The sequence below is a fragment of the Micromys minutus genome (assembly GCF_963924665.1).
Source record: "Micromys minutus genome assembly, chromosome: 9".
Taxonomy (NCBI): Eukaryota; Metazoa; Chordata; class Mammalia; order Rodentia; family Muridae; genus Micromys; species Micromys minutus.
Window position 1 is genome coordinate 35,711,864 of NC_137978.1, and position 60,948 is coordinate 35,772,811.

The following is a 60,948-nucleotide window of genomic DNA, read 5'->3' on the forward strand; positions in this document are numbered from 1 at the left end:
TTGTTAAAATGGACTTGGATCTGAACTTGCATAAAGCCACTTCCTCCCTCTCAGGTAGCAACGAAACTCCAATCCCCCCCCCCCCAAACTCCAGAAGACAGCCTAGATAGCCAGAAATGAGCTCAACCAGGATTATAGAAGGATTTCTGGTGGTTAATAACAGCCGTAAGTGTTCCCCCAAGAACTTGTGACACTGGTTTCCCTCCACCGAGAGGAGTCATTTCCCTTACCTCAGGCAGGAGGCACATATGGTGACCTGTGGTACTTAGCAGCCTATCAAAGCTCACACTGGCCTTTCTCAGCACCACAAGTACCGGTTATACATGAGTCCTAGCCCTTCATCTCCTCCACTCCTCTAAACTCCCTTCCTGCAGCTGCTCCCTTACAGCCCTGCTGCCCTCAAAGCCTTTCTTCACTCCCTCTCTCCGTGTTCCTGTCTCTGAGTTCTGCTCCTGTTTCTCTCTTATCTACCCACTGCTACTTTACCCTTTCTCACAGATGGCCCTGGCTATGTCCAGTCTACTCCCTTCCCCCCCCCCCCCCCCCCCGTTGAACTCTTCCAGATGCCTTTCTGGCTGTTCCCTCCCATCTACAAGAAAATCTTCCCCTTAGCAGTACCACAGACCAGTCATAGACCTGTTATCCCCACCTCTCAGCCAAGGCCCTTTCAAGGAATTCTTATCCATGCCCCTTGAACTAAGAAGCTTTCTAGCTGGTTCTCAGAGGCAAGCTCTGCTTCCCAGCATTGTGTGTGTTCTAAGTGGTTCTGTTGTCTTTTTGGGTAGGTCTTTTTCTAGCCTCGGGCAATGTCCATTTCCACGGATAATACTCAATTGAATACCCAGCCCTCTCCTCTTGGTGTGTCTCCTCAGTGCCCTTTCTCAGTAGCTCTCTCCCCAGTGCACTGCCCATAACTCTATAATCCTTGGCTTCTCTGGGCTCCCAGTCAGGTCTTACTCTGAGCAGGAGTACTTCGGCCTTAGATGGAGGTCCCGGTGGTAAGGCAGCCCTGGGACTCACCTTTCTCTCCTTCCTTTCTCATGTTGGTCACTGTTCATCATTGCCTAAGCAGAGTTGTCTGTGGTGCCATTCCTTTGGTCTGTTTTGTTTTTTAAACTGTTTCATTTAGGAGTGTAAGTCTTTTATGCCATCCTGAGCAGAAGTTCATGGCCCTGTCATTGATATTGGGCTTGGTTGAGAAGTGTCAAGGTTGGCTCTGAGCTGGAGCTATAAGGTTTTCTGTTTGCTTCTTTGTCTGTCTGTCTGTCTGTCTGTCTGTTTTCATTCTTCTCAACAGTTGGAACACTTGGCCACAAAGATCCAAGGGGTCAGCCCCATTACTTTCCCAAACTGTCAGGGACTGAGTGCTAACGGCTCAGCAGTCAGAGGAAAGAGACCATCAGCATGGTTACGGGAAGTCAGGTCTACCCCATCTCATACTGTCGCCAAGGGATGGCGCCTCAAGGACTGCCCACTTCCTGCCCAGTATCCTACAGTGGTCAGAATGTAGTCACCTGACAGGTTTTTTCTCAGTGATTAATTAATAGGAGATTTATTTTTGTAAGAATAGAGTCATCCTTTTCAAACTTAGTAGATGTCAAATTTTCTGTCCAGTTTTCCTTCCCAGGTAAGTCTGTCCTTTCTGTCCCTGTCTGCTTTGAAAACATAATACCAGAAGATGAGGGTCCCAAACTCACCACAGCTCCTAAAAGTGAGTTCTTGGGAGTGGGTCTGAAATTAGGATAAGTATTTGCTGATCTTGCTGAAGCAGACACTCCTGTTTAAGCCGGGCCCTTACACTCAAGTGTTCTACCTGCGCCTTTCAGGTCTCCGGAGACCCATCATACTCGGCAGGGTCGGGAGTACTGGGGAGGGTGGCCAGGATCACAGGCACAGGCTTATACTTAGAACTTGACATCTTGGCTCCTGGCAAACATCTGTCACCTGACAGTTTTAACCTCACCCCCTACCACCAGAATTTGGGGCTGGGAGAGGTAATGCAGCTGCCTAGTGATGGGATATGGGGAGGAAGAACAAGGATTAGACTAGCAGCCTCCAGAGTCCTGTGACTGAGGCCGAGAATGAAATGAGTCCTGGGAATCTTCTTAGCCTCCATTTCTCTCTTCATTCCAGTCCAAAATCTAGATTTTATATCTGTCTTGTCTGTCTCTTGCCAGGAACCCCTATCCTGAGTCTGATAGATCTAGGGAACAGCATGGTAGGTAGGATACACATAGACTTTCTAAAAGGCAGACCCAACTTTAAACCCTGCTTTCTAACTAACTGTATGGCCTGGAGCAAATCCATAGACTGGGGTAGCGCCATCACTTCGTGGGAATTGATGAGAAGTATAAATGAGATAACACTTAAAGTGTTTGCTTCTACATGAGCACTTAACACTCAATCACACGGTTTGAAATGTCCACTTAGAAGGAGTTTGGGAGCTGGGAATGTGGCTCGGTGATAGAATGCCAGTCTAACACACACAGAGCCCCAAGTCTAATTCCCAGTACTATACACACCAGGTGTGATTATATGTACTAGCAATCTAAGCATCTAGGAGCTGGGGGCTGGGGGGATCAAGAGTTCAGGATCACTCCTCAACTACATAGCAATTGGAAGCCAGCTAGAGCTATGCAATCCCTGTCCCAAACAAAAGAAAACAAACAAAAAACAAACAAACAAACAAACAAAAAAACCAAAAAGGAGGGACTGGGGATGGGGAGATGGTCCAGCAGTTAAAAACACTGGTCTGGGGGACCAGTATTTGACTCCTAATCCACAAGGCATTCACAGCCATATGTAACTTCAGTTGTAAGTGACCAAATGGCCTATCCTGGCCTCCATAGGCACTAGGTGTAGATGTGGTACCCAAATATACATGTAAGCAAAACAGACACACACACACACACACACACACACACACACACACAATAATAAAGGTAGGAAAAAAAGAAGAGGAAGGAGGAAGGGTTAGGAGGAGGGAGAGAAGGAAGAAAGGGGGAGGAAGAAGGAAGGAGGAAGAGAGGGAGAGGAGGAGGGGGAGGAAGAGGAAGTTGTGGTAGTGGTGGAGGAGGAGGAGAAAGAAAAAGAAAGAAAAGAGTGTAAGAATTTGGCCAGCATCATATTTGCCCTAGAAATTGATGATAGTTTGGAGTGTCTCTGAGAACGCTGCTCTTCTGGGATGGGAACTGGAGAAAAACAGAGTGCAACTTCAGGGCTGTGGAAGAGCCTAATTGGCCTGGGAGGGAAGAAACATCCAACATCATCAGCTTCTTCTAACCTCGCATTTGGGAAAGGGGAATAGTCAGCTTTAGCCCTCTCTCTCTGCCCGGTCTTAAGTAAAGGAGGGAAACCCCAGAAAAGACCAGGAAAGTTCAGCCAGGAGTTCAGGCCCACAACACTAAAAAGACATTTTATTATATTAAATTCCTTTTATCAAGGATACTTTGTAACTTTCAACAGCTAACAGGCATCCTAACACAAACTAAAGGCCAAACTAAGTTTGGAGAAATGAAAGTATCAGAACCAAAATCAGATATGACAGAATGCTGGAAGTATCAGCCTGGGCAGTGATGATTAAAAGACTCGGAGCTCTCATGGAAAAGTAGACATCATGTAAGAACAAACAGGCAACGTAAGCAGAGTGATGGGAATCCTAAGGTAGAAGTTACAGAAACATGGTAGAACATGCCTCGAATCCCAAGTACAGACAGAAAGGTCATGAGTTCAAAGCCCACAAGACTACAAAGAGAGCTCCAGGTCAGCCTTCACCATATAAACAAGGCTTTATCTCAAAGTTAAATTAAAATGTCAGGTGGTAGTCTCATATGCCTTTAATCCCAGTACTTGGGAAGCAGAGGCAGGTATATGTCTAAGTTCAAGTCTAGCCTGGTCTACAGAGTAAGTTTCAGGACTGCCATGGATGCACAGAGAGACCCTGCCTCAAAACAAACAAAGAATGCTTGGGGGAGTGATATTTTTGCATAAAATCCATGATCTGATTTTTTCACACCTGGGTCAGAGTAGTCTAGGACACAGTGAACATTCTCAGGTAGAGTTAGACTCTTCAGGTAGAGTTGAGCCTCTGGAGAAAGCGGGGTCTTCCCTCATGGTAATATAAGCCATATAGTTTCAAGAGACTCCATTCATGTCAGTCTGTCCGTTTGTGTGAGAAGCCTTCTCTAGAGCAGAGTATAAAACCCAAGCAACTGGATGCAGCCATCTTGGACCTTGAAGCATGAGGGACAGTGAAATCTTCTTGACAAGCCCCTCTAGCTAATATCTATGCTCTAATGTTGTTGTTTCGAGACAGGGTCTCACTATGCAGCCCTGGCTGCCCTGGATTCGCTCGGTAGACCAGCCAGACTTCCAACTCAGAGATCTGCTTGCCTCTGCCTCCTGAGCACTGGGATTACAGGTGTGTGCCGCTAAGTGTAGTGACAATTCCATCATTTTGGTTTCTTTAGGAAACACAAAAACAGTATGAGAACCTGTTTTTTTTTTTTTTTTTTTTTTTTCTTAATCCCAGATGTGGGATATGGGGCTGCTTCAGTCTGTCTGCAGCATCTGACTATGATTTGCCTCATTCTCTAGCAGAGAAGTGTTTCTGCGACTGTGTGATTTTGGAATTCTGGGACCTTTTCAGAGGTCATATAAATGCTGGAGTCCAGCTAGGTCAGGTGCTTGTTTAGGGGGATTGGCTGACGTTTGTTAGTGTTGTGCTCAAAGAAGAAACAAAAGGAAAGTAATTAGATTCAGGAATCTCTCTCTTCTACCCTTCTTTTTTATTAAATATTTATTTATTATTATATTTATATGAGTACATTCACTGTAGCTGTCTTCAGACACACCAGAAGGGGGCATTGGATCCCATTAGAGATGGTTGTGAGCCACCATGTAGTTGCTGGGAATTGAACTCAGGACCTCTGGAAGAGCAGTCAGTGCTCTTAACTGCTGAGCCATCTCTCCAGCCCTCTACCCTTCTTTTTAAGAAGAATTCACAAAGTAGTCTGACTAACTACAAGTATGTCCTGCCCAGTAGTAGTAGTAGTAGTAGTAGTAGTAGTAGTAGTAGTAGTAGTAGTAGTAGTAGTAGTAGTAGTAGTAGTAGTAATGGTATTTTAGGGTCTATATTTTTAGTTAGGTCCTATGTTTAAGGTTTTAAAGGCCTAGGTTCTGCAAGTCTTCAGTTCTCGGACTTTAAGAATCCAAGAGGACTGGAGAAATAGCTCAGAGGATAAGAGAACTGACTGTTCTTCCAGAGGACCCAGGTTCAAATCCCAGCACTCACAAGGCAGCTCACAACTATCTACAATTCCAAGTGATGACTGATACCTCACACACATGCAGGCAAGACATTAATATACCTACAAAATAAAAATATTAAAAAAAAAAAAAAAAAGAAGAAGAAGAAGAAGAATCCAAGGATTAGCCGGCTTTGGTGGGGAGTTTGAAGCCAGCCTTGTCTACATAGTGAGTTCTAAGACAAGCAGAGCCACATAGTGAGACCCTACTACACAACAAAACAAAACTGAATCCAAGAGTATCTGTGCGAGGTGCTTTGCACATTTCAGTCTTATCTACTACCCCTGTGTCAGTTCCAGAGGCAGGAATGAAGCAGGTGATCCTTAGGTATCTTCCCCCTCCAACTGCTGACGTTCCAAATAGGCATCTCCCTCAGGCTGGGCCCTTTTCGTGTGTGTGTGTGTGTGTGTGTGTGTGTGTGTGTTGCATGTGTGAGTGATGGGCACACATGAGCACATGAGCACACAGGCAACTCACTCTTGCTGGTGGAGGTTAGAGGACATGTGACATCTGTGCTGGTTGTTGCTCTGAAAAGGCATGTGTGCAGGGCTGAATGCTCATCTCCATTAACTTCTGAATTCTTCTAGCACAAGGATGGAATTGGAGTCAACCTTTTGACCCAGATCTCAGTCCCTGGTCAGGCATGGTATGCTCACAAGACATGTTTATCATATGGATAATTAGTTGAGCAGTGGGCTGCAGGGAGTGAGCTCTTCTCTTCTTCCTTGTTCCTCATCCTGGGATTGCATCCTGAGGGGGATGGCAAGGTAGGCATGTTCCTGAAGTCACGCAGGCCAGTAAAACCAAGCCAGAGTTCATCCTCACAGGACCCTGGAGCCAAGAGCAAGCCAGACTTCAGTTCCAGGTCTGAAGCAGATGGTAACTGGAATTCAAATGAGGCACCTGAGGGGAGTTCCATGAGAGAGGCCACACAAAGTAGTCATTAATGAAGAGGAGGTCAGGTCTCCTCAGCCCTGTGCCTGAGAGTCACATTTCAGTGACCCAGCTGACACCCCCCAGGACTGTGGGAACTCTTCTCCAAGGCTGCCTTTTGCTCTGGTTCCCAGGTGTGGGCTGCCAGGCATGGTACCCAAACACAGCTTCATCTACGCCTGAGCATCTTCAAGCCCAAAGTCCAGGAGCTCCTGATTGCCTCAGCCTCCAGCAGATACCCAGCTACCCTCAGTGGGGCCAGCTCCACAGCCCGGCCACTCACTCCAGAAGCAGCCACTCCCTCCTGGGAGACAGGCCTCACACTGCTATGTCTCTTCCCACCTTCCACACAAATGTTCTAAACCGCAAAGCTGACCCTGACCCCAACTCCTCATGTTCTCCAGTGGCTACCCATTTGCCAGTTCTTCAGCACGTCACGGAAGGCCCTTTACCAGCCTCCCCTCCCTCTGCACCCTTGAACTTCACCTGAGTTCCTTCCACTGAAAACACCAGTTCATGGCCTCTGTGCCCTTGCCTATTTGTTTCTCCTTAAGTCTCTACTCAGTCTCTGGTCAGCCTTCCATTGGTCACACCCTGGTTTTATAAGCCTGTATACACAACAGCATGGTGGCAATAACAATGTTGTATTGCAGTTGTTCGGTTGTGCTGTTTTGTTTTTCCAGGTGAGGACATACTGTCCTGATAGCTGTACTCCTGTCTGTCTCTAAGTCACTATATGTCACTATGTGTCCGAGAAATGGATGAAAAATGATCCCTGGCACCGGGTGACTGGAGGCAGAAATGGAGGTGGGGGTTGGTCACTGGGGACCCTGATGAAAGAAAAGAACAGACAAAGCATGAAGACTCAGAGCTGGCTCCAGGAGGGAGGTGAGGAAGCTGTCCTGAGAGTCAGCCTCGGCTCTCTGCAGGGGGTCCATCCTGTACCTGAGCTCTGTGCTCTGCAATCCCCGGAATCCTTGTCATTTCCTCCAGTTTGTTACTTCTGCTGCCCAGTGAGGAAATGTCCCTTGACCTCATCCTAGGCAAGAGCTATTCAGACCTAACTCAAGACAATTGTCTTTTGGGTGGGCTGGGGATGGAAGGTGGGCTGTACGATTTGCTCTCATCCTGAGCACCACGATCTAGGCAGGTCCAGGGTGTGGAAGTCCCACTGGGAAGCTTGAGCCAGGAAGGACTTGAGGCAAATGTTTGACCCATGGGTGAGTTTCCTGTCCCAGTCCTCTTGTTCTTAGTCATACTCCAGGTGACAAAGAATTTGAGCTCGGAGGAGCTGAAGGAACAAGACTCAACCCCCTGGGGTGGGCAGAGAGAGAGAGAGAGAGAGAGAGAGAGAGAGAGAGAGAGAGAGAGAGAGAGAGAGAGAGAGAGAGAGAGAGAGAGAGAGAGAGCGCTACTACCTATTGGTATCATATTCGCTTGGCCCAGGAAAGACCACGGTAGGATCCAGAAACAACTGGAATAAAGGGAAAGCAGTCCTCACCCTTGTGGGCATAGGCTTTCCACAATGACAGTTCCTGGGTCTCACCTGAGAGCTGTTGGCTCAGAATATGGATGGCTTGGACCAGAGACTGGGATACTTTGAAAGTGGCCCAAGCAACACTATTATATTGGCAGCTCAGCTCAGCTCACCGACTTGAGACCTAGCCCTAGTGGCGGGTGCTGCCTTGCCCCTCACTGCCTCAATGAAACAGCATCTTGTTCCACAGAACACAATCAGGCGCTCTTCGCTGGTTTTGCTGTGCATCACTCCGTTCGTAGAGCATCTGCCTCTTTGCCTGTAATTGTTTAATAACACCAGTGCTGGACGGTTAGCGCAAAGGGCTTGGTGTAAGCCCGCCTTGGGCCCCTTTAAATGCACGGTGACAAGGACGAAGTGGTGAGACAGTCACAAGTGGTAGTGACTGGGAGGAGGTAGAAATGACTTATGGGTAAAGAGTCTACCAGACCCCCTCACCCTCACTGCACTCCTGATACTGGGCTTTTGAATTTTCAGATAAGGATGCTGAGACCCACCCACTAGGGTGGTGGATTCATTTGCCCCAGGTCACATAGCAGGTAGGAGAGCCAGGATCTAACCCAGGCCATGATCCAGGTTCCCACTGGGCTTCTGTTCTTTTAAGGATGGGAACACCGAAGTACATGGAGACCATCAGTCCAAACTCAACGTTTTTATTTAAGAACCTCTGATCCTGGGGCTGCACACTCCCACATGGCCTCTGCTTAACCGCTTGCTAAGTTACTTTGGGCTGACCCCCAATTCGTTGCCTATCCAGGCTCCCTTCCTCTCTCTTCCCATAATCCTCAGGGACTTGCCTCCTCCTCTTCCATGCCTGCTTCCCCTCTGACCTCACTCCCTCCCCATCCTGCCCCACCTTGATTCCCTGGAAGTGAGGCCAGCCAGGCTTGGCTGAGGTCACTGCTTCCGAGGCAGGCAGGGATCCAGAAACACTCAAAATTTTCCTTCAGTTCCCTAGCCGGCATTCTGAACTGAGCTTATTGAGTTGAGCAAAGGTACCTGCCGATCCCTCGCTCCCCCAACACCCTGTCTCAGTTTTGCCATTGGTTAGGTGAGAAAGGTCCTGGTCCCTGCTGGGGCAGAGAGATGAGCTACTGGGCACAGGTGGGGTACATGCTGATGGTTTCACTGTGACGGCCTTATTCTTGGGCAACTGTTTAGAAATCAGGGGTTCTCAAGTCAGCTAGGTAACACTGGGCATTTCTCTAACCTTGCTGGTGCCCTCTTGGATCTCATCTAGGGAACAGGAATCACAGCAGTGTGTTCTGTGTATTGTGAAGGGTAAAAAGATGTCATGCAGTTAAAGGTCACCAGCACGGGGTGGGATACTCAAGTGTCCAGTGAGGCCTTCCCTCCCTCTGTGGAATGTAGGGCTACCTCAAGGCAGCTTGTCAGAGACTTGTCGGGTCTCCAGAGTTGGTCCCCAATCCAGCCATCATGCCATGCCCACCGAGAATGGCACCAACAACTTTACTTCATCTCCCAACAGGTGACAGCAGGCTTCCAAATATCAGTGTCAAAGGTGCTCTTGAATTCTGAGAGGTTACAAGGCTACAGAGCCCTTCCCTGCCTCTCCTCTTTTTTTTTTTTTTTTTTGTCTGTGGTTTGAGATAGTGTTTCAAGCAGCTGTTTGGATGTTGAACTCTGTGTAGTTGAAGGTGACCTTGGACATCTGCGTTCCTCTGAGTGCAGGATTACAGGCATGCACTGCCAGTTTCTCTGCTTTCTCTCTTTCTCCCTTTATCGGCCTGTCTACACAAGGCCAGATGAGTTTTCCTGATAAGGTCTGAGTTCACCACCAGCTCTGCTGCTCATTCCCAGGGGAGCACAGGCAAAACCAGTTCTCTTTATGGGGTCACACTTTGCTCATCTGTAAAGTGGGTAAGATAGTCCCAGCCTTTGAGGATCCCTCTGAGGGTCTCAAGTGTCAGGCATAGAGAAAGTGGGTCTCAGCCCTTGAGACTCTAGTCCCTTCTATTCTAGATGAAGACACGGATGGTCCATCATTTGGTTTGGGTGAATTTTGTTTGTTTTTTGAGACAGGATTTCTCTGTGTAGCCCTGGCTATTCTAGAACCTACTCTGTAGACCAGGATGGCCTCAAACTCAGAGACACATCTGCCTCTGCCTCCTGAGTGCTGGGATTAAAGGCACTGCCAGTTTGGTGAATTTTTTTTTCCTTTTAATCTATCTACCAACTCTCTCTCTTTTGACGTGTGTGTGTGTGTGTGTGTGTGTGTGTGTGTGTGTGTGTGTGTATGTGCCCATGACAAACATGGATCCTGACAACGTTCAGGATTTGGTTCCTTCCACTGTGTTGAGTCCTGGGTATCATACTCAGGTCAGGAAAGAGCACAGGCAGAGCAGGGATTCTGCTTGCACTCACGAAGGCAGTCTCCAGTGTGGGAGGTGTCTGTTGCTTTGTTTTTATGCTGTCAGGGCTCCTCTCATGGGAGGAACATCTACCACCCAGCCACATCTTCAGCAGCGTCCATGAGTTTCTGAGGACAAAGACTAATCCCAGGGCTCCACCTCATATGCCTCTTGTTCCTCCCGCATTAGTATTGCGTAGCCTGGCCCAGCCAGGTCCAGGTCCTCCAGACTGGGTCAAAGGGAACAATCACCACTATAGAGGTGTGGCAGGTAAGGCCACATACCCTGTTCCCAATGCAAAGCCCACAAACAGGACAGGAAATCAGTGGGCCTGTCCCAATAGCTGGCACAGCAAAGACAATGACCTTAGACCCATGGCCAGTAGCTTGGCAGACAGCACTGATTTCCTATCCTGTCCCTGTGTGTCACGATGCTTGGTCTTGCTGTCTCAAAGAGAAAACAAAAACCAAGTCTTGTTTGTTTCCAGTGCTGGGGATAGGCAAGCCGCCTACCACAGACCTCCATCACCAACCTGCGTCTGACTCAGAGCTACTTTGAATCTTCTCTCTGTCAAAAACCACAAGACACGGTTTCATGTGGATCCACCTGGCAAAGACACAAAGAACCCCACAAAGGACGCTGCGGAAGGACGGTGTCCTGGGTGTCTGTTGCTGTGATAAAGAACAGATGAAGTTCTGAGTGAATGTGTTTTGTTGACTTGTACACAGCCATGACAAGGACCCAGGACTTCAAACTCGTGAGAGTGGCAAAGCCTTCCTCTGCTCCAGTCTGAGTGTTTATGAACAGTTGACCAGTGTGTATAAGAAGTAGCAACCGCAGCTTCCTCCTCCAGGATGACTGCACTCTGAGACCTACCCCAATCTGCCTCCTTGTGCAGATGTATCCAAGGAACCTGCCTCCTCCATTCAGAGGCATGCAAGGCATGGAGTTTTTGGGTTGCCCCTGCTGGTCATGTGACTCCATCAATGCTCATCCTACCCCATCCCAGATTTTCTGTATGTTCCTGTAGTACCCCATTTACACTCATCCCTGACTAGCTTACAAATGAATGAGACTCAGACTATGGTTATTTTGTTTGGCTTTGACTCCTGCAGGGGGGTGGGGGGATGCAGGGGGAGGGAGGGAACCCCTAACCTATTCATCTAACTGCTGTCCTTGCTGCCTCCCCAGCTGTGTATCCCAGACACTAGCTGCTTCTCCAGGCCATGAACTCATGTTCCATCTCCCCTCATGGTGGCTTCCTCCTCTCTCTTCTCCACCCACAGCCAGGTAACTCAAACCCTGCCTACCTCTAATCCCTTCAGTAACTGACTGTAGACAATTTTATTTAACCAATAGTTTTAAATCAAGAAACAAGGTTTGCACAGCAAAAGCTTGTAACAGTGGAAATTCACTCTCATAGGTCTAGATCTTTGGGTACAGAATTCGGCATTACAGTATATAGCGAACCTCCTTTTATAATTCCCTTATCACCCCAGTCAGGGCTCCAGGACCAGGCCAGACAGAACAGCTGACCATGACGAAAAGCAACTTGGGAAGAAAAAGGTTCACATCTTCTTACAACTCTCAGATCATATCCTGCCACTGGGGGAAGTCAGGGCAGGAACTCGAGGCAGCAGCGTGAAGGCAGGAACCGAAGCAGACACCATGGAAGAACACCATTTACTGGCTTGCTCCCCTCCCCCACCATAGCTTGCTCTCAGCCTGTTTCCTTACATACCCCAGGCCACCCAGGGTTGGCATCACTCACTACAGGCTGAGACTCCCCATATCTATCATTAATCAGGAAAATGCTGCAAGGACATGGTGGTACAAAGCTTTAAACCCAGCCCTCTGGAGGCAGAGGCAGGCAGATCTCTGGAGGTTCAAGGCCAGCCTGGTCAACAAAGCACGTTTGGGGCTACAAAGAGAAATTCTGTCTTAAAAAAACAAAAACAAATATACAGGCTTTTTTTTTTTTTTTTTTTGAGAAATCTTGGACTGGCATGAAGTCAAAGCAGCAGGGATGGCTGGATGATCCCATAGAGCCTCTCATGGCGAAGAGGATGAGGAAGGCGACCATCAAACAGAAGAGTCCTATGGCCTCAGAGAAGGCAGAGCTCAGAATGGCATAGGAGAAGAGCTGCTGTTTGAGAGACAAGTTCCTGGCATAGCCAAGCATCAAGCTACCAAACAGTGTGCCAATGCCAGCCCCTGATCCAGCCACACCAACTGTGGTGGCTCCAGCACCAATAAACATAGCTACTGTGAGACATTTTCTTAATTTAGGGTCCTCTTCCCGGATAACCCTAGCTTGTGTCAAGCTGACAAACAACAATAAAATATGGCAGGCAGGTAGCATCAAACTGAAGATGTGAAACCTGGGTGTCCTCAACCTAGAATTTGTAAGCTCTTCAATTTTAGGATTACAGGTACGTGACACCACACCCTTGTGGAACAATTGGCAGTGAAGGGTATTCTGATTCTCGGCCAAGATATGCGAAGCCCCGGGAACCCTAAGGGATAGTAGGAAGCTTCCTAGTCTCTCAGGAGATCAGGCCCCTCACAGCCTCCTGTAGAGTGGCATAGGTCATACCCCAAGTCCCTCCTCCAGGTAGGCTGAAGCTAGACCAGTCACACCCCAAGTCCCTTCACTACAGGTGAGGATGTGACATAGGCTCAGAACAGAACAGTCACACCCCAAGACCTTCTTCCACAGGTAAGGACATGACCACACCTCATGGTAGATTCAGGCGGAAGCAGGATCACACCCCCAAATATATAGATAAGGTATTCCCAAGCCCCCAGGCCAAGCCAATATGAAGCACCTGTTGTCAGACTCTGAACCATCCCAAAACTGTTATATGAGGCCTTTCCAAAATTAAAGGTGTGCAGGAATTAGTCCATCATCTGAAAGCTTCTGTCAAAAGAGCTGTAACACCACCACTTGGAAAGAGATCTGCCAGACCCAGCAGCAAAAGTGGCAGAAGCCATTCCCCTTCCCTGACCAGAGAGAGAGCTCCCTGTTGGGCCTCTGGCACATGGCCCCACACTCCCTGAAAATGTATACTTCTTCTTCTCCTCCTCCTCCTCCTTCTTCACCTTCTTCTTTAGGTATTTTGAGACAGAGTTTCTCTGCCTTAGCTGTTCAGGAACTCCCTGTGTGGACCAAGCTGGCCTCGAACTCATAGAGATATGCCTGTCTCTGCCTCCCAAGTGCTGGGATTAAAGGTACTTTAATCTGCCTGGCAGAAAAACATATCACTCTTGAAGCACAATATGCCAACATCTTATAAATTACAGAATATCTTTTCACCTTGTAATTCCTCTCCTATAAACATTTATAATAAGATATTAATATTTTTATTTATGTGGTTATTTATAATTGCCTCACAATGACAACTACCTAAAGTATTCTAGTCTCTCAGAGGAGAGAAGAGATAGGAGGGACTATGTGAAGGAGGAAGGAAGGGGCAGTGATCAAGATGTAAAGTGAGGGTCTAGAGAGATGGCTCAGCAGTTAAGAGCACTGACTATTCTTCCAGAGGTCCTGAGTTCAAATCCCAGCAACCACATGGAGGCTCACAACCATCTGTAATGAGATCTGATGCCCTCTTCTGGTGTGTCTGAGGAGAGTGACAGTGTACTCACATATAATAAATTAATTAATTTAAAAAAGATATAAAGTGAATACATTAATTAATTAATAGAAAAAATTGTTGAGTCTAATGCAGTGGTGCCATAATCCTAGCCCTTGGGAGCAAGAGGGCAGAGGAGTCCAGGGTTACCCTTGGCTACACAGAGGTCAACCTACAAAATACAAGACATTGTCTCAAAAGAACAGAAAACAGATGGTTTTGGGTAATTTTCTACTTGCAGAGACACGCTCATGGTCAAATGACACAGCAGTCAAAACCCAGAATGATCTGCATTGATATAACTGACCAATAAACCAATAAGCTTGTGACGTCGGGGCTTGTCCTCTTAGAACCCAGCTGACAGGCTAGAGGGAAGCCATGTTATTATTTTGCAACAGGCAGGGGGGATACAATACCATGTAGAAAAATGGGACCAACCTTGTGTCTACAGACAGCTGTGTGAATGACCTCAGCTGATGTCATGTGAAATACCATGTGTGCAATGGCTCAATGGGCCCCAAAGCCACAACTCCTTGCTGTTTAAAACCACTAAGTCTGGAGATAGTTCCTCTCCTGTTGTGCATCTCACATCTAATTTTCAGAATAGTCACGGCCCTTTCCTGAGTAGCTTCTGCATGAGAATCCTCACCCTTGTTAGCTCCAGGGAGACAGAGGCTAGGAGTAACCCCAGCTTACTAAACCTCCTACCCCTGGCCAGTGATTGTACGGCCTTCACAAATACCAGCATGAAAATAACAAATATATATATATATAAAGTATGGAACGTAACAAATATTTATATATATAATGTATGTGTATATCTTCATTTTCCTGTGAGGAAAAAAAATTACCCAATGGCTACTCCTTCCTGATAGAAAAACCAGAGAAAAATATTTCAAAAGAAGAAAATGAGAAAAAAACTACTTCTTGTTTTACTACCCACAGTTAACTTAAATTGACTTTCTCCACCAGGTCCCCACACAGAGAGGGGCTCCGTCTGCTTTGTTTGTGGCTGGTACAGGTTCCCCGCCGAAATACTTTTATTATAAAGTTGAAGGGCATGAAGGAGAATGAGTAGCTGAAGTCAACTAGCAAATCTGTCATAGAGCCCAGACTGACCAAATCTCCTTCCTCTCGAGTTCCCAGCCACAGTGCTCTCCCTGTCTAAGGCACTAGACTGTCCTGCATCTGGGACGCTCATTTCAAACTTCTATAAGGATAGGATCTCACTCCCTCTATTAAAGTATGAGTCAGCTCCAGCACCAGGGTGAGTCATCCGGCCCTTCCTGACAAATGGGCCTGTGACTGCCAGCAGTCATCCAGGTGGGGACCTCGGGGACAGCCAGGAAAGATGGACACAGGTAACCTGCCAGGGGTGAGCTGTTATGTGTTTCTTTTGACTGCATGTTGGATTCTAAAAGTAAAGATGCCCGAGTTTCAATTTGCTACGAAATTCCTCCCTCACCATGACCCTCAGCAGCAGCATCTGAGCTTCCTTAACATCCTTAACATCCAAGCTACAGTTTCCTCTGCCTGCCTTGTATTCCCTGTAAAGTGGATGAAGACAGGAGGAACAGCTTCCTGGGAAGATGTCTTGCTGGTTATATCTGTGTGAATGCATGCCCAGTTTACAGCTCTGTATAAATCAGTTCTCAGAGCAAGCCAACCAAGGATGGCTGGTGGCTTTCCCACTGGCCCTGAGCTTTTCAGGGTCTCTTCCTCCTTATCATTCTCCACATCCAATCTTTATGTAAGGCCTACTGTGTGCTAGGCCCAGGACAAAGTATAGAACCCACCTCAGAACCCAACAACTTGTATTCAGGGCCCATTTTAGAGAGAGAAAAGTCCACAGGGAAGACTGGCCTAGGACAACACCTCTGGTGATGATAACTCTCGACTTCCCGACGGCTATCACTCTGACCTTCCTGAGGCTTGAGGAACAAAGGTCGTGGGGCCACATCCAATCCTCTCTCCAATCTCAGAGGCCCCTAGAAAAACAGCAACATAGAATTTGCAAAAGACAGGAGGAGCCTGCAACCCTGGAGTAAACAGGGCTCTGAGGATGTAAAAACCTGGATATAATGGCTACTATTATCTAAGTATTTATATGGCGACAACCACCCAGTAGTTACTTTCTCACTCCATATTCACAATCAGTTCTTTAGGTGGAGATATTCCCAGGATGCATGTGGGAGACTCAGGTCAAGCCACACACCCAAGGCACACCATGAAGCCGGTCTATCTCTGAGTCCTGTACTATGTCTTCTTCACACTTTGTGACCTCCTCCTTCATTTATTCCTTGCTTCTGTCACTCATTAAGCATTTATAGTTTATTTCCGGTGCCAACTAACTTGCTGGACAATCTGGGAATGACAAAGCGTTTGCCCTGGAGAGGTGTTTATCTCAGGGCAAGATAAGGCTCAAATAATTGTAACTTAATTGATTAGAAGCAGGCTAAGCAGTTGCCTGGCTGGTACTGGGTCAGGGGCCCAGACAGGTGTTGCTGGTCCAGTCTTTATTTAAAGACTTGTGTGTAAGTGTGGGAGCTATGGCATATAGAGGTCAAAGGGCAAGTTTTCTACAGTCGGTTCTCTCCTTCTACCTTGTTTTAAAATTTTATTCATTTTACATCTCTGTGTGTGTTTGTGTGTGCTTCTGTGTGTGGGTGCTTCTGTGTATGTGTGTGTGTGTGTGCATGTTTCTATGGGTCTGTGTATATGTGTGTCTGCTTTTATGGGTCTGTGTGTGTGTGTTTCTTTGAGTCTCTCTCTCTTTCTCTCTCTCTATGTGCATCACGAATTTTGTTATTGTCTCTCCCTCTAATGTTCACGTTGTTTTTGAGGCAGGGTCTATCCTGAGATTAGAATTACAGCCTTTGGCTTTCTATGTGGTTCTAGGGTTTGAACTCAGCAATGTCCTGCACTGCAAACCCTTCCACCCAGCACGCCATCTCATTGGCCCCATAGTTTCAAAATCTACTAAAACTCACATTCCCCACCTATATGATTTGGGTAATTTCTTTACTTTGTAGAGCCTTTCTTTTCTTCTTTAGAGAATGTAGAGAAAAACATTCATCTTATATAATTCCTGAGGAAATTAAATTATTTGGATTATCATACTAATTCATCTAACACATGTACAAAAAGCAGGAGGTAGTGGTTCGCCTGGAGGCTGGGGCAGGAGGACTGAGTTTGACATAATGTGACTCTGTCAAAAAAACTAACAAACAAATGAAAACCAACTCAAATGAAACAAAACCAGGGTGTGGGGGAGGGAGAATGTGTTAGGAGACCCAGTGTGTAGCAGCTATTGGTTTGGGGGCTTGGGATACTGGAAGACACAGGCAGAGGACATTTCCCTAGAACCACATAAAGACTTTAAGTAAAAACAAACAGAAGCCCAATACGCATCCAGACAAATGCAGAAATGAGAACAGCTACAAACAAAACACACCTGGGGAATCAGCATCCTCAAGAAGAAATAGCAACAGGGTCAGGAATTGGGTGTCAAGAGACAGGTCTTCCTATCCCAAGTAAAGTTCAAGGCAGGGGTGGGTGAAGGTGTCCCGGAACCCAGTTGGGAAGATAAATAATAATCTTACTGCAACTTTTCTGTCCAGTGCTGGGAAATCAAGTCCAGGCTATGCAAACCCTCAACCACTGAGATTCAATCCCCGTCCTTAATGCCATATTTTTGGGAAATTAAAAATAATAAAAAAAGGAAGAAAAAGAATGACAAAAAACAAAAAATTTCAATAAAGATGGGATCAGTTATTGTGAGCTGCTGAGTCACATCAGCTTGGGGCAAAGAGAAACGGGAGAACTGTTGACTGGTTCTCCAGCTGCCTCACCCTGATTACCCAGCACCCCCTCTCCCACAGCAGAGCCCCTCCCTTCCAGACAGAACTGTCCTCCAGACTTCTGAGCTCAGGAACGTTTTGCATGTTATGTGCCTGCCAAAACATACTTTTGCATATGACCGTTCATGTGATGCCTGAGAGGTTTAGCTGTGCTGTCATATGCCGTGGGAAAATGCTTAAAGCAGGAGGTAAGACAACGATCACGGCAGGTGGGAAGATACTTAAGAAACGGGCGCTGTGATGGAGGATGGAAGTGAAGAGGTGAGGGAGGCCCATAGTCATTTGGAAGGGCAGAAGCCACGAGCTGACTGGATGTCGGGTAATGAGGGTGAGGAGTCCGAGACAGTTTGGAAGTACCATCTTTGAGATACTTGGAGGGCAAGGGATGCAATGATTTAAGCACGGTGATTGTGAGCATCTGTGGGACACCCAGAACATTGTCTTCGGATGCAGTTAGACAGCCAATTGTGACGCTCAGGACACAGTGGAGGAGAGATACGTCCTTCAGCATCCCCCATATCAACGAATAGGTGGTGGTGGCACTTGCAGAAGCACACAAAATGATCAGAAAGGGACACCGATAAGCTGGGAGCAGGTGGTTGGAGCAGGTGTGCAAATCAGAATGAAATACTGTCCTGCCTGGCCCAGCATGCCCTCCCTGAGTCCTATACCATGTTTATCTCCAGCGCGGGAGGATTTGAGTTGCAAAACAGCCTTCGGATTAAGGGCTCTCCCTCCCAGTCCCTGCCTGCGCCCCTTGCATCAGCTGCCACTGATTCAGCAAAGCCTTTCGCCCTGTCGGGTACACTTTCCTTTAAAGGCAACAGAGCCTTTTCCGGGCTGTCTTACTCACTCTTACTCCGTAGCCGCTAGGACCCGCCCGCATAACACCGCCCATTTCAAAGGCCCTAGGTCTACAGGCGTGCTGGCTGACACGCATCAGGCAGGCACTCGCCCGAATCATGTGCACCTGGCCCCTCCTCTCAAGTCCTGGAAGCTCTTTTTCTTCCAGACTGGTAGGGGCTGGCGCAGCTTGGACGCAACCCAGGAAAGGCTGGTTCCTTTAAAGGGCTGAAGTCAGCCTCCGAGGAACAAAGCTGCCAGTGTAGGTACAGACTAGCAAGTCTCGCTAGGTCTGGGTGGTCGCTGTGGGACCCCCACCCCTTTAGAAGCTTCAGGTAGGGGCGGTTTTAGGGATGCTGAGTTGTTTCTTTTTTTCTGAAACCTTCTATGGTTTCCCACTGGCCATCCAGTAATGAAAGCTCTGGCCTCTACCTAGATGGCATCCGGGTCTTTGTAACTACTTCTTTAGCCTCTTCTCCCCCGAGCGCGCGCGCACACACACACACAACCACACACACACCAGATTCTAAGAGCCAATAACACTACAAGAAGCCAGTTCTCCCGGCTTCTCACCACATCCCTCTCTGTGGCACACCATCCTATTCTAAGGCTTTGTATCCCATGGGATTTCTCTGATGCTCTCTACAGGGTTAAATTCTGTTTCCAAGGACTCGGTCTCCAAAATAATAGTCCACCTAAGACTCTAACCTCTGATCCAGTGTCCATAGCTCCTGGTAGATTTGCCTCTAAACAGTTGCCTCCAGGGGCTATAAAACATTTACAGAGAGAGGACAGAGAAGTGGAATCCAAGCAGACAATGGGATCTGTGTCTGGGCAGGTATAGGGAAATGGGGGTAAGTCATGCTGTTTTCCTGGCTACTCTGCTTTTTCCGTGGGTGCCATGGGACTGGGCTGAAATGCTGACACCAACAATTGGTGCAGTTTGAGCAGGGTCTGGTAGCACAAGCCTTTAATCCCAGCATTTGGTAGGCAAGTGGATCTCTGTGAATCTGAAGTCATTCTGGTCTACATAGTGAGTTCTAGAACAGCCGGTGCTCTATAGTGAAACCCTGCACCAACAAAACAAAACACAACCAGAAGTATTAGTGCAATTACTTTGAGAAACCCTTATTTAAATCAGGAGGAGACTATTAGACCCATCTTAGAGATGGATTTGGGTTTTGAAGCTGAGAAGAGATGTACGTGACGTTGGCAAGTAAACTACAGAGCTGGGACTCCAATGTCTGAAGCTTGTGGCTCAGGGTACCGTCTAAAGATTCTCTCTCTTCCTGAAATCATTCTGTCTGCTGCCTCTGTCAAGAACGGCCTTCATATCTAGCCACATACTGAACTTCTTTCCAAACCCTCCTCGGCATCACCTCCCCCTTCCCAAAGAGCTCCACACACACACACACACACACACACACACACACACACACACACCCCATATACACGGGTTCTCTCTGGAGACTTATCCTGTATTCATCCTTGGTGACAGTTTACACTGCCCCTCTCCCTGTCCCTCCAGCTTGGGGACTCCCTAAAGCTAGCAACAGGCTCTCATGCCTCTCTGTCCCCGGACACTGACTAGCACAGGACTGTAATAGAGGGAAAAAAAGATGGCTGGTTGGTGGGTGACTTGTTGGCTGAGATATCAGCATGCATTTCTATAATGGGAGTGGTTGAATTTGTGAACTGGTACCCTAAGGGCCTTGGTGACCAGGTTTAGGCCTTGTTCCAGCCCTGACATCATATGTATTGAGGGAAAGAAATAGGTCCATGGTTAGAGAAAGCAAGAGCAGAGGAGACAGGTCTTGCGGTCAGCAAGGGGAAGAAAAGGGGCAAGGTGGTGATCAAAGGGAGAGGAGGAAGGGGATCCCAGACTTACCAGTTCCACATGCATTACTTTTCAGGGATCCATGCCCAACAAGAGTGCTCCCCTAGGCCAGCACCTGGCACACAGCTCAGCTTCCTGTCTCTAACAGAAATTAACTTCTCCCAGATCCCTCCTTTAGCTGAACTTGGATGGGAAACAAACTGGAGGGACCACAGAGGCTCTCAACTGTAATACCACTCCTGGAGCTCACCTGTAATTCTCGTAGGCCAGGGTTTGATCCGAATTTCATTTTATCCAGAAGAAAACCGCCATTCATTGGCTGGGAGCTTGCCCAGAACCAGCTAAAAGTGGTTTATAGGTGAGCTGGTTCAACGCCAAGGTGTTCTGTGTCCTTAACCATTTAGACACCCTCTGGTCTTCATACTTAAGTGTCCCCATACAGTCAGAAATAGAGGAAGGTGGTGGTTGGACAGCTTAGAGAAGTGGTGGGCACAGTGTCTAGGAGCAAAAGAGGAGATGGGGCTTGCGCACAGGAACACGGAGCACGGAGAAAACTCAACCCCGGAGCCAGGCCTCCTCCCGTGGTCTCTCTAATGAACTTAATGCCACATAACAGACGCGGTTGTAAACGCCCTCCAAATATTAACTCGCTTAATCTTCCTAACAACCCGGGAGGTTGTTCTATTATTATCACCAGTTTACCAAAGTCATCCGGCAGCCTAGTGAGGAAGCTGGAGTCCTAGCGCTGGCTTACAGCCCAGCACCAAGCGCTACCATTTTGCTAGTGGCCGGTGAGACTCAGAGAGGTGTGCAAACCAGCCCAGAGCCACACAGCGAGCGCCCCCCACGGGTGCCCCGCGCACCCTGGTAAAGCAGATTCTAGCATCCAGAGCCAGACTGCGGTCAGGAGCCCTCCGCCCATCCCGATAGAACCACGCCCCTTAGAGTCCCGCCCCGGACGTTCTCCTCAGGCCCCGCCCCCTCCAGGCCCACCTACATCCCTCCCCACCCCCCCCCCGCGGCGTGGACCAATGGCGACGGTCCTATAAAAAGGCAGCTCCGCGCGCTCGCGGCCAAAAAGCTTCAATCCCTTGTGGAGTGCCAGTTTAGGCTACGGGGTCTTAAGTGCGTCAGGGCGCGGTGATCCGGCGGGAGACGCAGAGTCACAGAACGTCCGTTCTCCGTCTCGCAGCCGGCACAGCTAGAGCCTCGAGCGCAGCGCGGCCATGGAGCCCAGCAGCAAGGTGAGTAGCGGGGCTGTGCGCTCCCGGCGGGGATGTGCTGCCGAGCGCGGGCCCGGGCGCCCGTCCGACTCCCCGCTTCCTCACGCGGTCGCCTCGCGCTTCACGCGGCCGGGGCGGGGGCCGCGGAGCAGGGGCCCAGGCGCCGCACGTCGCGCACGACCTCAGCGGCTCCTCCCGCGCGGGGGAGGAGGCCGGAGCGCGGCGCCCATTGGCTAAGCGGGCCGAGCCCCCGGCCGGGCCCCGGCTAGGCGCAGAGGAGGCGGGACCCTCCCGGAGCCCGCGCCGTGCCCGGAACCCGGGCCTCGGGGCTGGCCAGGAGGTGAAGTGAAGGCACTTCCTCCAGGCCAGGGTCGGGGGCTGACGAGCTCTGGGGACCGCACGATGCGCAGTCCTCCTGGAATGTGGGGCCTTTCCCCGGGGCAAGCCACTGTCTGAATAGGATCTTTCACCTGGGATCATACTTGCCCAGTAAGGGCCGGATTTACGGAACCCCTCTTGGTGTGCGACATTGTTTCTTTCTTGACGGGCTTTTGCTTTGTGTAGAGTTTGTTCTATGTTCTAGTCCCTTTTAATTTTTTTTTTAAACATTTGGATTTTCCCGTTTTAGTATATAGGAAGGCTCAAGGATGCGCACTTTTTCACGCCGCCCCTTCCCTGTTTAAAGTTAAGAACGCAGCGAACATGTGCTAAATCCCGGGCTACCTCTACTGGCCAGCGGGGGTGTTTTGGTGGGACCCTTGTAAAGAAAGCTCCAGTTGGCTCCGCATGGTCGTACTAACAGTGTCTCCCGGGCTACAGTGATATAGATAGAATGTAACTAAGTAAAAAGACAAATGGAAGTCTGAGGCCCCAGAAGCTTTCAGAAGCCACTTAAACTCGGAACTTTGGTTTCTCCACGTCGAACTTTTCTCCACGACTTTTATCAAAAGAAAGCACTGCCTTAACCTCTGTAGTCCCAGACCTAGGTTAATCTGTCCATCTTTCAAATTTCTTGGATTTTGTTTTTGTTTTGGAGACAGTATCTCACTACCCAACCCTGGCTGCCCTCGAATTCTTATGTAGACCAGGCTGGCCTCAGACTCACAGAGATCTGCCTGCCTCTGCACGAACGCTGCAAAGCCGGATACCATCACACTTGGCTGAGTATTTTTCGAGTGGATAAGGTGGATATTCTGAGTACCGAAGGGAGGCGAACATTGATCATTGATCACCTGTCTCATGGCTAAACTGCTTTTTCCATGTCATTCTGTGCTTCCTTAACAGGAACACACAAGAGGGAAGTAAGTTTCCTAAAGTCACACAGTTCCTAAGGTCTGGGCTGTTTTCACTGTCTCTTTTCAGGATTATGTCTTAGATTGTGAGCGGCGAGGAGGGTAATTGCTACCGAACTTTCCCCACTGGCTCCATCTGTAGATCTCGGGATCCCTCCTTCACCGTGGTTTATACCTATATCGATGAATTCGTGTACTTGCATTGTTATTTACACCAATGCCAATAGAAGTTTCCCCCCTGAGATAGGGTTTCTCTGTGTTGCCCTGGCTATCCTGGGGACTGGCTCTGTAGACCAGACTGGCCTCAAACTCAGATCCACCTGCCTCTGCCACCACCGTCACAACCCAACACACCAATAGGTTTTTGTGCTTACATAAAACAACTCTGAAAGCACAAGAGAGCAGTTGTAGTACTTCAGGTTGTTTTGAGACAGGGTCATTCCTCAGAGCTCTGGCTGTACTGGAACTCACTATGAAAATCAGTAGATCAGACTAGCTTTGAACTTAGAGCCCTACCTGCCTCTGGCTCCCAGTGCTGGGATTGAAAGCAGCACCACTATACCCAATCTAGGCACATTTTAAATTATCTCGTGTACGTTCTTTGGAAAAGCCATTCCCTTTGTCCCAATTTGTCCCTTTTGTGTTGTATATTAAAATGGAAGTTCTGGAGAGCTGTTTAAAAGTCTGTCCTGCCTCTGGTGTGCTCTGTGGTAATGAGCTTAACTGAATAGAAAATAGGGAGGGGCAGGTGGAAGCTCCTGGCTAGCAGGGGCTCACCTCAGTGTCCTGGCCACCCTGGCTAGGCTAGTCCTTTGCTTTACTGGTCAGCCTCTGCACTCAACATAAAACTACTTAAAAATCACAGGGCTCTTCAGGATACGGTGGTAGACTGTAAGTGTCGGATTCACAGTGAGGTTTTGGATTCTCATTTAGCTTTGTGTCATCTGCAGAATGACAGTCCTAACGTTAGATGGTCAGAATTTAGTCTGGAAAAGCCGAGAGAGATGGGCTGGATGGGGAGAGGCACTGGACAGCCGTGCATGAAGATCTTTGTTCATTCCTAGGGCTCACATGCTAGGTGGAAGCAGAGAAATGATTCCTGCAAGTTGTCCTCTGACCTCCATGTGCACACTAGCACGTGGCTCTCCCCACTCTACACAAATAAGTAAGTGAAGGCAGGCATGCTAGCGGTTCCCTTGAGTTTGAGGCTGGCTTTGTTTATATAGTGAGTTCCATGCTAGTAGCTTTGGCCATAGTAAGATCCTGTCCCCAAGTCAGTAAGTAAATAAATAAATAGAATTTGGAGAGAATAGACCCAAAATGTGTCTGTCAGGCCCTATAGATGTTCCAATGTTTCCTTGAATTCCGATGGCATGCTGGGCCCTAAATAAACTTGAGCAACCTCCAGCCTCCGCCTAAGCCCACCTCCTGGCAGCATGTTCTTTTGGGGGACAGGATGCTGAGCTGTGCTACTTAGAAGCATCAAAAGCTCTCTGGTGTGTGCAGGAACACTGAGGGGTGGGCAGGGTGCTAGACCCAGAGCTAACCCAGCCAGTGTGGCTGCCTGTCCTACCTTGGGCTTTTGTTTCAGCTCTCTGATAGCCACTGGGGTAGTTAGAAAAGCACCATACAGTGCTGGGGGCATGTGGAAAAGAGCCTCAACAGCTACACTGTGGGAGAAATGGGAGTCCATGCCATGATGACCTTAAAGTTCAAAGAAAAGTAACTCCATATGCTGTGTCTCCCCCCAAAACACACTGCCAACCTCCTTTGCAGGTAGCATGAGGATAAAGGAAACTGAGGAAGAGGCCTGGCCAGGGGTTAGCCACGCTCCTCTTTACAGAAGAGGAGACTGAGGCCAGCCAAGTCCAAGACAAGACTGTCAAGATTTGAGGCATTTTGTTCTGTTGACAGACAGTTCCTGCCTCTTATCCCACGTTCTGTGCCATCTTCCACCCGTCCCAAGTGGGCAGAAGTCCCCAGACTTCAGGACTGCCAACCCATTTCTGGGTACATTGGGACTCAGGGTTGCATTAATTAGGCCTAAGTAGACGTCAGGAAGCTTCTGCGAAGGGAAGTGGATTTCCTGGGAGCTTCAGTTTCTTTCTTTGGTAATTGTGGTTAAGACTGTCCTTGCTTTCTATCAGGGTGGTGGCTATTATAAGTGGAAAGACCCCCTTTTCCTCTCATCTTAGATACATAAGCAATGTAAACAACCCCAAGATGATTCTTGTCTAGTGTCAAGCCACCCTTGGGTTCTACCTTACCTTCCTCCTGGCTGGGTCAGCCCCAAATCCCCCTCTAATCAGCTTGTGAATTCAGGGAGTACAGCTTTACTGGGTGCCTCCTGGTCACAGGGTGTCAGTGCCCAGAGCTCCACTCTAGCACCAAGGGTACAAACATATCCCCACCCCCGCTGGCAGAGCTAGGAGACCTGGAACAAAGGGGAAAGTGTGCAACATTGGCTTGGGGCCTGTAGCCTCACCCCTCACCTCTCTCCTGGGTACAGAGGTGACAAAGCCATTCAGTCTAGCAACCACTGTCCTCGGATGGCGGAGGCCAGGAAAGCTTCTGGCGGGACTTAATGGCTGAGAGAGGTTGTGTCCAGGCTGGCCTAGCCCAAAACAAATCTCCAATTGTTACCTCCCTCCCAGGGAGGGGTGGAGTGGAGCCTGAGTCTCTTGTCACTCAGCCACCAAGCCTGGCAGTAGCTTATGTAGAAACACTGAGCCATGGGCTCCTGGCCTCCAACCGGGCCTTTGCTCACTTACCCCAAGGCTTTGACATCCAGAAAAGGCAGAGCATTCCTGCCTGGCCCCAGATGAAGGTGTTGACTATCTAGTTTACTAGACAGAACATCTGTCCAAGTTGTTTAATCCACAGCTCACGTCCCTGTCTTGAAATTGAGAGTGTCCAGGGAAGGGTCACTCTGAAACTGCTTTCTTACCTTGTCATGTCCCCAGCCTACGTTCACTTTTGTGGACCATCTATACCGAAATGAGGACTGTTAGATCCCTGGTCTGTTTTCACAGCAGGTGTCAGGAGTTCAGGTGTCTGTCAGGTGCTGCTGAAGGAAGGATGGGGGAACCCAGCTAAAGGGAAGAAACGGTGCCTCTTAGCTTTCCTTGAACATCAAGCTGTAGCTGTCTCCTAACTTGAGCCATGGCTTCCTGCTCAGCTCTCCTGGTGATTCCAAGCCCCCACCCCCACCCCCAGTGCTCCAGAGCAAGTCTTCAGTGTTCCACCCAGTATCCATGGTCTGCACCACAGCCTTAGGTGCTGCCAATGGTGGTGTGGCAGTCCTCAGCACCAGCTCTCTGGATAGTAGTGTTAGCTGCCGAAGTAATTTCCTTCAGCTGGGTACTGGCCTGAGTGTGGGCTTTAGTAGCCTGTTAGCCAGCTTTGCCATCCGTGTTGTGGGCTGCATCTTTGTGTTGGCGCTGTACTGTGTGGCCATTGTGCCATGTTCATCCTCACCCACACACAGGGCCTCTGGTCTCAGCACCCCTTTATCTCCTCCATAAAGAGCTCTTCTGACCCCAACAGCCAGAGTATGATTCAAGGACCCCTTCACTGCAGAGCCATTAGCATGTCGTGCCCACAGCAGTTGCCTCTCACTACCTCATCTGTGGGTTAGCCTGCTCTGTTGGCCCTGTCCCCACCATCTTATCACAGTCAACTGGATGAATGTCTTACCTGACCAGGGAGGCTACCCCACCATAATATCCTTTTTTCTCTGCTCTAAACTTGTATTTGTAAACTGTTCATTAATCTGGGCGCAGTGCCTCCCAGCTAAGTAAAACCTTCAGCTAGAGTGCCGCACTGGAATTACCATTCTCCCCAACACGTCTGAGGGCAGTGTGCTAGGCCTGCCAAGCCCTGGGGTTGTGTCCAGTAAAATCCCCAGATGTGAATGGAAAATAAAATTGGATTTTGAAAATCACAGAAGTAATGGAGCAAACTAAAGAAACACATAAAAGTCAAAGAACAAATGCACCTTGTCTCCCACCTTCTTGGGGGTCTCACTTACTCCCCACACCCCTTTGTGTATGTATAGATGTGTGCCCGAGCATAACGGCTCACACTTTTGTTACAGGTGGCCCACCCCATTCACCTACCCAAAGTACTTCAATGACCTGCCCAGTTCAGGCACTGGCTTTATTTACATCTAGCAACTCAGGGGACTTTAGGTCATGTATTCTTTCAAGCACTATAGATGCCCAGCGGTTTTGTTTCTAACCAGCCACCCCAGGGCTCTTTTTATTTCCAGCACATACAGATGTTTTCCTTTGCAACAGATGCGTAATAGTCCACTGCAGACGCATTTCCGCTGTGATTGAGAAACAGTGATCCTGTACCTTTTTAAGGAACACTACTCACCACTGGGTGCATTACATATATTTATTTCTGCCCAATGAACATATCAAGTCGCACAAACAGGGATTTGTTTCAGTTAATAACCAAATTACACATTCACTCAGGTAGTTCTCTGGGTGTGTGTTCAAACACAGTCTTCACTCGGGGTCTTAAGAAAACTTTAGAACAGAAGATGTAGGGAATGCATTTTTTCCATAAAGTCACCAAAGTGGAATAGATGGGACTTAACTTGCCAAGAAAGACATTTGTTTATGCCCAGTCTTATATTAATTTTATCTCTGCTGAATTGGGGCTAACATACTACCGAGTGTACCATAGGGGTGTCAGCTTCTTTGGGGTCCCTTTATTCACCCCAGGTCCACTCCTACAGGCCAAGGAAGTAGTTGCCCTTCATGGGAAGAACACCCTTTCAGCTGCTTAAGGAGGGTAATGTGAGTTTTTCCTGAAGGCTTTGAGAACCGGCTCAGCTCACGCGCTGACTTTGCAGCTCAAGGAGTTACGTTTCAGGCAGACACATTTTCTATAAAGAGCAGGATAGTAAATATTGTTGGCTTTGTGGCGAGATCTGTCTGCCTTAGCTTGCCTCAACTACAACTGAGCTACTGTAGCACAAAAGCCACAAACAAACTCAGATGAGTACGATTTTGTTAATGGTCATGGAAGTTCTAATTTAATGTAGCTTTTGGTATTCCCTCCCTCAACCCAATCCCTTAAAAATGTAAAGCCTACTCTTAGCTGGTAGGTGGGACCTAGTTCCTTAGCCCAGGGGTGATTGCCAGCCAGTAAAAAAAGGGCCAAAAGATCCCCAGAATTTGGCTGCTGGTTCAGAATTGACAAGGCTTTGGAGACTTGCTGGAGGGGAATTTGACCTACATAGAAAGCACCAGGTAGAAACCTTGCTTCCTTTAGGAACCAGTACCGGGAAGTACAGGAGAGAACCTGACCAGGAAGGGCAGAGCCTGTGCTACCAGAGGCCCTCCCCTACCCACCTCTTCCACCCCCCATTTGAAGCTTCAGAGAAGTCCAAGAACTCCAGGGTAGGAGCCTTTCCCTCATTGAACCTTCTGTTCTCTAAAGCAGGGGCAATCTCTTCTAGAGTGGAATGGATTGGTGGTAGTTAAATCAGGATGTGAGCAGCCTCTGGCAGAGTGCCTGTCACCTTACTGGTGCTACTGATAAGTGCCCGGCTCCCACTCCTCCCCCCCCTTTAAAGACAGATGAACACCGCCTGCCTCCAGTGCCACCACAGAGTGCCCAGGAGTCAGTCATGCAAATCTTACCATCATTAGAAGGCTTTAAGGACCTCCAAGAGGAATCAGGGCCTAAGGTCACATGAAGGTCAGTGTTGTTGTTCTCAGATTAGACCATTACAGTAAGATTTAGGGAGGTTTGAAGGAGTCCTACAGCTAGGAGGCCAGAGAAACTCAGGTCCTACCCTTAGGTTTACTGAGGAATCAGGGTCCCTGTTCTTCAACCTCATGGTCCTTTATCTAGTGAAGATATCTATAATATCTCGGGATTTTTTTTTTAAATACCCAGAACTCCATTCAAATGTATTCTTAGAAAAGAAATATAATAAATGTGTAAAGGGGGCTGAACATCCTTCCTCGTAGGGCTAAAAAGCCAAGTGGTTCATGCTCCAGCACACATGAAGACTTTACAGGAAGCAGCAAGTTAGAGAGCTGGGACTCTCCTCCCAGTGGTGGTGTCACATGCCCTCCCACCCTCTGCCGATACTGACTGAGAGCCTGCTGCAGGCCAGGCCAGAAGAGCACACAGATGGGGTTAAAAGGCAGTGATCCAAGAAAGTATACACTGGCCTGAGGCCTGGGCTATCTGTCATCTCAGATAGTGGGAAGTACCCCACTTAACACTTCACCCGTTACTTCCTGAGGTGGGGGGAAGGGCTCATGGAAGACCCTCTTGTACGTTAGGCCTGAGCTCAGGTGTTGGATGAGCTCAGAGAGAGCCCAGGGTGCACCTAAGGGATTTGAACTCTACATCTGACTCAGAGGTCTTCTGTATCCCTGTGGGCATGCCACAGAGGGCTTGGGGAAGGCATCAGCCATTTCCACTTCTCAGCACTGATGTTCTAACATTAGGGTTCTAACAAAACATACGTGGAATGCACTTTATCCAAACAGTAGGTTGAGAGGTGGGTCTTTGCGGGGTTCTCCGATCTCTCCTTCCCCAGGCATTACTCTGCTGCAGAGACAGCAGAGCCATGCTTTCTCAAGGTCCCCAGTTGATGGCAGATTAAGTTCTAGACTATAGAACACATCATGGAGAGGGCTTGGACCAAAGACCATGGGATGTTCTAAAAGGTACCCACAGTCTCAAGTGAGGTTTGCATCCCTTCCACGTCACCACCTTCATATCAGCCTGGTAAAAATAACACATATTGAGTTCCTGGATTTCAATTTCGCCTGCAGGCTAATGGCAGCAGATGAACAATGGTGGCCCAGTTGAGGGTGGCTTCCTGTCTGTCCTTACCTCATTCAGCAAACACTTGTTGATTGAGATTTCCCAGGGCCTATATGCACACTGACATGGAATTGGACAGTAAGCTGTCCCTATTTCCTCAGGTAGGGCTGCCTCCTCAGACCCTAGCAACAAGGTAAAGGGAGCTGGACTATGTTCTGCCCTTATTCCCCTTAAGTCTAAGTCAGTAGTCATCAAGTGTGGTAAAGAGGGTGCTGAGGGCTGGGGAGAGGGCTGGGGCAGGTGACAGATCTCAGTCTACCAAGGAACAGGAGCTCTATTCCTCCCCTGCAGCTGTGCTGAGCCTTGCTAAGCCTCATTTTTAATATGGCTGTGTCAGCCGCACTGTTTCTACAGCTGCACACGCTGTTCTGTCTACCTGGAATGTTGTCTTGCCACTGCTTTCCCAGTTGGCAGACTGCGTTCTTGTCCTTCGAGCTGATTTATTTCAAAGTCATCTACAGGGAGTTGAGTTTTGATTCCCCCCCAGGCGATCCTCCAGGGCTTCCTACTCCTTCCCCCTCCTGAGTCCACCCGCTCTGGGTGGTCACTGGGTGTGTCTGCCTCCCCACCTGTGCTCACTTGACTACACTTCCTTGACATTAGGCAGGTCTTCTCCAGTAAAGTTAGACCTTGACCTGCCACTGCCAATGGCAAAGCCCCTGAGGATTGAATAGGGCCTTATGGAAGACACAGGCCTAAGTAAGTAGCTCAACAGGGCCTGCTGTCACAGCAACTCCCTCCATCCCTTCCTCCTTCCCTTCCTCCCCTTCCCTCCCTTCCTCCCTCCCTTCCTCTATCCCTCCTCCATTGCAGTACCTCTGCTCACATTGTACCAGCATAACTTTACAAGTCTATATTATTTTTCTCTTATTATTTTTTATTAGATTGCTTTTTTGTAAGTAATATGAAATAATTGGTTTATAAAAATTCATTGTGGGTAAGTATTGAGTTCAGAATTCAAGAACCGGCAAAAGGATCTAAAATGAAGTCTTTTTACCTTGCTTCTTGCTGGCTAGCCAGCTAGGACCCTCATGTTCGTTATTACCTAGACCAAGCTGGTCTTGAACTCAGATCTGCTTGCCTCTGCTTTCCAGGTGTTGGGATTAGTGTGGGGCACCACACCCAACCTTTATTGTCCTTTTGTACATGCTTTTAAGTGGTTTCATATTCCCTCCAATATTTTTATATCAGAGATGGCATTCAATGTGAATATTGATGAAGCTTGCTTTAAATTTGTCCCTGTAACTTGGAGAATGTCCCAAACCAATCCATCCAGAAATACCCTTTACATATTCCATTATATTCCTATGCTACAGCTCACTAAATCATAGGTATGTGCTAATAATTTCATTTCTATTCTAATGTGTACTAGAAAAATGCGTATTTGCATACCATAAGTATCACACCTGAACAACCCTGAGCATGTCACTCCATAGATAGCTCAGCATATGGTGGGTCTCAGCTGTCACCATTGAGCCCTGCCACCGATGTTTACCACAACCTCTTAAGTCCCAGTGGTCACCGGATGACCCTTGGCTTGGTTGCGGCTCCCCCAGAAGTTTGTCATGTGCTCCCCCCTGCCCACTCAACCTATAGTCTGGAGGCTCCCTAGAGAGCTGGGAGACAGAAGATTTAAGAGGCCATGCCTTTTGATTGAGTTCACAGAGGATTGGAGTTGGAGGGAAACCTCACATGAAAAGATAAATTTGCAAGGTCAGCCAAGGAGAAGCAGACGGCCATTAGAAGGCAGGCCCCAACATTCTGAGTGTGCACTGGAGCAGACACAGGCCTTCCTCTTTCTCAGACTTTCATGTGAGAACTATAGCTTTGGCAATCCTTGTCCTGCAAGCTTCTGGAAATTAAGAAGACCTAGGAACAAGTCTGTTTAAGGGCTATGCCCAGCTCTTTCTAACAATCTAGAAGTCAGAGCTGTTTCTTGGTACTGCGGGGAGACAGGCTGAAGCCTAGCAAAGGTTATCTCCCACTGTCCTAGAGCCTCACAGGGCTCTTGGGCCTGCAGTGCCGTGCCCAGCGCTTTGCAGGTGTTCTGTGTCCATAGCTGCCGGACTGTTTCTTTTGTTTTGGCATTGAGTCCCCAGCTCATGTCCCACAGCCAGTTAAGGGCCTGCCTCAAGTTACATTTCTTGGCTTCCTCATTTGAAGAGCTTGAGAGAGTCCCTAACTTCTATCTGTTGGGGTGGATACCTCATTGACCTTTCACCTCTGTAAACAGACCCTTTCACCTGCTGGCCTCATCCCTTCCTGCTGCCTTCAACCCTTCGCCTCTTAAACTCTCTGGTTCAGCACTTAGTCACTTCGGGTGGTGTACTTTTTGGATCCTATTTCTATTATTTGGTATAATTCGCCCTGAAATGAAAGCTCATGGTTTACTGGAGGTAGGGGTGTGAGGAGCACAAAATGGGGACTCCAGGGGCCTGAGTTCTGACTCTGCTGCTGCAGACCCCTGAGTAGATGGAACTTTGATCTCTTGCTCTGAGCTCCCAAGAACTGTTTTCTCCCAGTGAAGGGTGGGAGGCTAGAGAAGGGCAGGGTCATGTCTCTAGCACTGAACAATGTGACTATTCCCATTTTGCAGATAGGCACATGGAGGGTGGGGAGGCAGTGGGGCAGGGAGACCCAGCTAGCCTTCTAATGTTCCCATTGGCTAGACTCAGGCCATTGCCCTTGGCTTCAAATCCAGAGCCTTTCTTCCCCATCTGCACTGTCCCTTTTATTCATTTTGGTCTCCCTGGTAAGAGAGGGAAGTGGTTGGTTCCTCATCCTCCCACAGTGTGGGGCCGCCTGCAATGTAAGTATCACTTCTACCTGGAGAGTGCAGAACCAAAGCCCCCCCCCCACCTGCATAGAAAAGCCTGACTGCTCTCAGGAGTCTAGAAGTCAGCTGGGCAGGTTTCTTAGGAGAAGGACAGGTGTGTTGCCAGGAGTCAGGGGAAGACATATCTGAACATGGGAACCTGCCAGCATTGACTTTGCTCTGTAGTACTCCGGGCCCAGACTTGCCTGTAACCCTGTTATTTCTCCTTCTGCAGAAGGTGACGGGCCGCCTCATGTTGGCTGTGGGAGGGGCAGTGCTTGGATCCCTGCAGTTCGGCTATAACACTGGTGTCATCAACGCCCCCCAGAAGGTAAGTGCTACACCACTGCACCCATATTTACCATCACCCCCACACGCTCATGGTGCCACCTTGGTGTCAAATCATTGACATCAACTGGCCATTTACCCTCCCAGCTGGAATTCTAGAATCCCAGGGCCATAGAATGGTGGTATTGTGGTAGGCCATCTTGACTAGTATCCCAAGCATAGACGTTTACAAGGACCGGTATAGTGGGGTTTCATTATATAGTACTTGGGGCTCACTGGGCAAGTGGGCAGGCAGTGGGGAAACCACCAGAGAAGAGGAGCCCTCCCCAGTGCCACCCTGTCATGCAGTCTTTATATTTTTACACACTATCCACATACAACATAGTCCAGTTCCAGACTGAAACTGCTTCCTGTCCCTGGAGGTCCTGGATCAATTTAAGCAAACATGGCATCTTCCCCTGAGGTGCTGCAGGAGCTCGATCTGGCTGCCTTCTTCCCACTGCACATCTCAGATCTGCCCCCACTCGCTCTCTGGGTGTTTAGACTGGAAATGACTCTGGCAATCACCTACTTGTTCTAAGAGGATCATGGGTTGCCTCTCCTTTATATTCGGCATCTCGAATGTGTTTATGATGTTGGGTGGTGATTTCTATTTTATAGACTTGGAAAGTGAGGAGGCTGATGAAATGACCCGTGGGCCCAAGGTCAGGGACTAGTGAATGGTGTCTTCTCAGCCAAGCTCTTTGTTTCCATAGCCTCAGGCTGCCTTCCTGATCCACACTCTCTGTCCTTTAACAATTCACACTTTCATAGGGATCATGGAATGGAAGTAGACAGTCCTCCTGTCAGGACCATGCTCACTACCCAGGCTGACGAGACCAGATAGTCAGTGTGAGTCCTCTCAGGACCAGGGGCACAGCTGGGGCACCAGACTGTGTGGAATCAGAGCTGGACTTCTTCCAAGTAGGCGGAGCTTGGCTGTGGGGGCCACGCCCGATGCTGGGGAGCAAGTCCCTAGGAAGGCTTGAGTGCTGAGTCATGCTGAGCTGCAGCAGCCCTGATGGGATTTTTCCAGGAGCTAACATGGCAACTGTGAGCCCATGCTTGGAACAAATCCCAAACCTTGTTTTCTTTACTGCTCAGAACAGCTCCTACCAAGGTGCGCTTTGCAGCCAGCTCTTTTGGGGAATCTGCAGATGGAAAATCTGTAAGAAAAGATGGGAGAAAGTAGGGAGATGAGTTTGCTGCACATTGAGAGTCCCTGGACACCCAGATTCTGAGTTGGGATGCTGAGGAAGCTCCTTAGTTGTTGCTGAGGGTGGCTGAAGCTGAGAAGCAGTGGGTCACAGTGAGCTAATAACATAAGTAGGGCTCTAAAGGCAGGACAGAGGGGCCTTCAGGGGATGATGCCCAGAGAGCAGAGCTGTGTTCACCTGTGAAGGATGAGTATCGGGACAAGTCAGGGAGGTAGGCTGGGGGAGGAGAAGGTGGAGTTTACGGCAAGCCAGAACTGGACCACCACAGTCCTTGCATGAGTATCTTGGATCTACAGTATAGCCCCCAGCTTGTCCTGGCACAGCCGGATGGGTAGGTGGAGGGTGGGTGTTATGAGGACCTTTGAGCCTGAGGAGGAGGATAGTCCTGGTCAGATCTGTGTCTTTGGAAATTGATGTGCCTGGAATAAATGGACCTAAAAGTGAGCTGGGGCCAGACACTCATGGACTAATGTCATAAGAACAGATGCTGGCTGCTGGAGAGAGATGGGTCAGAGTCTGAGATGCCTGACAACCTGAGTTTAGTCCACAGGACCCATATGGTAGAAGAAGACAAGAACAGATCTCTACAAGTTGTCCTGATCACTACATACATACCAGTATACACATGTCCCCTCCCCCATACACAAATAAATAAGCATAATTTAACCAAAGTTCAGTATGACATGAGGGAGAAGGGTTCAGAAACGGTTTTATATGTCTAGTTCAGGGGAAGGTGGCAGGACTTAGTTTGGTGTGAGGTGGGCAGGAACCGGGTTGCTGGCCACCTTTGGAGGTTTGCAGAAGCTCACAGGTCTGAGTGGTTTCTCATACACAGGCTGGAGAATGAGTGTGTGATGGTCACTGCAACCCAGATGGGCATGGGGGAAGATCTGTGAAGTAATGAGAGCAAAGGTCAGCTCTTGACATTCCCAGTGACAGATGGAAAGGACCCTAGGAAGAGGAGCTGACATCTTAAAACCAGACAGGAGTGCAGGGCATGGCGCACACCTAGAGTCCTGGTGGGAGTTTGACAAGTGGGGGGTCCAGAGTTCTAAGACCTTGGCTACGTAGCAAGTCTGAGGCCAGTGTGGCCTACATAAGATCTGCTTCAGAAAAGCCAGTACAAAATATAGAACCCGGAAACAGGAACTTCACGAGGTGAAGGCTTGAAGGAGGAGGGTCTTTGTCAAGCTAGCTCTCCACTGTGTCCTTGCAGCTAGAGCAGTGCTTGTCACAGTGACATGTTCACCTCAGCAGTAGAGGAGCAGACTGGACTGGTCACCCCCTCACTGCTCAGTGTGGAAGTGATGGCGGCTTTGTGGCTGCAGAGAGCAGTTAGGTGGGCAGTGTGTGTAGAAGTCTCCTTGCACTAGTTTGAAGAGGGAAAGAGAGAAAGAAAGAGGTCCTCGTGGGTGGCTTGCATAAGGTTATTGTTTGGTTGGGATTTTTTTGTTTTTATTCTAGATTCCTTTTATAAACATGTTGTACGGTATCAGTAGAGGAGGAGAGGAAATGCTGAGGAGGTAAATTTAGGGAGCCTGTAGGAGACTGCTCTTGACAAGGAGGGACAAGCAGAGCTGCAATGAGTTTGTCTGCCTTGGAGGCTTCCTAGCTAGTAAGAAACAGTGGGAGGCCAGTGCTAAATGGAGGTGACCAGAACTGCTGCCCATTGTGTCCAAGGACAGGTAAGCCACACAGGGCCCAGCCAGTGAGTTGCATGTATGCGCGCAGCCAGAGACACCTGTCCAAAGTTCCTCTCAGGAGCCAGACTTGAGAGTGACATTCCTGAGCCAAACGCAGCTGTGCTAGATTGTTCAATTCTGCGCTTTGCAGACATTTCTCAAAAGCCTGGCTGGACTTTGCATTTGTCGTGAGGAGAGGGTAGAAGTGGTCAGAGTAGGACCGAACATGTGTCTCAGCTAGTGTATAGCACAGAGCGGCCACCGTGCTGGGAAAGGCACGATTCAGTAGTGCCAGCACTGTCTATCAACAAGCACTTACCCAGCATCCAGTCTGTCAGACCCTCTGCAGCAAGGAGATATGGCTGTGAACTCAACACAGCCTTCTAGGGTCACCCCATCTAGAGGGGATGGTGGGGGAGACCTTAGAGGAGAGTGCATGTGGGATCTGTGAGGGTCGCTCCGGGATTCTCCCATCCTCTGTGTGTACATGGAATGTAGCACAGTGCTGCCCAAGCTCACACCATCCCTCACCCCTTGCATCTGAGACCACATAAGCACTGTTGTCAGAAGTTGCTGGACTTGCTAGTCTGTCCATGGTCAGCACAGATGCAGTTTTCTTACAAATATTTATGTTCCCCAGCCGGTCGAACCCACAGATTTCAAAAGAGGAGAGGTTAGGGGAGGGCAGCAGCAGAAAGACACGATAAAGGATGTGGCAGCCTACTTATACCTGGAAGAGGAGTGGCCCCACAGCAAGGAGGGTCAGATGCCCAGGCAAAGAAAGTGTCACGGAAGGGGCTTTTTGGATGTGGAATGTGTCCATCAGCACTGGGCGCTCTGTTCTGAGTACTTCTCTGAAGTAGTTCTGCCCACAGTGAGCAGACATTCACTAGGAAATTGTTCTTTGCCATAAAACAGGCCTGAAAGGCTTCTGCCGGAAGTGGTAATTAATCATGATATTATCTTAAATGTTTATATTGCACCTGCCCTCAAATTACCTCCTCTCCCTGCAGCTTGTAAGCCTGGCACACAAGACTAGACTGTCTTTCTTTTATCGTGGATGAGGAAAGAGATGCTGGCTGGCAAGCGAAAGGCTGGGGCGGGATGGGATGGGATGGGACGAGTGTGGGCTCAGGTTGGGAAAGGCGAGCCTGGCCACAGAGGGTGGCAGGAACTGCAGTGACACCCTGGATACTACCCTGGGCTGACCTACACAGTGCCTCCCTACGTTTGATGAGGGCAGAACCAAGCACACCTGAGAGGCATTTCTGGAACCCAGAGACTGTTGGGAGGGGCCTGATGTAGTTCAGCCCTTCTTGTTTGACAAGGGAGGAACCTGGTCTGCAGAGGAAGTGAGGCCTTGCCTAAGTGACCTGGTTTGGCCAGTGACAGAAATGACCCCAGTTGGACCTGCTTCCCACCTCCCACCCAGCACTTCTGGGACTGAGCTGACTGTAAGCTTGAGACCGGCCTCTTATAGCTCTGTGGATACCAGCAGCCTTAGTGCGGCCCCCACCACAAACCCTTACAACTTACTCTCCTTTAAGTATTCTAAGTGCTTTAAGGTGGCCATTCAGTTGTTCTCATGATAACCTCACCAAGTAGGCCCCATAACCTCCATTTTGTAAGAAACAAGCACAGAGATGTGAAGAAACTACACCAAGGGCACACAGTTAGCACAGCAAAGCTGGAGTTTAAATCCAGTGAGTCTGGTTCTGGTCTATGCTTTGTGCTCAACCTCTGGGAGACAGGCAGTGGGGGTGGATATTCTCTTTCTCTCCTCCTCTCCTCTCCTGTAGCTGCCTCTCCCTGTCTCCCTCCCCTCTCTCTCCCTGCCTCTGGACCCTTGCTCACACTTGTCACAGTACTAGCCCACTGTGCTCTGAGCTCAGAGCTGAGTCAAGTCCGGTCATGTACAGACACATCTCAAGAACTTCCCACACAACTGTTGCACAATCCCTCACGCCGTCACAGCCGATCATTGCAAGCCCCCTGGTTCCCTGCACCCAGCACCAGTGTTAAAAGTTTGCTCTAGACTATAGTGAAGACAGCGATGGAAGCATGGGCAGGCACAGTAGGCCAGAGGTGGCACTGGACACTCCTTTGTTATGATGGGCTGCCCTGTATTCAGTAGGATGCTAACAGCCAGTATGACAGCAGGCATTGTAGACGTGACTTTGGAGGAGAGGGGTGCTGGCCAGGGGGACTTCCTAGAGGGGAACTGCATTCCCTGAAAAGTGATCAAATAGAAGGAAAGAACAGTCTGAGTTGTGGGTGTCAACTGTCTGCCCAGAAAATGTGAGTCAGAGCACTGAAGAAACTTCATCCTGAGGGCTTAGGTGGCCCTGCCTACTGCTGCTGCTGCTGCCACACACAGTAAGGTGGAGCTCTGTGTGTGAGAAGTTCCTGCAGGCTGTAGAGCAGGGAAGGGACCACTAGCCAGGGCAGTGTCCTTGGTGAGGAAAAAAACCAATTCTAGATCCTCTGAAGCATCCTTTGTTATCTGATGCTGCTTTCAGCTTTAACTGAGCCTCTTCCTCCCAGGTTTCAGAGGGAGCCTCTGGGGATGCCGTGGGTGGGACTATGTCCAGCCTCACCTGCAGCATCTGGCCCTCCTCGGGTGTGGTTGCATTGTTTGAGACTCTAGGCTGAGCTGAGGGGAAGAGAGTTCAGCGCTAGAGATCTGGGAGTTTGGACCAAGACCAGGCCGAGAGCCTGAGCTGCACAACTCGACCCTTTCCTCCTTGGAAGGGAGTGGGAAGGACCACATTCCCTTCATCCCCACAGGACGTGGGGAAAGAGCTGAGGTCATCACTGCTGGGACAGTTCAGAAGACTCAGGCCTGGAAGTAGGATATCCAAGGATGGTTCCCAAACACGCCTCTCTGCGGCAGTCTCATCCTAGGTCAGGTTATCAGGGAGGCCAAGCTAGCCAGTACCCCATATGCCTGTAAGCCAAAATGGGGTTCATAGTTTGAAAGAAAAGCAAGTGACAGGCTGTATGTGGCTTCAGACTTATTTTCATAGAAATGTTTCCTCTCACAGCTCGGGATCACTTTCCCTTTAGGCTCCCCACAACAGGGAGCTCCCACTCCTGAGGTGGTGGGGAGCCTCTTATCAAAAAAACCTGGGAGAACAGAGCCTGGGGCTTCTGCTCTAGGGGGCCACAGGACCTTTGGGATTTCTGAGTCAAGCCCCCAGTTCCTTCAGGTTCTTTTTGCCCCAGGTAGTCCATATGTCCCTGGCAATGTAAGCTGACAACCCTGTCTCAGATGCTCCTCTCTAGTTTAGGTGTGTTTTTATTTTGAATGTTTTTGCTGTTCTGAGGCTTGAACCTGAGGTCTTAGTGTACTAAGTGATCACCCTACAGCCAAGTCATACCTTAACAGCCCTGTTGCTTCTCTCTGAAAGGTGACTTCTCTCCTGGGGAACAAAAGTGACATCAATAACGGCTTATTCTGTGAGCAGGCTACGTGTTCTGCCTCACATCCCTTTATAGACACCACCCTGTTACCACAGAGGAAGCAAGTGCTTCCTCTGTAGAGAGTGGGCATTTGCCTGGGCCCGCTAGAGTGTGGCCTTAGGATTTTTAAGAAACCCTTGGGCATGTGCAGGTCCCACTCCTGACTCTAGGGGAGCAAGTGGTGAGGAAGAGCTTTTTCTTGTAAACTGTTCCAGCCCCAGGACCTCAGCTGCAGAGCCAATGTGCTTCCCATGAGTGTGGTCAAGGAAGCCTGAGTAACCCTCTGCTAACAAAGTATATCTCTAAGATGTCAGCCTTGTGACAGGACAGCTCCACAGCAGATCTTTCAGCTGATTAGAACCCTCCCTATCTCATCAGCTTGAACCCATGAAGAAATGGTTCCCCTCCCCCCCTTTTTAATTTTACATTTGGGGAGTGTTTTACCTGCATACATGTCTGCACCATGGGGCTCAAAAAGAGCATCTGATCCCTAGCATTGGCATTGCAGATGGTCATGAGCTGCCATCAGCTGCTGGGAATAGAACCTGGGTCCTCTGCAAGAGAAAAAGGTGCTGAGCCACCTCCCCAGTCCTATGGTTTCACATCTTTAAAAGGATTATATGGAAAGCAAGCGAGAGCCCTTACAAATAGACCTATTTAACCTAAGCTGTTCCTGTTACTGGTCTAGATCAATATGCTCAAATGTTCCCAACAAGGAGGAGTGCTAGCTCATTACCCTTGGAAAGGCATCACTTTGGGAATGAAAGACAACAAAACACAGGATGGACCTAGGGCGGAAGCCACTCAGCTCAGAAGACTGATGGGAAGGCACAGTCAGCAGACCTGGGATGCCAGGGGTGGGCACAGTGGCAGCATCAGGCATAGTGCTTAGGCTTGTGATTGGTACAGGGGTAGGAGACATAAGACAGGGCTGAGAAGGCTGCTCATTGGCTCCTGTGAGGGGAGTGGTCAGTAGCACTCTGCTGCCAGACACCCTTCTCCCAGTAGCTGGATGGAACAGGTGACCCTAGAACTTTCCTCCATAGAGAAAGAATCCTTAGGATTCTCTGGGGCTGCTCTGTCTTTCCTGAGCCAGTGTCAGCTTGGAGCCCCATGTGGACCTCACAAAAGGAGTCTTCTAGAGCAGCCAGACTAGAAAACCAGTAACTTCTTCTCAAACAATATTTCTGATTCTGATAGGAAGCCCACAGCTCAGCCTCTGCTGTCCCTGAGTGTGGGGCCCCTGCTACAATAGGAAGTGAGCTGCCCTTGCTTCTTCATGCTCAGCAGAGGGCTTAGCCAGCTTAGAGGAGCTGGGAGAGTGAGCTTTGGTTCACTGCTGACAATCCAGCCAGCCACTTCGCTGGATGTGGGGGAGCTTGGGTACCTCATCACTTAGCTGCTTCCCTCCCTGCACTGTGAGGAGAGCTAAGAAGCTGAGCTGTAGGAAGAGGCTCAGTGCTCGTCCTTAAGTTCCTGTAGGCAGCTTAAGTCTTAACTGACTTACTCTCCACAAATCCACCGTTTGCACACAGTTGAAATAAGTTCCATTAGCTGGCTTCAATCAAAACAGTATTTTGTAATCAGTTGTGGTGGCACATGCCTTTAGTCCCAAGAACTTGGGAGCACACCTGAGTTCAAGGACAGCCTGGTGTCTATAGAGAGAATTTCAGTACAGCCAGGGCTACGTAAACAGACCCTGTCTCAAATTATCTTTTTATGTGTATGAGTGTTTTGCCTACAAGGCCCCCATTATCCTTCAGCTCTGCTTGTGGGTCTGCTTGGTCATCCTGCGCAACCAAAGGGGAAGAGCCCCAATTCCCAGCTGTGGGCCCTGGAGAAACACTTTTTATCTGTGCAGCTCCCTTATTCAGAACAGCCTGTCCTCTGCAGAGCCTGATAAACGGGGCCTTGCCATTCCAGTAGCCCTCTGGGGTTGTGTATCCCTTGAAAAACAAAAGCACTTTGTTTTCTTTATTGGAGTTGGCCCGGTCTCTGACCCCTGTAGGACCAAAGTTTTCTAGGAAGAGAGCCTAAGACCCTTTGTTAACTCAAGGTACCCCTACCACTGGCCCTGAGACAAACTCCTAGAAGTCTGGGCTGGATCTCAGGGGCAGGAATGGCAGCAGGAAGGGAGGTAAGATGTGGAAGGTGGCCTTCAGAGCAGAGGCTGGATTGATGTGGTATGACCCTCAAAGTTGAATTATGGCAGGAAAGTGTTATCAGACTTTGACAATGGTTTTCACTGAACTTGGGCCAGTACTGTGTGGTAGGTACCATAAGTATGTTTCCTCGATTTCTTCTAGCACTGTAGAGGAAGCAGTCGTGTGCCACATAAAGACCTTTCAGTGACAGACGGTCTGTGCAGAATGGCTATCCTGTAATACCATAACAGCTGGACAGTGGAACATTTGACCAGCATGTTCAAGGCCCCGAGTTTATCCCCAGCACCACAAATCAAAGCCATGTAGAAAATAGCCGTGTGATCTAGCAACACTGGCATAACAGCATTACTCATAGGTCTGAAAGCGTCCCCACTGTGCTGCCAGTCATAAAAGCTTAGCACAGGGCTACAGGCAGGCACTAGAGGCCTTGCCTGGTGTACCCGAGACCTCAAGTTTAGTCTTTACTACAACAGAAACAACATGTTTAGCAGAGTCATGTTCAAATAACAATACCATATATGGTGATGATAATCTCTGAGGGATAGCTCAGTGGTGCAGAGGACAATTGCAGGTCTAGTTTCTGGCACCCATACCAGGTGGTTGCCAACTTCCTATACCTCCAGCCCTGGGGGATCTGACTCTCCCTCCTGACCCACAGGGGCTCCTGCACTCTTATGCACATAGCCACATACAGATATACACATAATTAAGGATAAAACCTTTAAAGATGATAAAATGGTGATGGAAGTAACCATTATTCATAGTTTCACAGTGAGTTCTTCTACATACTATAACACCCTGCCCTAAAACAGCCTTCTGGGTTACATGGCAGCATTCTGGCATGTCTCATGTTTGCCATCCCTTAATTGTATCAAGAGCTCTCAATGACCTACAGCATTTAGTTTTATTCCAAATGCACTCTGATGTTTATACAGTGGAATCATCTAGTAACATTTCTCAGAGTGGGCCCCCTTTAAGTGATGCATTACCACAATGCTGAACTCGGAGTTTGAGGAGAGGGAGTTGGGGCTCAAAGCTTCTCACAGCGACTTGCCCAGTCAACCGGGAGCAAAGGAGTGACCAGGGCTCAGAACTCGATTGTGTTCCCATTCAGAACTAGCTTCCGGCCCCCTGTGCTGTCTGGCTTCCCTGTATACTGCAGGTGCTTATTTTGTATACAGTATGTGCTTAGGTCCCCTTTTCCCACGATCTGTTCTAACCGCTGAGCCTGGCTCTGTCTGTCTCTGGACTTGACACACAAACTGGTGGCAGAGCAGGGGTAAAGATGGGGAGTGACGAGGGCCCAGGATCAGAGGGTCTCAGGCTGCCCCACTCCCGCACACTTTTACCTTGGCAAGTGCTGCTTGCCTTTCCTTTCTGCCATACTGTGAAGAGACCACATGCTGTTTCATGTGCAGGAGCTTGCAGTGTGTGCCTGGGGAAGGAATGGCTTGAGTTACTGTGGAAATTGTGTAAGAGCTACCAGTGATAAGGGTGGGGGAGGGGTTGTGGCTGGCTGAAACTGGGAGCCTTATGAGTACAATATGATCCAGGCAAGGTCACTCACATCTATGATCCTAACATTCAGCAGGCTGAGGCAGGAGAGTTGCTATGAGCTCCTAAGACCCTGTTTCAAAAAAAAGGTGAAGTTAAATACAGGCTATGCTGTGTCATGTCGGGGTGTGGGCCCAGAATGTTGTTTCCCTGTGTGTACTTGGGCCTGCCTGTCTGTGGCTCCATGTGTTCTGGGTGCGCCTGTGGCACTGGGTGTTGTCAGTGTTGCCTGACAGTATGGTGAGTATGTCAGAACCAGTGCCACCTGTCCATGTCCATGGCACCAGGTTAGGCCCTTGTGTGGGGGCAGGGCTAAAGCAGGTCCACACCAGGATAGATTCTCTAGTTCCTGGAACCACTTCCTTGTCTAGGGCCTTTCTCTGAACACCCAGCTGAGCTGGAAAGGAAAGGAAGCCATGGATCCTTCAGGTGGCATGTCCAGCCAGCCACAGGAGAGCTGGGCCTGGGAGACAGAAATGACAGTGTGCCTTAGAGCATGTCCTTTACTCCTGCAGGCTCAATGCAGAGTCAGTGAGTGCATACTTCCTACAGGTTCTAGAATGGCATAACCTGTCTGTCCAGCTGCTCTTCCTCCCCAGCAGGGGGTTGGGATAGGGCCCAGGGCCGGCAGCTGTGGCCTGGAGCATGCTGGGAGCCATCTGAAAGGGGGCAGTTGGGCAAAAGCATTTCTTCTGTACCTTCCTGCTCTGCCCAAACTGGCTCTGTCATCCTTAGCCATCTTCCCCAGAGAGTCTGAGCACCTTAGGAGAGGGGGAGAGCCCAGTTCTTTTATTACCTGAGGAAACTGAACCTATATAAAGCAAAGAAAGGAGCTGCCTGGAGAACACAGTGAGTTTGAAGCCAGTCCTGGCATCTGTGGTGAGGTGGCCAAACCTACCCAGGCTCTTCTCCTTGCAGGTTATTGAAGAGTTCTACAATCAAACATGGAACCACCGCTACGGAGAGTCCATCCCATCTACCACACTCACCACACTCTGGTCTCTCTCCGTGGCCATCTTCTCTGTTGGGGGCATGATTGGTTCCTTCTCTGTAGGCCTCTTTGTTAATCGCTTTGGCAGGTAAGCCAGAAAGCCTCCAGACCTGCCTTCGGGAGTCATGTCATCCTGCTTGAAGTTCTGGGGGAAGTTGGGGTGGCAAAAGCATCCCTAACTATGGCCTCATCCCCCGGGGAGTCTGGGGGTCTTGGGAGCTGGCTGACCTGTGACCCATCCCCAGGCGGAACTCCATGCTGATGATGAACCTGTTGGCCTTTGTGTCTGCTGTGCTTATGGGCTTCTCCAAACTGGGCAAGTCCTTTGAGATGCTGATCCTGGGCCGCTTCATCATTGGCGTGTACTGTGGCCTGACCACTGGCTTTGTGCCCATGTATGTGGGAGAAGTGTCACCCACAGCTCTTCGTGGAGCCCTAGGCACACTGCACCAGTTGGGCATCGTCGTTGGGATCCTTATTGCCCAGGTAAGCCAGTTCTGGGTCTACCCTAGCGCTGCCTCTGCCCACAGCTTTGGCCCTCAGGTCACGGTCAAGCAGAGCAGAGCTTTTTTACCCAGCCCTGCCTAAGTCAGCCTCACAGTGGGCAGATCCCAGAGCACACATGATCCCCAGACCTACCAACAAGAGCCCTTGGCCTTCACTTGGGCTTCCAGGCCTAGAAGCCTTCATGAATGTGGCGCTCCTCCCCTGGAGGCTCCTCCAGCCTTTAATCCTACAGCCAGGATGGCAACCCCCACATACCATGTCCCATGTCCTCTACAATTGAGCTGATGAGGGAAACGGGTCAGAGAGGTCCTTCCCTCATTCAGCAGCTGATGGGCAGGGAAGGCCCGCTTGGTGGCTGGGATGGATACTGGAGTAGGGCCAGGGCAGGGGCACTCACAGTCCCTGGTTTCTTTGTCCAGGTGTTTGGCTTAGACTCCATCATGGGCAATGCAGACTTGTGGCCTCTGCTGCTCAGTGTCATCTTCATCCCAGCCCTGCTACAGTGTATCCTGTTGCCCTTCTGCCCCGAGAGCCCCCGCTTCCTGCTCATCAATCGTAACGAGGAGAACCGGGCCAAGAGTGGTACGGGCTGGGCCCTGCCCTCCTCCCTGTCCCCCTGAGCTCAGTCCTTTTCCCCACTCTGAGACACCCCACCTTCCCTCCGGTCCCACCAGTGCTGAAGAAGCTTCGAGGGACAGCCGATGTGACCCGAGACCTGCAGGAGATGAAAGAGGAGGGCCGGCAGATGATGCGGGAAAAGAAGGTCACCATCTTGGAGCTGTTCCGCTCAGCCGCCTACCGCCAGCCCATCCTCATCGCTGTGGTGCTGCAGCTGTCGCAGCAGCTGTCCGGCATCAATGCTGTGAGTACCACACCCACCCTTCCTGTGGCCACAGCCTGCAGCAGTGTTCATCCCCACCACACGCACATCCCCACTAGTAACTGGTACAGAAGAAGAAGGGCGAAAACATGTTGGATCTCCAACAGTCTCCCTTTCTGGCAGGTGTTCTACTACTCAACGAGCATCTTCGAGAAGGCAGGTGTGCAGCAGCCTGTGTATGCCACCATCGGCTCGGGCATCGTCAACACGGCCTTCACTGTGGTGTCGGTGAGTCATGCTTTTGGTCAGCAGCCAGGGTCCAGTTCAGGGCATCAGGACCGGATGGCATCCTGTTGTGGGAGCCAAACTAAATGTCAGTAAACTTGTGAGGCTCATTATTCACACTGTTCGGATGACAGAGATGCTCAGGGAGGTGAGAAGGCAAGTGCTCTCCTAAGGTCACAGCCAGCATGCATTAGCTCTCTGGTCTCCAGTACCTTTCACCCCGGTACTGTTGGGCTCAGAAGCTATATTCCTTCCCTTGTTCCCTGCAAGGCCCCCAAGCTTCAGCCTGGTGGGGAAAGGTATTTCCCTTACTGTGTGTATTGCCTTGAATTTAGCTCTTGGGGTGAGCTTCTGGACAGGCGGTTCCAGGGTATCAGGCAGAGAGAACATGTCTTCCTCCTTGTCCACAGCTGTTTGTCGTAGAGCGAGCTGGACGGCGGACCCTGCACCTCATTGGCCTAGCTGGCATGGCAGGCTGTGCCGTACTCATGACCATCGCCCTGGCCTTGCTGGTGAGTGGTGGGGACCAGGATTTAGACACACTGGGCCTGTTCAAGGTGCCATGGCTGTAGATTTCACCTGGATTTAGGTCCCAAAATGCTCATGTTGCACCCAGCCTGGGTTTCCCCATGTGGGTGTGCCTCTGAATTGGAGCCTCACCTGCTTCTCCGGCTGTCTTCTCCCATCCTGATCTTTCTCTTCCCTGCTTGGGGATGTTCTCCATGTGGAAGTGCCTTGCCTAGAGCTGAACTTGCAGAGCCTTTACCTAAAAAGCCTCCATTTATCTCCAGAGCAACCCTCAGCAGTCTAATGGTCCCTTAATGCCACAGAGGCACACAAACACACCTGTCTTCAGTCCCCAAACTAGGAACTGTTACTTGTTACAGCTTAGGCTTTTCTGAAGTCCCAGATTTGTGAATATATGCATACATTCAATGGGTTACTTTCAGATTAGGACTCAAGTGTAAAAAGAAGTAAGACTCGTTGTTTCATATGCGCCTTCCACACACAGGCTGTTGGCAAATTTAAATGGTATTTTTATCATGTCTACATTTGACTGACATCAAACATGGTCAGGTGGAATTTTTTTCTTCTGGAATCATGTGACCAGCTCAAAAAGCTTGACTTCAAAGCATTTTTGTTTCTGTTTTTTCAGATTAGAGATGTTCACTTTGCATTTCCCATTTGACTCAAGCCTCATGTTGGATAAGGAATGAAACTAAGAATTGACCTTAGGTCAGCTGGTCCCCAGACCAGCAGAAATCACTAACCACCACTATGAGCGCACACACACACACACACACACACACACACACACACCTACCTCACCGTGGAGTCCCAGAGCACTAGAAGATGGGCATGGAATAGATCTTGTGAGACAGAGACCTCACCTAGGGCACCTGGGTGTGTCTATTGCTTTTTAATTGCTGTAATAAGTCACCATGACCAAGGCAATGTATTAAAAAAGCATTTTACTTGGGGGCTCATGGTTTCAGAGTCCACAGCCATAATGCTGGAGAACATGGCACCGGGAGGGCAGGTAGCTATTGAGAATGACACACCTCCAACAAGGCCACACCCCCTGTCCTTCCCAAACATTCAAGTGGGGGTGGGGAACCGTCTCATTCAGACCATAGCATTTGCACAGCAAGTCCAGGGTCACCCCAGGTCTACAGCTTTTCTTCCTCCTGAGCCGTCACATCCCACCTAACCTCTCACACCATCTTCCTCAACAGGAACAGCTGCCTTGGATGTCCTATCTGAGCATTGTAGCCATCTTTGGCTTTGTGGCCTTCTTTGAAGTAGGCCCTGGTCCTATCCCATGGTTCATTGTGGCCGAGCTGTTCAGCCAGGGACCCAGACCTGCTGCTATTGCTGTGGCTGGCTTCTCCAACTGGACCTCAAACTTCATCGTGGGCATGTGCTTCCAGTATGTGGAGGTGAGAGCCGGATTGTCTGTCCTCCACCACTCACCTACATGTGGGGAGTCATGCTGTGTGATGTGGTGGCTCAAGTCATGTGACACCAAGCTCCCCCTTGGTTCTCATGCTATTTCTGGAGCCTGTCACAGGACAGGTGTGAGCAGCCTCTTACTGGGTGGCTGGTAGCAATTCTTTTCCTCAGATCAAGGGGTCAGAGTCCTTTGAGCCAGGCTGGAGGTAACGTGTAACGTGTGTTTTCCAGCAACTGTGCGGCCCCTACGTCTTCATCATCTTCACGGTGCTGCTGGTTCTCTTCTTCATCTTCACCTACTTCAAAGTTCCTGAGACCAAAGGCCGGACCTTCGACGAGATCGCTTCCGGCTTCCGGCAGGGGGGTGCCAGCCAAAGCGACAAGACACCCGAGGAGCTCTTCCACCCTCTGGGGGCTGACTCCCAAGTGTGAGGAGCCCCACACCCAGCCCGGCCTGCTCCCAGCAGCCCCAAGGATCTCTCTGGAGCACAGGCAGCTAGATGAGACCTCTCTCTTCCAAACTGACAGATCTCGGGGGAGCCGGGCCTGGGCGCCTTTCTTCAGCCAGCAATGAAGTCCAGAAGAATATTCAGGACTTTGGCTCCAGAATTTTTAATGAAAGCAAGACTGTTGCTCAGATCTATTCAGATAAGCAGCAGGTTTTATAATTTTTTTTATTACTGATTTTGTTATTATTTTTTTTTTATCAGCCACTCTCCTATCTCCACACTGTAGTCTTCACCTTGATTGGCCCAGTGCCTGAGGGTGGGGACCACACCCTGTCCAGACACATGCCTTCTTTGCCAAGCTAATCTGTAGGGCTGGACCTATGGCCAAGGACACACTAATACTGAACTATGAGCTAGGAGGCTTTGCCGCAGGAGGCGGTAGCTGCCACCCACTTCTGCAGGCCTGGATCCCGACACCATAGGGATCCAGGCTCCATTTTAGGATTCGCCCATTCCTGTCTCTTCCTATCCAACCAACCACTCAATTAATCTTTCCTTGCCTGAGACCAGTTGAAAGCACTGGAAAGCAGGGAGGAGAAGGAAGGGCCAGGCTGGGCTGCCAGGTTCTAGTCTCTGTGCACTAGGGGCCAGCAAACACCGTGAGAGGGACCTCGGAGACAGAACTTACTACTGCTGAAGACACGGACACTCCTGCCCTGCTGTGTATAGATGGAAGATATTTATATATTTTTTGGTTGTCAATATTAAATACAGACACTAAGTTATAGTATATCTGGACAAAACCCACTTGTAAATACACCAACAAACTCCTGTAACTTTACCTAAGCAGATATAAATGGCTGGTTTTTAGAAACTTGGTTTCAGAATGCTTGTGGATTGGGGCCAGGCAGGTATTTTGGGGGATGGAGGTGAGAAGGGCAGCATAGCTGTGACCCAGTGGCTGGGGGTCCTGGCAGTGTCCCTTTTGCTCAAACCTGTATGACCTCTGACCCGGAGGAAAACTAAGAGTTTTCGTACAGCTAACCATGCCCTGATGCTCGAGCTTCAGCGTCTTAAAGGTGAAGATAGGAATCCTATCTTCATCTGCATATTTTACAACTCCTTCCCATACCCTGTCCCCCAAACAAAATGAGCTCAGGTACTGCCACATTGTGTTGTCTAATGCCTTGTATCCAAGGCAGCTTATTTACAGAAAACAGAGACCACCTGAGGGAGTGCCCAGGGTGTCCAGGCAGCACTAAACAGGTCCTTCCCAGAGAACCTCCCTTCACCAAATTTGGCACTTTGAAAGGACTAGCAATGTATAGTCTCACTTGTCTGGATTTACCAGGATTCAGAGCATCGTTCAATACAAGACTAGGAAATAGAGCGCCAGGGGTCTCCTCTCCTGTCTCAAAAAAAATTTTTTTTTTCTTTTACAAAACCCAAAGGGATCTCTCCTGCATACAGCTATTCCATCTCAGCATGACAAGGGGCTTAAGGAAAGGAAACTACAGAGAAAGTATAAGGAATTAACTCCAGCCAGGTTCCCAATTAAACAAGATTGGGAAGGGCCATGCCGAGACCAGACAGAATGGGCCTGTTAGCCTTTTACTACCTGCAAGGCCTACCACTGCCTAGTAAGCTGTCCTTTAACGCACATGGTAGGGACAGGTGGGGAGCATGTTAGTAGGTGCGTGGCAAGACGGGTGGCCTAAGGCCCAAAGACCTCCAGGTTCGCGAGAAGCCACCCAGGGCTGAAAAAGCCAGACAGCAGATTAGTACTGGAGCCTGCCCTGTCCTTAAACATGGTGATGCGCAGGCGCAAATGGAACGAGATGGCCACATCCTCTGGGCCACACAGCAGGGACGCACTCAGCCCTCTGCCGCGCTGGAGGGCGGGGTTAGTGACGTCATCACCAATTAGAGCGAGGGGGCGGGCTATGAGCTAGGGAGTGGCACACCTGTGGAGCATCAGGCCGAGCCTTCAGTTTCTGATTGAAAGCCAACTGTTAGGAATTGCTCCCTGGCTCCTCGCTCTTCTCACCAGCTCCTAGACAAGTTGGTACTTTATTTGCAACCCTGCCTCAGTCTCCCTGGGAACTGTCTGAACTTCGCGGCAACCTGCATCTTCCTCATTTTAATGCTGTCCATCCACCGCAGGAGTCTACGGTTCTCTGGCCAGAACAATTCCTAGACTTCAGTTTCCATCAGAGAATCTGGTCAGGACTTCTAACCGGAAAAGACCACTCTCAGCTTCCTAAACCGAATTCCTCCGATGCAGTTTTAGGCAGGAGAGAGATTCAGAAAGTGCATTCATTAACAGGAAAAGAATGCCTATTGTCTTTTGTCAAAACGGCCCCTACTCCCATTCGACTGTCTCTTCAGTCCCCGATCCAGATGCCGCAGTACCGGCGGCCCCTTAACCTTTCCCCAAATCATGCGACAGCTTCCTCCTCTCAGTCTCATAGTAATAATCCTTCTGAAGTAATCTGTCTTCTTATAAATCTTTCCCAGGTACCCTTTTTCCCTCGGGGTAATGCCCATCTTTCCTGTGACTGCAGATATTACACATGACGGGTTTCACTACAGCATTTTATGCATGCAATGTATTTTGATCATATTCACCTCCATTACACTGTTACCCTTCATTCTCTCTTGCTGAACCCTTGCTTCTACCAACTAGCCCCCCTATAGTTTCTTTTTAATGTTAAGATTTTCGTTTGGAGGTGGCGGTAGTGGGAGAATATACATGCCTCCCATGTGTGTGGAGGTCAGGGAACAACCTGTGGAAGTTGGTTTTCCACTGTAGGTTCCAGGCTTTAGTGGCAAGCACTTCCTGCTGAGCCATTTCGCTGGCCTTCCCTCCTCCTCTCCCTCTTCCCCCTCCTCCGTGAGCTTCACTAGAGTTGCCTGAAGGACCATGGCTGACTGTGACTACACCTCTGAGAAACTACTATCAATCCATCCTTCAGCAACTGTTAACCTCAATGTCCTTGGAGGTGGGTTGGGTCCCCACCCCCATGCCAAATCTTTTTTTTAAAGATTCATTATATATAAGTACATTGTAGCTGTCAGACACACCAGAAGAGGGCATCAGATCTCATTACAGACAGCTGTGAGCCACCATGTAGTTGCTGGGAATTGAACTCAGGACCTCTGGACATGCAGTCAGTGCTCTTAACCACTGAGCCATCTCTCCAGCCATGATAGCCAAATCTTATGCTGTGAGTTCAAGAGTGACACAGCCAACACCATGTCCAGAAACCAGCCTTCCAGAGCTCGCCAAGCGGTGACCCTTCTGTTCCTGCCTTCTTTCTACATTCTCTTCCTCAGTGACCTTTTTAGATAGAGCAATACAGGTGTCCCACTTAATGGCTGAACAACTTTAGCCAGCCACGAGTCTTCAATTACTGCTGCCTACTGCATGGAGAAGTTCCTCTGAGGCTGGAGAGAGGATGGTTCAGAGGTTCAGAGCTCTGACTGCTCTTTCTGAGGTTCTGAGTTCAACTCTCAGCAACCACATGGTGTCTCAAGACCAGCTATACTGAGATCTGGTGCCCTCTTCTGACCCATAGGCATAGATGCAGGCAGAATACTGTATACATAATAAATAAATCCTTTTTTAAAAAAGGAGCTATGGCAAAAGAGAAAGTTACCCAGTAAAATAAACTTAAAAGAAGAGGCCCCTCTGCCTGGAACTGGCCATGGCACTAGTCTATGGGACAGACATGATTATTAGAAGGCAAATTGGTGGGAATGCCGTGTCCATTTAGCAAAGCAATGGCTGTGGCTTCCCACTAGGGCCTGTGACCTTTCCAGCCATGGGTTGAGAGGGTTTGCAGTTCCAGACATACATTCTCTCCTGTAGAACAGACCTCAGTTTCAATTAGAAAGTAGTTAGTTTCCTCCCCCCCCCCCCCATATCCGATTTGATTCTCTTTTATCATTCAGCACATCTGGATTTCCATCTTTCTTAGTCTGAAAATTACAGATTTTTTTGCATGTCCCTCTAACCATTGTCCCCCACTCCCCACGTCCATATCCTCCAGAGACCAAGCTGCCTTGTCCTTGGCTCCCACATCCCCTTTCTCCTCTGGGACTTTGGGATTTCCTTCACACAGATTGCCCTCCCACCACTGTTCCGACTCCCAACTGGTCATTCTTGTGAGGAAACCGGGACTGGCCTATCCATTCACCAGCGCTCTGCTGCCTACTAGTGGCTGGCAGGTGAATTTAAATCACGGTTGATTTTAACCTCTGTCTCTTGTTCGTTTCTTTGAAGGAGTCAGGTCCATTTGGTCACCCTGTTCTGTTCGCTCAAAATGATTTCACAAGAGCAACATCTGCCATATTATCACATGGCTTAATACTCCACATGGTCTCATGATATGGTCCAAAACTTTTACCTGAATAGTAGTTCTTAGAGATGAGAGATCACACTAGATGCTTGACGCCCTATGTCAGGCTAACCATTCAGTGCTCCCTAGAAACACCTCCCCGGGCTGTCCTAGTGCAGCAGTTTTGCTAAAGCTTTTTTCCCTCCTGGTCGGCCTGTGTTCTGTTGTTACCTGCACCTTTCTTGGGGAGACGTGAATAAACATCTACACACCCCAGACAGGAAACCAATGAAAGAACAGAGGTGCCACCCAAATATAGCTTAGAGAACCAATGAGCTTATTGGCCCTACTTCTAGGGACACGGGTGACCCCGAACAGCTATCCCACTGAGAATTCTCCAGGCAGCATGGGTTGAGTTGCCCACGGCTTCACAGAAGGAGTTCCCATCTCAATTAACGTTTCACCTTCTATAAACTGTAGCATCTTCCCAAGACAAAAAGTTGCGTACAGCAAAGTTGCGTATAGCGTGGGGGGAGGGGCAAGAAAGAGCGGCTGGAACCTACGTGGCGGACGGGATCTAAAGACTAGTCCCACCTGGTTCTTCGATGAGGGAAGGGAAACAAAGCCCAGAGCTGCTTGTGAGTCATCCCAGTTGCTCTGGATGACACGGTGATGACTAACTAAGCCAGGTGTCGCCGGGTGCAGTACGTGCCTGTAAGCCTGGGTGGTAATGGCTGCTCTCCTCAGAGGACAGCATTCCATGTCCGCCATGTGGTATGGTCACAGGACTCCAAATTAACTGTCACTTTCTCTGTGAGGTGTCTGTTCACTCCTTCAACTGTTAAGCAATCAGGCAGGTTCCACGGGCATTCTCCCGCTGCGCACTCACTGTCTTAGAAACGGAGTCAGAAGCTGCTGACTTACACTGTCGCTACGGAGCTGAGTCATCTCGGGGAAAGTCTCTGCCTTCTGATCCCAAGTGTCCTCATCTGCTGCCCTAGTAAGATGGAGTAAGGATGCAGGTGCTGGTGGCGGTGCTCGCCTTTAATCCCAGCACTCTGGAGGCAGAGGCAAGTGAACCTCTTAAGTTTGAGGCCAGCCTGGTCTACAGAGTGAGTTTTGGAACAGCCAGGAATACACAGATTTTGTCTCAAACAAAACCCAGGGGTGGGGGAAATGGAACAAGTGTAAATCTGGTGTCAGCTGAGGTCCCTATCATCTTCTCCCTTCTGCCTTCCCTCAAAGAGTCTTACAATGACCGTTTCACACGTGTGTGTTGATGAAATCGACCACCAGCCTACGTGTACTCTCCCTTTCCATCCCCGTCCTTCCATGCCTTCTTCAGGTGTGCTCGCTCGGTTTCCCTTCGTTTTGCATGCGTTCTGATTTTCTGTTTTCGGTTTTGAGACAGGGTTTTACTATGTGGCCTTGGCTGGAATGGAATTCACTGTATAAAACAGGCTGGCTTGGGCCTGCTTCCGCCTCTTGGTGCTGGGATTAAAGATAATCACAATAATAATAATAATAATAATAATAATACAGAAGGAGAGTGACGGGTGAGCAGTGAGCGTGAGGATGAGAAGAGATGGTGGTGGAAGAACGGAGGGTGGGAAGAGAGAGAGCTCGAACCCAGCTCACCCCTTCCGCTTTGGTATTTAAACTAGCTGGGCACGGTGGTAGAGGCATGTGGATCGCTCTGAGTTCAAAGCCAGCTGGTCTACATAATGAGTTCCAGGACAGCCACAGCTACACATTGAGGTGATGTCTCGGACAACATAAGTAAATAGACAAGCTCTTTTAAAATCTTACTGTATGTATATGAGCGTCTTGCCTGCATGTATGTCTATGCAACATGTGTGTACCTGGTGCCTGTGGAGGCCAGAAGAAGTCACTGAGTCCCCTGGAGCTGGGGTTGCAGAGAGTTGTGAGCTCAGAATGGAAATGTGGAAGAGCAGCCGGAGCTCTGAACTAAGGAACCATCTCTAGAGTTCCCCTCTTCTCTTTAAACCTTCTCCATGTAGTGCTGCCTGTATGTGCATGTATGTAGGGTCATGTACTAGAGCATGGGCAGCCCTTCAAGCTGCATCCCTCCCTGAAGAAAATCAACCCCCAGCCCCTGCCCCTGTAGCCATCAGTTGGCATCCTGCACTTCGTTAGATGCTCTGCAGATAGAGGGGGCGGGGCTTCATGAACCCCACGCCACCCATACTGGGATTTTGGACCGTGTACATGTCTTGTGCGTGTAGTTGCATATGAGCTCATATGTGCAAAAATGTCACATTCAGCAAATAATTGGAGATGTTTGCAATTCCTGACCTTTACAATTTTTCTACTTTCTCTTTGTCAATGGTTCCCTGATTGTTGGGAGAAGGAATGTGATATAGATTTCTCCTTTAGAATATTCCATAGCTTCCTAATCTATGTGTGTTGGCCAGATGTAGGCCTTTATTAATCTCCATCTACTGCAAAAAGAGGCTTTTCTCATAAGCGTTGAGAGATGTACTAATCTGTGACTATAAAGATAAAGACGTAGGGGACAGTTTGTTACTATTGTCCACTTAACAAAATAGCAGCAACAGGTTCTCACCCAGGGCCTGTGACTTAGGCAGTCCCGGGTTTTGTCTCAGTTAACAGTAACAAGTATCAAGCATGTGTTCTGTCTTGTAGAGAGGGCTTCAAATCAAATCAGAAGGTTGTTGGTTACTCCCATAATATTCAAGCCACTGTTACCATATGTATTGCCAGGCCAGTTGTGACTGTATCTTACAGCGTTCCCAACTGGGTAAATGATGGTAAAAATAGAAGATGGGCAAAAATATTTTTTTTTCTTTTTGAGACTCATCGTATATAATCCAAGCTGATCTCAAACTCATTATGTAGCTAAAGATAACCTTGAACTTGCAATCCTCCTGTCTCTACCCCTCCCAAGAATATGGATCTCAGACCTGTACCACCCCACCTAATTTACAATGTGCTGGGAATTGCACACACGTTCGTGTGTGCAAGTAAAGCACTCTGCCAACTGAGCTGCAGGCTACCTCGGCATCCTGTTTTATTCCTATGGCCATCTCTGGCTCTGATGACATCTTCTTGAAAACACCACTGTAGGGTACCAGATGCAAACAGTTTTCTGGTTTGGGACTCAGAATTCTAGTTTCACGTCATTACTTACCAAGTGTCTCCTAGATGCCTGGATACAGTAGTAAGAACAAAAGATTGGTCTTCACGGAGCTACATTCTGTTGACTGAAATAAACACAGCTACTAAAAACCCTAACTACCAGCAAACCTCTGCTGCATCCACAGTCAATTTTTTTTTTTTTTTTTTTTTTTTTTTTTTTTTTTTTTTTTTTTGTTGTTGTTGTTTTGAGACAGGGTCTGGCCTGGACTCTGGCTAGCCTGAAATCACAGCGACCCATCCCACATGAGTGCTGGGATTAATGCTAGATGATCAACTTCTCTCTTACTTCTGCTCTGAATATATTCTTACTGGACCGGTTAGCGAAAACCAAACACCACCTCTCAAGTCTCCAGTTTCTTCAACAGAGACTGGAACCTTCGAGAGGTGGGAAGCTGGTGGAGTGGATGTGGGTCATAGGGAATCTGCCCTCAAGGGAACAGGGACCCAGGCTGCTTCTTTCTCTTCTGGGCTCTGGATTGTGATGTAAGTGGACTTTACTCTGTCTTTTGTTATTGTCTCTAGTACCAAATCAGAGGCCCAAAGCAACAGGACCTCTGAATCTTGGACTAAAGTCAAACAATAACTTAGGATTCATTCTGTCTGTTTCTGTCCTCAAGAAAAGATTATAAAGGTTTGGTATAATTTATCCTTAAATGTTGGGGAAATTTACTACTAATCCCATCGCTTCCTGTTGCTGATTGGATTACTGATTCCAGAAAGCCCACATTATCTGCTTCCTTTTGTGTGACAGTGTTGTAACTTATGTCTTTCAAAAAGTTGGTCCATTTCACTTAAACTGCCTGTGGTGGTTTGGATGAGAATGGCCCCCCATCAGTACATCTGCTAGAATACTTGGTCTTCAGTTGGTAGAACTGTTTGGGAAGGATTAAGGTGTGGCCTTCTTGAAATCTGTTGCTGGGTGTGGGCTTTGAGGTTTCAAAAGATTTGGACCATTCCCACTTATCTCTCTCTGCCTCCTGGTGAGGTTCCAGCTGGGGCTCTAGCTGCCTGCCTGTGCTCTGCCATTATACACTCTAAGTCCAATTAAACTCATTTATTTATATATTTTATGTGGATTAGAGTTTTATGTGCATGTGTGTCTGTGTGAGGGTATCAGATCCTTTGGAACTGGAGTTGCAGACAGTTGTGAGCTGCCGTGCTAGGAATTGAACCTGGGTCATCTGGATAAGCAGCCAGTGCTTTTAACCACTGAGCCATCTCTCCAGCCCCCTAAACTCTTTCTTTTATTGCATTGGTTAGTGGTGTGTTCTCGCAGCAACAGAAGAGAAATTGTACACTGAATAGTGTGTTTCCCTAGTGTCTCTCAATTACCCACTTAACCCTTGATGCTTGTATTGGTGGTACCTCATTCATTCTTAGTATTAATAATGTGTGTTCTTTCGCCCTCTCTCAACAACCAATTAAGTCAATTGATGGAAATAGCTGACTTGGGCATTTGCAGTAGTAACTTCAGTCTCAGCTTATGGTTCTGCATTGTTAAAAGTGCTCTGTCTAACTGTCTCAGAAGGACTGTGCAGGTCAATGAGCTATTTGTGGATTCTCCTTTGGAAACACCTGGTGTCTTAGACCCTTCAGGAGGTTTTTCCTGTAGTGGTTCTCGGTGTTTAGGGGTCTAGGAAACTGGTCGTTTCTCGTCCTTTCTCTCTCAGATTCTTTTATTCTGTATCTCTAAGCAAGTCAGCACACACCTCCTCCAGCGACCTCCTGGTGGGTGAGGGGCTTTAGCAGGCCCAAGGATGGCAAACATAACAAGAACAGGATTCGCCCCTTTCCCTCCTTTCCCTCTCCCTTGCTAAAAACAGATGACATTCCTAAACCTAGCCCCCAAGGTCTATTCCCTTATTTGCCCCTGACTCATTCCTGAACAAAACATCAAGGTCTAACAATTAAAATTTATTGTTTGGCTAATCTGTCCAATTATGATTTACCAACTCATCCTAACAAAGACTCCTCCTTTTTCTCCTTAAAAACTCACTTCTGGAGTGAGGGTAGTGCAACTTGCTGCTGTTGCTGCTTACTGTCTGCCTTTAAAGTTGCCCCCTCTGGTGGCCCCTTTGTGCCAAGAACTTGGTGTCTGGGAGTGTCCTGTACTAACTGAAGGGGCCACCACCAACCTTATAGTGGGGTTGGTGATGGGAATTCCAATTCACTGTATGGACACCTCCTTTTTGTTTCTTTAAAAGCTAAGTGAACTTCCCTGTACACAATTTTTTTTCTAAAGAACCATTATTAAAAGAAGGAGGAGGAAGAGGAGGAGAAGAAGCAACTGCTAAGTCTGCAGTGTGGCCGCCTGCCCAACCTGTTCCTGTAACAGACACAATGAGTAAGGACAAGAGGGAACAGAGTCCCATGGGATCCATAATTAGTGTGGTACTTAGAACTCTTCCTTAATTAGTGTGGTACTTTTAGAACATCAGTAAATCAAAACAATAGTGCTTTCAATATAGTGCAGAGATTAATCTCGCCATCAAAGACTTGAAAATGCAAGGGTGAGGACTCCCACTATATCTGTGTATGGTGCTGCTGTCTGGACTGTGTAGAGCACAAACATACCATGGAGACTTATGGTAGATTGTGACACACTTAACCAAAAGGGATCTATTGTGACTGTTATGGTTTTATTGTTTGAGAAAGCAACACACCTCCTTGTACTCAGAATGCAACCTCTACGACGGAAAATGCCCTTTTCTCGATGCCTGTTCGAAGTCCCACCAGCACGGCTTTTATTTAGTCGGAAAGGCCAGCAACACATTTTCATCACCCAGCTCTCGAGTCCTACACTTAACTACAGGGGTCTTACCTTTCTCTTACACACCAATGAAAATATGTTGCTTATTATTATTATTATTATTATTATTATTATTATTATTATTATTATTACTATTATTAATGTACAATCAAGAAGCACCAGCTACTTTAGACATACGGTTAGATACTAGCATAAGGCTCAGTGGAACTTCTGCGGGGCACACTAAGCTAGCACATCCTAAGATGAAGGATAGACTGCTGGATCTGGGCTCTCCTCCAACTGAGAAAGAGGAATGACATCTAGCCGCCGTCTTTGGCTGTTGGAGAATACATATTTCCCCCACCGAGTCTGCCTAGCTCATTTACCAGCAACCCACCCCCCCCCCAAAGCTTCTAGTTTTGTGTGGGACCCAGAACAAAAGGTCTAAGGCAGGTTCAGCCTTTATGCATGTTGTCCTGCCGTCCGGACCACTTGAGCCAACAGACCAACTGCACTCAGTGTGTCGGCGGTGGGAAGGGCTTAGAGTCCTTGGCAGGGACCAAGAGTTGGTTGCAGCCTTTAGGATTTTGGGGTGTGGCACTGCCATCATCCACAGATAACTGCCCTCCTTCTGAGGGACAGTTCTCCATTACTATTGCACATGGATTGAAACCAAAGCTTAACCATCAGCCACAAGGTTACTGTGACCCAAAGCGCTTATCATTCTGTAGGTGATATGGTTATCTGTCCTATCAAGTCATAAAGTGAGGTGTGCTAGAAAAGTGACACTGTTATCAGATGGAAAAGGTCTGTATGTGACTAGTCAGGCCCTGCAGGCACACATAAATTCCCAGAAATGGCTCAATGACCAAAGCCCCTCCCTCCAGCTATCCTGCCTTTGCTCTTCCTGCACTGAGGGCCTCATGAAGACTCTCCCACAATAACTTCACAGAGGAAGAAAAGACATAATCTCATTGAAGTTTAAGGGTGATTCTGTGTGATACGTGGGCACAGCCTGAAAGCAGGCAGCTGCAGCCCAGTCTGTGATATTACCAAGGGAAACCTTCCCGGGGAGCAGAACTTAGAGCCCCCGATTATACACTTTGTCTGGGGGGCGAACTAGCTAGAAATGTAGTAATACGAGCACACGGGTTCACCATTCACAGCCAACAGTATGCCTGAGTGGTCAGGAACTTGTAAGGAACATGATTGGAAATTAGGTGAAAAAGAACTTTGAGGTAGGTGGGATAGATGGCTCATACATTTAAATCCTGACAATGAGGAGACAGAACCAGGAGGATCTCCGGGAGTTCAAGGCCAGCCTGAACGACATAATGAGATTCATGGCAGCCAGAGTTACATGACCTTACCTCAAACCAGTCAAATCAATCAATCAATAAATAAATAATAAAAACAAATTTTAAAAAGAAATGTGGAGATATGTATGATCAATTTCTCTGACCCAGAAACATGGACTTCCATTCACCAAAGTTGACCTAGCCATAGCCCCCCCAATCCAGCAGGGACAGCACCCACTAACACTGACCCCCCAACATGATGCCATTTCCCGGAGTAAGAAGCCAATCCCAGGCTGGACAGCGTTTCCCAGGACGATCAGCCAATGCCTGATGGTAAGGCGACGCCACTGAGCCACTTCCACCGTGTTCCACTGGCTTGCCCGCTATCATGCCGCTCTCTGTCCATCGTGGCTTCCGACTAAGGAGCTCACTTCATAGTCAGAGAAACACTCTAGTGAGTCCATGCTCATGGAATTCCCCCCTCTTGTCACCCTCGCCATCTTGAAGCAACTGACTTAACGGGAAGTGGAATGGACTTCTGGCAACTCGGTTACAATTAGGATGCACACAAAAGCAGTGGAGCCAGGCTCTCCAGAAGGCTATACGTGTTCTGGGTCTCCCGCAGCTGGGACCCACGGGCCTAGGAGTCAATGAGTAGAGGTGACATCACCTGCCACCTCTGCTTCCTGGTGGCCTAACTTTATACTCTGCTGGCCTCCAGGTTTTAGCTCAAGAGGAAGGAACACTTCCACTGGGAGATGTGACAATGACACTGAGCTGCCTTCCCCTCCCCCCCAGCCACCTGGGGCTCCCAGTAGCTCTGAACCAGCAGGCCAAGAAGTGGAGTGATAGATCCAGACTAAGTGGGTATTAGCCAGCTACGCCGTGGAGGTGGGGGAGACTCTGAGCCTTCAGGTCCTCTATTAGAACTATGCCCCTATTATTATGACCACTAGAAAAGTATAACCCGCTCCAGGCAGAAACACAAATGGCCTATACGATTCAAGAATGAAGATGTCGGTCCAGTACCACTTCCCACCCCTGGTCAAAAACTCCGATCAGTTGGGGCTCTGAATGGAGACAAGCCGACAGTTAGTTCTGAAATCTTAGCTGCCACCACACCGTCATGTACAGAAACGTATCCCAGCTGTCACCAACTGTTTCAGTCTGAGTGTCTGTCTGAGCAAGTGTCTCTGTTTGCTTTCTTCTCAGCTAGCATGGGACATGGGACATGTTGACAGTAAAGCGGCAAGTATCGTCAGCCTTACCTCACAGGATTAATCTGTGGTGTAGCTTAAGGAAAACACACAGCATTCATGAATTTCATGTCCCCTTAAGGGGGTGAGTGGCTTTGATCACACTTAGTTAGCAGCACCGTGTTACTTAAGACCATGGCCTCCTATTGTTCTTATTTGGAGATGAAATGTGGTTTAAGGAACACATAGGCGGCA

At 48.8% G+C, this 60,948-nt stretch overlaps 1 protein-coding gene and 1 pseudogene across 2 annotated transcripts; one reads left to right on the forward strand and one right to left on the reverse strand.

Moving 5' to 3' along the window:
• Positions 1-1,587: 1,587 nt before the first annotated feature.
• On the reverse strand, positions 1,588-1,918 carry LOC308424297 (NADH dehydrogenase [ubiquinone] 1 beta subcomplex subunit 4-like; annotated as a pseudogene). The gene has a single exon. The product of its transcript is annotated as an NADH dehydrogenase [ubiquinone] 1 beta subcomplex subunit 4-like (transcript).
• Positions 1,919-21,368: 19,450 nt separating this feature from the next.
• SLC2A1 (solute carrier family 2 member 1) lies at positions 21,369-48,772 on the forward strand. The gene is made up of 10 exons (XM_080922090.1): positions 21,369-21,571; positions 32,754-32,849; positions 43,844-44,004; positions 44,162-44,402; positions 44,843-45,005; positions 45,098-45,285; positions 45,427-45,531; positions 45,939-46,040; positions 47,265-47,468; positions 47,713-48,772. Exons 1-10 carry the CDS (start codon positions 21,554-21,556, stop codon positions 47,911-47,913), a joined length of 1,479 nt encoding a protein of 492 aa, XP_080778216.1. The 5' UTR covers positions 21,369-21,553; the 3' UTR covers positions 47,914-48,772.
• Positions 48,773-60,948: the final 12,176 nt, after the last annotated feature.

Coding starts and splice junctions, on each gene's coding strand:
- SLC2A1 (XM_080922090.1), top strand. Junction 32,850..43,843: donor TCATCAACGCCCCCCAGAAG/GTAAGTGCTACA, acceptor TTCTCCTTGCAG/GTTATTGAAGAGTTCTACAA. Junction 47,469..47,712: donor TGTGCTTCCAGTATGTGGAG/GTGAGAGCCGGA, acceptor TGTGTTTTCCAG/CAACTGTGCGGCCCCTACGT.